We start from the raw sequence: 72089 nt of genomic DNA, 5'->3' as shown, positions 1-72089 counted from the left end.
GAGGGGAGGAGAGGATGGGTATATACACACCTAATGAGTGTGGTGCACACCGTCTGGGGGCTGGACATGCTTGAAGCCCTGACTTGGGTGAGGCAAGGGCAATATATGTAACCTAAACATTTTTACCCCCGTAATATGCTGAAATAAAAAAAAATCAGTGTCTGGCTATCCCCTTAAAGTTTGGCTATTTCCCTTCCCCTGTGTACACTCAGCTCATTAAATGGTCACAGGTTCGTAGGCTAGGAGAAATATTTATAGTATACTTGTGGCAGTGTTACAGGATCCTGCTTCTAGGGTACTTGGTCTTTCCTTCATTCAAACGACTCTGGGTTATAAACTGGCTTAAGTTTGGGAATTGTGAGAGAGCCTGTGACTTTCTATTGTGATGACCTAAGTCATGCCTCTGTTCACCAGACTTAAAGTTAAAATGTACGTTTTTGGTATGCAAACCAAATAGAACTTTAGTATGCTGCCCATCTATTTTGGTTTTAGGGTCATCATCATCAAATAGCTACTGAAAAAGGTCTGTATAAATCAAACTACTTTGACTAGCACTCTGACCCTGATGCTTCTTACAGTAACCTTGTGTACCTTGCTTCTGGCAGCAAGGTGCTGTCACTTGTCCTCTCCTGCTCTAGGATCCTATTATCCCCATTGAAATCTAGGAACCTATTTCTGTGGCAGCAGCTACCTAGACTCCCATAGGCTACAATATTTCAAGAATGCAGTACTCTCCTTAGCAATTTATTTCTCAATTTTTGGTGAAGAAAGTATCATTTGGGTCCTTTTGGGGACATGGTTGGCAAATGAGTGGGTTATACATGATAAATCCACTCCACTGTTCTTATCTTTCAAAATCTTTGGATTACTTCCTCTACATTGTATCAAGGAATTTATAACAACTTCATTTAGTAGTGAGTCCACCTTTGAGTCCAGATGTGGCAGATGTAAGTGGCATTCTAAATCACATTTGCACAATCTTATCTCTCTGCCTTTTGTGCATGTCAGCCAACCTCTGTTCATGGCCACTGTGTTTGCACAATGGACCTATGAATGGAACAGCCATGACGATAAGAATGGAGGCTATACATGGCCTCAAAAACACGGACAACTCACCAAAACCAGCCAGCATGTTGGTGGCAAGTTCATTACTTCAGACCCTTCTACCATAGAGGATGGAATTATTTGTCCTCAATGGAATTGACACTTCCTCCAGATATTGGTTTAGTTTGCTGTCCCTGACCTTGGTGTTTCTGCTGGCATCATAATTTGAAGCTTACAAAATGCTGATTTGTGACAGGGGATCCTGCATAACATTGTCTTAGATAAAAGGACCTGTTTTATGCTGAAGGGGGTGTGGCAATGGGCACATGATCATAGAATCCACTGGTCCTATAATATATAACCTAGCATCAGTTGATCCAATAAATCAGTTGAATGGCCTGTTAATGGCTCAGCCAAGGCACCAGATAGAGGACAACACCTTGTAGAGTTAGAATACTGTCCTCTACGGTGAGGTATATGTACTCATACACCAATAACTAATATGCAGTGCTGTATTCCTAGTAACTAAACTACACAGGTCCAGGAATCAATGTAATAACCTACTTATAGAATCTGTGCTTCTTGTTTCTGCATACTCAGGCTCTGCTAAATTAGAGGTTCTGCTTTTCAAGAGGGAATGCTTCCACCAGGGGACACTTACCAAACCTGAAACTCAAATTACCTCATGACCACTTTAGGATCCTCATTTTGGTGGACTAGCAGGCAAAGAAAGGAGTTACTCTACTAGTGGAGGTAACTGTCTCTGTTTATCATGAGGAATTAGGGTTGCTGCTGCATGACGAAGGCAGGGACTACAACAAGTGTATAGAAAAGTCGTATTGATTTGTAAGGAAAATAGTAATTTTTATATAACTATTAAAATGAAGACATGATTTATAATGAGAGATTTAATAATCTCCCACTACATAACTACATATAGCTTTCACATCAGATTCCATTTTTAAACAGTGATGTATTCCTTCTGGATATTTTTCAATAATATTTTTCAGGACAAAATCTGTTAAATTAAAATATCTGTGACGTACGAGTTGATTTATCATTCATATAAAAACATGGGCAATTCACTGCTTATCAATATATATTTACTTTCCAGAACATTCCAAGGATACCCATGTCAAAATAAATTTGTATTTTTTATTTATTTATTTATTTTGAGACAGAGTCTCGCTCTGTTGCCCGGGCTAGAGTGAGTGCCGTGGCGTCAGCCTAGCTCACAGCAACCTCAAACTCCTGGGCTTCAGCGATCCTACTGCCTCAGCCTCCCGGGTAGCTGGGACTACAGGCATGTGCCACCATGCCCGGCTAATTTTTTCTATATATATTTTAGTTGGCCAGATAATTTCTTTCTATTTTTTTAGTAGAGACGGGGTCTCGCTCTTGCTCAGGCTGGTCTCGAACTCCTGACCTTGAGTGATCCACCCGCCTCGGCCTCCCAGAGTGCTAGGATTACAGGCGTGAGCCACCGTGCCCGGCCTAATTTGTATTTTTTATACTCAATTGTAAGCCACAAGGAATGCATTATTGTGAGGGTTAATGGGTGAAATGAACATTCTTCCTAAATTCTTCCAGCAAGTCCTTCACCATAATTTCAGCCAAATGCTCATGGTTTTAATAATAGTATTGTAGACCATAAATATATATTTTGTTGCATGCTATCACCAGTGTTCCTTATGAGTTCACTATTTTGAGCTTCTTCTAGGTACTGAGCTAGCCCTGTATATGAGGCTCAACTCGAACTTGTCAAGACAGCAAAATGATGATTTATGATCACTGGAGCAACATTGCTACCTCTTAATACAGTTGGGCCTTGGTAACCCACTTGGACCTCAGAAAATTTAGAGAACCTAAACACAGCCAAATGGAATAGTGAGAGTTAATCTTCATTAATAATAGGGTTAATAATAAGGTTAATATCTTGTATATTTATAAGTGGTCTTTAATTTGGAAATTACTATGGCATTAAGATTTTGCCTCAATAGTTGTATTATAATGATGGACATTGTAATACATTACTCAGTGATGTGCCTATGTTGTATTTTAGGTTACGTGAGTATTTTATACAGGTTGTCACATTTAAACCTCACAGCAAACCTGTGATACAAAATTAAGAGTGATTTTTATATCATATAGGTATTTACCTGGCTCAAATGAAATGATCTTGAAATGTATACTAAGCATTCTCACTGATGAGTAAGAATTGAGTAAATATCTCCATTATTATTTTTTAAAATAATTTTCAAAACTAAGCAATTGTGATCATTCAGAGAAGGAAATCATTGGTGACTGTTGAAAGATTTTGCAAGTCCCCACAGAAATGAAATGATATAAATTGTTCTAATGTTTTTTCATAAAATGAATGTCTTCTTAATTTAATGACAAATGTACTGTTGCCTCACAATAAATAAGGAACGTGAGCAAATACATTCAATGTTCAAATACATTAATTCTATACCTCTTTCTTATCACTGTTAGCTTCATCACTTGATCCTTATGTCAAATCTGTGGTCTTGAATTAAAATTTTTTAGGGCACGGAATTTTTGTCAGGGTCAAATGAGATAATTCTCACTACAGTCTTAAGTATGTTGCCTGTCAGGTAACTAAGAAATGTTATTTCTTTTTAAAAAAAATCTCATATTACTACTAATATTGCTGCTACATTTCTTAATATTACTAACACTAGATTCTATTGTCACGTTTTCAAGGGTGGCAAATTTGGGGGTTTCTAGAAGCTGAAAGACTTACTAATATCCCATAGCAAGTGATTTAAAATAACATATTTTTCTATTTACATTTTTATAGAAAAAGCAGTATTTCCTAGCTTAAGCATTGAGATGCTGTAGTGGTTTATAATGCAGTATTTAATAATCTCCCACTCCATAGCTTTCCATGCATATCCCATTTTAACTCCTATTATCAACTGCATGGGTATCATTCAAATATATTTGTTATGTGCAAAGAAACACACACACACACACACACATATACACACACAAAGATTCCACTGTAATGAAGTATATGGGGTAGTTTATTTATTTTCATATAAATATTAGAACCTACTTTGTCCATGATTTATGAAACTAGTTTATTCTCCAGAACACTTTATAAACATCCATGCCAAAATGTATACACAGATATATATACATATTTGCTAGCCAGATATGTAGGTATATAGATACACTAATAGATCACTGATTTAAAAATTAACTTCTGGAAACCATAGGTAATGACTTGTGGGAAAAGTTAATTGTTGATAATTAGAATCATGATTTTTAAACGTGAGATTCAAATTTATCTAACAGTATTTTTATCTGTTCATTCTGTTCCATGTACTCTTCATTGTGCCTTTAGCCAATGCCGTATTTTTAAAAAGTACATATGACAGACGCATTATATACTGTGGTGCCTGGTACTGCCAATGCTCCTTGGCAGGCTCCTTGGAGTAGTAAAATATCTAATATCTGATTTGCTAATATTTTGTTGAGGATTTTGCATCTGTGTTTATGAGAGATATTGGTCTGTAGTTTTCTCATATTGTCTTTATCTGCTTTGGTATTAGGATGATGATGGCCTCACAGAATGAGTTAAGAGATATGCCCTCTGCTTTTATCTTTTGAAAGTGATTGTAGGGAATTGGTATAAATGTTCCTTAAATGTTTGGTACAATTCTCCAGTGAACCCATCTGGGCCTGGCGCTTTCTGTTTTGGAAGGTTATTAGTTATTGATTCAATTTCTTTAATAGATGTAGGCCTATTCAGATTGTCTATTTTTGTGTGTGTGAATGTTGGCAGATTATGTCTTTCAAGGAATTGGTCTATTTTATCTCTTATCAAATTTGACCACTTTATTATTATGTAATGTTCTCCTTTATCCCTGATCATTTTCCTTGGTCTGAAGTCTGCTCTGTACAAAATTAACAAAGCTTTTGATTAGTGTTAGCATGGTACATCTTTCTCCATCCATTTACTTTTAAAGCTTTTTAAATTAATTTTTAATTTTTAATTATTATGGGTACATAATAGTTGTATATATTTACAGGGTACATGTGATGTTTTGATACAGGCATATAATGTGTAATAATCAAATCAGGATAATTGTAGTATCTATAACCTCAAGTATTTATCATTTCTTTGTTTTAGGAACATTCCAAATACACTCTTTTAGTTATTTTAAAGTATCCTATAACTTATTGTTGACTATAGTCATTTTCCTGTGCTATCAAATATTGGTCATTCTGTCTATCTAACTATATTTTTGCACCAATTAACCAACCCCACTTTATGCCCCCCTTCCCTGCTACCCTTTCCAGCCTCTGGTAACCATCATTCTCCTATTTCCATGAGATCAATTGTTTTAATACTTAGCTCCCACATATGAGAATATACGAGATTTGTCTTTCTGTGCTTAGTTTATTTCACTTAACATAGTGTTCTCCAGTTCCATCCATGTTGTTGCAAATGACAGGATTTCATTGTTTTTTTTATGGCTGACAAATATTCCATTGTATATAATGTACCACATTTTCTTTATCTATTCATCTGTTGATGGACACTTAGGTTGATTCCAAATCTTTGCTATTGTGAATAGTGCTGCAATAAACAAGGGATGCAGATAGCTTTTTGATATAGTGATTTCCTTTATTTTGGATATATACCTAGCAGTGGGATTACTGGGTCATATGGTAGTTCTATTTTTAGTTTTTCAAGGACCTTCCATACTGTTCTCCATAGTGGTTGCACTAATTTACATTCCCACCAACAGTATGAAGGTTCCTCTTTCTCCACATCCTCACAAACATTTGTTTCTGCCTGTCTTTTGGATAAAAAAAGTAATTTTAACCGGGGTGAAATGATATCTCATTGTAGTTTTGATTTGCATTTCTCTGATGACTAATGATGTTGACCATTTTTTCATTGACCTGTTGGCCATTTGTGTATCTTCTTTTGAGAAATATCTACTGAGATCCTTTGCCTATTTTTAATTGGATTATTTGATTTTTTTCCTATTGAGTTTTTTGGGTTCCTTATGTTTTCTAGTTATTAATCCTTTGTCAGATGGGTAGTTTGAAAATATTTTCTCCCATTCTGTGGGTTGACTGTTCACTTTGTTGATTGTATCTTTTGCTGTGCAAAAGCTTTTTAGCTTGATGGGATCCCATTTGTCCATTTTTGCTTTGGTTGGCTGTGCTTTTGAGGTATTACTCAAGGAATCATTGCTCAGACCAATGTCCTGGAATAATATCCTCAATGTATTTTTTAGTAGTTTCATAGTTTTAGATCTTAGATTTAAGTCTTTAATCTATTTTGATTTGATTTTTTATATGGTGAGAGGGGTCTAGTTTCATTCTTCTGTATATGGGGATAGCCAATTTTCCCAACATCATTTATTGATGAGACCATCCTTTCCCCACTGTATGTTCTTGGAATCTTTGTTGAATATAGGTTCATTATAGATTCATGGATTTATTTCTGGGTTCTTCTATTCTGTTCCATTGGTTTAAGAATGTGCTTTTATACCAGTACCATGCTGTTTTGGTTACTACAGCTCTGTAGTATAATTTGTAATCAGGTAATGTGATTCCTCAAGTTTTGTTCTTTTTGCTTAGAATGGCTTTGGCTACACTAGGTCTTCTGTGGTTCCATATGAGCTTTAGCATTATTTTTTCTATTTCTGTGAAGAATGTCATTGGTATTTTTGATGGATATTGCATTGAATCTGTAGATTGCTTTGGGTAGTATAGACATTTTAATATTGACTCTTCCAATCCATAAACATGGAGTATCTTTCCATTTTTTTGTGTTCTTTCAATTTCTTTCATCAATGTTTTATAGTTTTCATTATAGAAATATTTCTCTTCTTTGAGTAAGTTTATTCCTAGGTATTTTATTATTTTATTGTTTTTTTTAAATTTATTTTTAATCTGAAATAATATTCATTCTAAGCAACATTATAAAAACTCTTCTATACTATTTTCTAAAATATGTAAAACAATTGCAAAGATGTGGAAACAACCCAAGTGCCCATCAAAACATGAGTGGATTAATAAAATATGGTATATGTATACCATGGAGTACTATTCAGCTATAAGAAATAATGGTGATATAGCACCTCTTGTATTTTCCTGGATAGAGCTGGAACCCATTCTACTAAGTGAAGTATCCCAAGAATGAAAAAATAAGCACCACATGAACTCACCAGCAAATTGGTTTCCCTGATCATCACCTAAGTGCACATTTGGAAATAACACCAATTGGGTGTCGGGCAGATGTGGGGGGGAGGGGATGGGTGTATATCTACATAATGAGTGCGATGCGCACTGTCTGGGGGCTGGACACGCTTGAAGCTCTGACTTGGGGGGCGGGGGGGCATGGGCAATATACATAACCTAAACTTTTGTATCCCCATAATATGCTCAAATAAAAAATAAAATAAAATATGTAAAACATTACTATTTATGTAAGTATCCTTACATCACTATCTTAGAAAAGTGATCCATACACTTTGTATAAAATCAATAAATACAATGAATATGAATATTTATAGTATTGAGTTTAAATAAAAGAACCAACTTACACTCCTGAGTTGCTAATCCAATGTACTATTTCACATAAAAATGTTAAAATATTTTATAACAGAAATATAAAAAATAAAAAGTAGAGAGAATAGCATAATGAATTCCCAATTATCAACTCAGGTCCAATCTTACATCATTTATAGCTCTGCCCACTTCCCTCTCTCCCAGGCATTATGTCAACTGTAAATATTTCAGACAAGGATGCTTTGTTTAGAATAAAACCACACACACAACTTAATCACACTGGAAAATTTGAATTGTTTGTTAATGTATAAGTAACCAAAATATAAACCAGAAATGCAGAATGACATCACCAAGTATGATTTTTTTCTTTTACTTTGTACCACTTTTAAGTGATATTCTTCCCCATCTTTAGAGAGTACATATTTTAGACACTTTTAGACATTTTCTTTTTTTGAGATGGGGGTCTCACTATGTTGCCTCAGCTGGTCTTGAATTCCTGGCCTCAAGCGATCCTCTGGCCTCACCCTACCAAGTAACAACAGATGGCCCGAGCCACCACACTGGAGACAGTTTTAGATCACAGTAGTATCCAAGTGGCTTGCCAATGATGTTTTACTTGGCACACATAACACTTCTGTTAAAAACAAACAAACAAAACACGGAGTAGAAATATATTTTTTATAATAGCTTACTACTATTCTTATTACTCTGTTGTTTTACATCCACGCAGCTTCATACATTTAAATTATGTGTCTGGCTCCTAGAGCATCTGAAGTTGTAATCTGTTTTAGATATTGTTACTCATCAAAATAACTTAGTATTTAATTCTCATTATGAGTTAATTTTTTAAAAATCTCTGAATCTCCCTAATTTCTGACATTTTTCTCAAACTTTCATCCCTATAAATGTCTCTGCATACATAAGAGAAAACAAAAACCAACCTGAAGAATAAATTATTAAAATCCCACCACTTCCTTATATTGCTAAACTAAATAACTTCTAGGCACTTTATTGAAATAGTTCATATTACAGTATATCTATTTGTAAAATTTACATTTGTGAAAGTGCAAAGAAATCCTCAGATTTTAAATTGCTCAAAACTTTTTCTCAAGGAAATATATGCATCAATGTTGAGCCCCTCTCCTTATAAGAATAAAAGCTGAACATGTCATTATCTTCTGCTTAGCTCTCAAAGGCTTTCCCAATATAGCACTCTAGGAAGCAAGCATTCATTCCCAATCATTTGGAGTTGGCAAAAGAAATAAACTCTATTGGTCATAATCATTTGGAGTTGGCAAAAGAAATAAACTCTATTGGTCATCTGTGCTCTTAAATAGAGCCTATTAATATCTAAAGTGTAGTACTAGTATCTGCAGTAAGTAGCAGTAATGAAAATGTATAAGTCAGTCCATTCCTCACCCTACTGAAGAATTTAAGGCCAGGCACAGTGGCTCATGCCTGTAATCCCAACACTTTGGGAGGCCGAGGTGGGAGGATTGCTTGAAGTCAGGAGTTTGAGACCAGCCTGGGCAACATAGTGAGACACTGTCTCTACAAAAAACTAGAAAAATTAGCCGGACATGGTGGCACATGCCTGTAGTCCCAGCTACTCGGGAGGCTGAGGCAGTAGGATTGCTTGAGCCCAGGAGTTTGAGGTTGCTGTGAGCTAGGCTGACGCCACGGCACTCACTCTAGCCAGGGCAACAGAGCGAGACTCTGTCTCAAAAAAAAAAAAAAAAAAAAAAAGAATTGTCATTCAATAAGCTCATCTATAACAGTTATTTAAAATATCTCTGAACTGTATTTATCTAAACAGAAAATTTAGATCGTACTATCTTGATAGAACATGGGTTTTGAAGCCCGTGTGGTGGCGGAAGCCTACTGTTTGCGCACCTGCAGTTCCAGCTACTCGCTAGGAGGTGGGAGGATTGCTTCAGCCCGAGAGTTCCACGTCGTGATTTTGCCTGTGACTAGCTGCTGCACTCCAGCCTGGGTAACATAGGCAGACTCTGTCTCTAAACAAAAATTAAAAAGCATAGTGGTTTAATAAGCGATTATTACTAATGTTAACCCTTTATCTAAGGTAAAATTTTAGACGGTAAACCGAACAATGAACTAAGAAGCTACCAGCCAGCATTGACGTTTTTTCCCTTTCCCAAGATGCCGCGCGGCCACCCGCAAGTGACTATTTGCATTAAAAGCAACATAATTTGTTATCCACAGAAACACAATCTGTGGTCGGCAGAATAGACTAATGCAGGGTTCTGGCCTGGCCCACCTGATCCCTGCGAGAGCTAGGATTCTCATTAACCTCGGGGAAGGGAAGAGATTGCTCACATCCCACAGTGTTGGGGGGGGAAAGGTTGCAGTCGGAGTCCTACGCCAAGCTCCACACCACCCGCTGTCCTCACCTATGGATCCACACAGTGTGTGAGGAGCAGAGTGCCAGATTTACACCGAGTGGCAGCAGCAGCTGTCTCTGTCCCAGGACGTCCTCCACCAATGATTACTATGTTGAAAAGCAGAGTCCCGGGTGCCACGCTGTCACCACAGAAATGGGCCAACGGAAGGTGCTGTTTGATGAGAGAAACCACTGACCAGCAGCCACAGCCTCAGATGGAGAACATGCTGGGAGAAAAATCTATGTGACTTTGAACCTGACACGAGCAAGGCACCGGTATATTATTTAGCTATTGTAAATCGGATTAATTTATTGGTTTCATTTTTCAGATTGCTGTTGATTTTATATCCTGCAACTTTACTGAATTTATCAGTTCTAATAGTTTTTTTTTTGTGGAGTCTTTAGGTTTCTCTAAATATAATCATATTATCTGTAAACAAGGATAATTTGACTTCTTCCTTTCCAATTTGGATGCCCTTTATTTCTTCTTGTGTGATTTCTCTAGCTAGAACATCCAGTACTACATTGAATTAACAGTGGTGAAAGGGGGCATCCTTGTCTTATTCCAGATCTTAGAGGAAAGGCCTTCAGTTTGTCCTTGTTCAGTATGATACCATCTGTAGGTCTGTCATATATGGCATATGGCTTTTACCATATTGAGGTATGTTCCTTCTATGCCCAGTTTTCTGAGAGTGTTTATCATTTATCATGAATGGGGTATTGAATTTTATTGAATGCTTTTTCAGCATCAATTGAAATCATATGTTTTTTGTCCTTCATTCTGTTGATATGATAATATAACATTGATTGATTGGTGTTTGTTGAACTGTACTTGCATCCCTGGGATGAATCCCACTGGATCACGATGGACAATATTTTTAATGTGTTGATGAATTTGGTTTGCTAGTAATTTGGAGATTTTTGCATTGATGTAATCATGTTGAAGAAGTTCCATTCTATTCCTAGTTTGCTGAATATTTTATCATGAAAGGGTGTTGGATTTTGTCAAATGCTTTATCTGCCTTGAGATGATCATGTTGTTATTTCTCTTAATTTTATCAATATGGCTTATTACATCATTTGACATTCATATATTGAGTCACACTTGCATTCCTCGAAAAAAATCTCACTTGGTCATGGTGTGTAATCTTTTTAATATGCTGTTGGATTGGTTTGTTAGTATTTTGTTGAGGATTTTATACGTATGTTCATAAGGGATATTCATCTGTAATTTTATTTTCTTATGGAATCTGTGGCTAGCTTTGCTATCATGGTAATACTGTCTTCGTAGAATGCGTTAGGGAAGATTCACTCTGCATCTATTTTTTGGAAGGGTTTGAGAAGGACTGGTGTTAGTTCTCTTTCGAATGTTAGTTAGAATTCACCAGCAAAGTCATCTGGTCCCGGGCTTTTCTTTGTTGGGGATTTCTTGATTATTTTTCCAATCTCAATTGTTACAGGCCTGATCAGATTTTCTAGTTTTTCTTGACTCAGTTTGATAGTTTGAGTGTTTCTATTAATTTGTCCTTTTCACCTACGTTATCTAATTAGTCGACTTAAACCTTCATAGTATTCTCTTATAATCCATTTTATTTCTGTAAGGTTGGTAATAATACCACCACTTTTTTTTTTTTTGTGAGACAGAGTCTTGCTCTGTTGCCCGGGCTAAAGTTCCATGGCGTCAGCCTAGCTCACAGCAACTTCAAACTCCTGGGCTCAAGCAATCCTTCTGCCTCAGCCTTCCGAGTAGCTGGGACTACAGGCATGTGCCACCATGCCCAGCTAATTTTTTCTATATATTTTTAGTTGCCCAGATAATTTCTTTCTATTTTTTTGGTAGAAATGGGGTCTCACTCTTGCTCAGGCTGGTCTCGAACTCCTGACCTTGAGTGATCCTCCCGCCTCGGCCTCCCAGAGTGCTAGGATTACAGGCGGGAGCCACCACGCCCAGCCAATATCACCACTTTTATTTCTCATTATTTGATTCATCTCTCTTGCTTTCTTAGTCTGGGTAATGGTTTGTCAGTTTTGTTGATCTTTTAGAAGAACCAACTTTTGATTTCATAGATTATCATTTTCTATTCTCTATTTCATTTATGGAGAAAACATAATTGAAAGTGATTCGCACACACAAAACATGCAAACATATAGAAATATGGAAGAATATTCAAATCTTCTGTTGAGTTTAAAAGAAAAATGTTTTCAAAACAGTTTATATATATTAACAGAATACTTGGAAGTATATATATATACACACAGACACACATACACACATCTAAATGTTAATCAAAAACATACCTGACTCATGGCATCCATACTGAAGGATAACTCCTTATTGATCATTTTCAACATGTTTTTAGATTGCTCCCATGAGCATTCTTACACTTTGAAAGAAACTGAAGTGGAAACAGGATATTCCATTTTGTGGCCCCTTCTCTTTCCATCCACAAAGTGCACGCACACACACACACACACAACCTGCACATATACACACAGAGCTTTATCTTTAGGTGGAGGTAGAATTTTTCATGGGATGGAAAGTTTGTCTATATACCTGGTGTCTCTAATTGCGTAGGTGCCCAAAGTGTATTTCTCTTGCCATTTGGCTTTCAGACCACAGACTAGGTGGTGACTAGGAGATGTTGCAAATATGAATTTGCCCAGTTTCTCAGAAAAGAGAGAATACATTAAAATTATTTTCAAGAGACTAAGAAATAGTGGATGATATCATGTTCATATTCATATATGCATTCAATAGAATACTAATCAAACTGTTATAAAAGAGGTTGAATTATATGTATTGACATGAAAAGATGTCACGTAATATGAAAAAACGCAAATTTCAGAATGGCGTATGTTAATGACCTCATTTGTGGAGAAAAACATACAGTGAAAGTAAGAACAATATGATCCCATTTAGTTACATAGGCACACCCCCTAGTTTCTAGCTAAGAGTTGCAGAAAGTTCTTTGTGCCCCCGAAGCCTAAATACGTATATGTTGGCAGTATGTCCCATTGCCCTGGGTCTGTCATCTTGCCTCTTATCTAGGCATGCTTCTTTGGCTTTGACACATCTGTATATTCTACTTTTTTTGGAGAAATTAGGAGACACAAAGAGTGAATTTAAGCTTGGACTGTAACACAGAGCCCAATTTCCAAGTCTAGGAGTGGGTGATGAGTGGTGAGAAACAGCATATCTGCCTGCTGTGGAGGCAGACAGACCTGGAATCCTACTTAGGTTCACCCATTTCCAGCTGTGTGATCTTGAACACGTGTACAACAGTACCTGGTTTCTCAGCCCCTGGTCAACAGTGTGCTTTGTCATTCTTTACTTCTTTGGCAATTGGGTCAAATGAAGGGTGGCTGGGGGTATTGGAATAGAATCTAATTGCTGTCCATGTTTGCATTTAATTGATAATTCAATAGCGGAGCTATCTTTTTCTACATATTTATTTGATGTTTATATGTTTTTGTTTTCCTGTTGCAATTTGAGGAGGTCCACCAACTTCCTTTGTCTTCTTTACACGAGTGTGTGTGTATGTGTGTGTGTATATATATATATATGTGTGTATATATATATATATGTATATTTATGCATCACTTAACTACAGGGATAGGTTCTGAAAAATGCACTGTTAGGCTATTTTGACAATGTGTAAACATCACAGAGTATATTTACACAAACCTAGATGGTATACATACTACACACCTAGGCTATATGGTATAGCCTATCACTCCTAGGCTACAAACCTGTATAGCATGTTACTGTACTGAATATTGTAGGCAATTATAACACAATGGTAAGTATTTGTATATCTAAACATATCAAAACTTAGAAAAGGTACAGTAAAAATATGGTATTACAATTTTCTAGGTCCACTGTCATATATGTACTATATTGTTGACAGAAAATATCGTTAAGCAGCACATAACTGTATATATATGTGTGTGTGTTTGTGTGTGTATAATAAAATCCAATCAATGGTGGAGACCATATCTTTAGTCTGAAACTAAATGTATCAAGGACTCTACATGCAATTCCCCTGGGATAACTTGGGCTTCTTTGGCCCTATCTTTCAACCTTCCTGTTTCTTCCTAATATTATTTGCTGAAAACCCACAATCGTACCAACAAATTGAAATGACTGTAGCTCTATAAAATATTTAAATATATAATAGATTTGATTTACCTTCATGTCATTTCTGTTACAGAATATTTGTGGCTTTGGCTCTATGTTTATTTTTCCAAATGAATGACAATATTTTTTGTGTTCTTTTATTAACTCCTTGAAGTAGGTATCAATATTTTTAGCATTTAGAGGAGATTGACTTCTGGTATCATAGCTTGAAGAGCTTCACTGACTCACTTCTTAGTGAAACTGGTGAAAATTATGAGAAAATAACCATTTAGAATCTCTGGAAACTGCCATAATAGCAAACAGCAAATTAAAAAGGGAAAGGAGAGAAAGAAAGAAGAAAAATATTCTGTGAAATAATGGCTGAAAACTTCCAAAACATATTGAAAAACAAACAAAAAAACGTAAAAATAAAAAACCCTTCTCAACCAAAATTCCTATATGCAGCAAAGCTATTGTTCAAAATGAAGGTGAAATAAAGACTTTCTCACATAAACAGAGAGTATTTGTTGCTGGTAGACCTGCCTTACAAGAAATACTAAAGGAAGTTTTTTTAGGCTGAAGCAATCAATCCCAGATGAGTGATTCAAATCCAGATGAATCAACAAAGAACACAGCTTGTAGTTATGAAATTATAGTAGATGCTATTAATGTATATTTTCTCCTTTCTTCTCTTAACTAATTTAAAAAGCAATTATATAATACAATATGTATAGAACATATTGTTGGAACTAAAACATATAGAAATGCAGTGTATTTGTCAACAGCACAAAGTAGGTGGGTGGTAGTAAAGTGGTAATAGGTTAAGGAAATAATGAAAAATGGTAAGATAATAATTATAACAATGTATTGTTGGGTTTGTAATATTAATAGGTATAATATGTATAACAATAATACCACAAAGGAAGAGAAAGAGAATAGAGCTACATAGGAGTAACATTTCTACATATAATATTACTTTAATTAAGTTAGTATAAATCTGAAGCTGATTCTGAGAAGATGTATATGGTAAACCCTAGAGTAGCCACAACCACTCCCCACAAAATATAGTGAAAAAAATCATTAATGAAATTAAGTGTAACACTAGAAAATATTCACTCAATGCAAAAGGAAGCACTAAACAAGGGATGGAGGAACAAAATATGAGATATATGGAAAACAAAAAGATGGCAAATGAAAATTTAATGTATCAATAATATCATTAAATGTGAATAGAGCAAACGATTCAAACAAACGTAGACTGTCAGACTGAATTTAAAAAATGTGATCCAACTACATGTTGTTTATAGGAGATGCACTTTAGATTCAAAGACACAAACAGATTGAAAGTTAAAAAATGGCAACAGTTATATCATACAAGCAGCATCACAGGAAAGCTGGAGTGGCTATACAGTAGTTTCCTCTCATATAAGGAGGACACGTTCCAAGACCCCCAATGGATGCCTGAAACTGCAGATAGTACCAAATCCTATATGTACTATGTTTTTTTCATACATACACAGATCTATGATAAAGTTTAATTTATAAATTAGGCACAGTAAGAGATTAACAATAACTAATAATGAAACAGAACAGTTATAACAATATGCCAGCATTGCTATTCTTGTTCTTTGGAGCCATTACTAAGTAAAATAAAGGTTACTTGAACACAAGCACTGCCATACAGCAAGTCAATCTGATAACTGAAATGGCTGCTAAGTGACTACACTAGGCTGGTAGCGTAGACAGCATGGATAAGCTGGACAAAGGGATTGATTCATGTCATGGGCAGGATAGAGCAGAACAGCATGAGATTTCATCACACTACTCAGAACGGCATGCAATTTAAAACTTATGAATTATTTCTGGAAATTTCCATTTAATATTTTCAGACCATGGCTGACTACAGATAGTTGAAACTATAGAAACTGAAACTGTGAAGAAGGGGTGACTACTGTACTCATATTAAAATAAAAAAATGTTGGTAGAGATAAAGAGAGATATTTTATAATAATAAAAGTGTAAATCAATGAGGAATATATAAAAATTATAAATATATATTCACCCAATAACACAGCACCAAATACAGGAAGCAAAAACTGACAGAAATGAAGGGGAAAATAGACAACTTAACAATAATATTTGGAGACTTCAATACATCACTTCAAATACTATATAGAACAACTAGACAGAAGATCAACAAGGAAATGGAATGAAAAATACTATAAACTAATTAGACCTAACAGACATCTATAGAATACTCCACTCAACAACAGAATATACATTCTTCTCAAGTGCACATGGAACATTATCCAGGATTGAACATATGCTAGGCTATGAAACAAACCTTAATACATTTAAAAGGGTAGAAGTAATAAAAAGTATGTTCTCTGAATACAATGGAATAAAATTAGAAATCAATAACAGGAAAAATTTGGGGAAACTCACAAATATGTAGAAATTTAAAAACACACTCCTAAAATAACCAATAGATCAACGAAGAAACCAAAAAGTAAAGCAGAAAATACTTTGAGGTAAATGAAAATCAAGTCACAATATACCAAACTTACGGTATACAGCTTTAGCAGGGCTTAGGTGAAAACTTATATAATAGCTATAAATGCCTTTATAAAAAAGAAGACTTCAAATTAATAACTTACCTGTACACCTTAATAAATTGTCAAAATTAACAACAGACTAAAGCTAGAGCAGGCAGAAAGAAGGAAATGATAAAGATTAGAGTACAAATTAATTAAATAGAAAATAGAAAAATAGAAAAAAAATCAATTAAACTAAAACACATTTCTTTGACAAGGTCAACAAAATTGATAGCTATTTTGACCAAATAAAGAGTGAAGACTCAATTTACTAGAATCAGAAATGAGAGAATACACATGACTTTACAAAAATAAAAAGGATTACAAAGGAATATTATGAGCAATTGTACATCAAAAAATTATATAACCTAGATGAAGTGGACAAATTCCTAGAAATACACAAACTACCAAAACTGACTTAAGAAGAAATAGTTAATCCAAATATACTTGAAACAAGTGATGATATTGAATCAGTAAATAAAACAAAACAAAAAACTACTCACAAAAAAATGTCCAAGCCCATACTTTAGCTACCGAATTCCACCAAACATCCAAAAGTGAATGAATACCAATTCTTCACAAACTCCCCCTAAAAAAGAAGACAATAACTCAAATGTCTATCAGTAGATAAACAAAATATGGTATATTCATACAATGGAATATTATTCAGCCATAAAAAACAATGAAATCCTGGTACATGCTACAACATGGATGAATCTTGAAAACATTCTGATAAGTGAAAGAAGCTAGTCAAAAAAACCAATTCTATATTATTTCACTGAAAGTTCAGAATATGGAAATCTACAGAGACAAAAAGTAGGTAAGTGATTGCTCAGGGCTAGGTAGGGAAGGGGACAGCAGGGTACGGGGGTGATAACTAAAGGACATGGGGTTTCTTTTTGAGTTGGTGAAAATGTTCTAAAATTGACTTTCATCATGACTGAACATTATCTGCGAATATACAAAACCCAGTGAAATTTACATTTTAAATGGGTGAATTGTATGTTATGTGAATTATATTTCAGTAAAGCCATTAAGAAAACCTCACCATATGACAAATAAGGAAACTACAATTCTGGGAGTCTCAGGGGCCTCCTTAATGTCACATAGCAGAGGTGGAGTTGCAAATCAAACCCACATCTGTCCTTTTGAATGTCTCCAATTTGAAAAGCTCAACCATAAAACCACCCTACAATGTTGCCTCCGTGGGAAATTATAAAGGCTAGAATTTGGTCTTGATACTGTTCTCTTTTTCTTCTTACTAGAGACTGTTGAATACCTTCATTTAGTTTAGCTCCAGGTATAAATCTGACCCATACTGGCCTTTCTTTTGTGGATCCAATGGGGAATATGGTGATTTGTTTTTTTAGATTCCCTAGAAGTGTTCATGGAGGAGTCCCCTGCTTTGCTTATTAATCCCACTAAGAGATGTGTCACATGGCAGCTCTGTCTCCTAACTCAATTGACTACAGTGTGACAGGAGCTATTTTTACCTGTGTACTGTGATAATGTGTTTGTTAGGTTCTCGTTGGCCTGAGATTTTATTTTTTAGTCTTAATATATTTCTAAGACATCTAACACATGGGCAGTGTACAGGTTTTAGAATTGCCTGAGGAATGCAAATCCCCAAATGGGACAGGCTCAAATTTATCTCCTCATGGAGACTAGAATACAAAGCACATTGTTCAAATTTGTTTCTATTGTGAGGAAGCAGTTTCCTCTCCTGTCATTGACCTACATTCTTTTGCCTTGACAGTGATTTAGTGTCTGGTTGGCTTTTTCCTAAACTAGGGAGATTCATCCTCCCTAAGTTATCTTCTAATATTACTCTAATTTGACCATGAGTTATTGAGCTTCCCACCTACACAGACCCACTTGTCCTCATGACAGACCTTGGGACTATTGTGACCACACCATCTCTATCTGGACTCTGTATAAGAGGAAAATGGGCTCATAAATTTCTCAGCTTTTGTTTTCTTCTTTTAGTTTCTAACAATTTCATTGACACTTCATTCAATCATTCATGCAACCATCCATACATAGCCTTGTGAAACACGTGAGCAAGTGGGATATGGTTTGAGGTTCTACCTCTGAAGAAGTATAGAAGAGAGAAATGCCACAGAAAGGAGATGTTAATCTTGTAAACCGGCTGATAATCTTCTTTCTCTGATGACTGGATATTGTTTTGTCTTAGAAGTAGAGATTTTTGGCTGAGGCATGAATTAATGGGAATCACTGAATGACAGCATTAGAAATCAGGGGTTTCAAGCACCCCTATTTTTGTGAGTTTATGGTGTGTCCTTGTGGTATGTGAAATATATGCCTCAGTGTTGCCTGCAAGGCTGCTGAGAAATGCAGCATCTCCATCCCTGTCCAGATGTGCAGAGTAAGACTCGCAGTCTCAGAACATCTCCAGGTGACCTGTGCCTGCACAGACATTTGAGGAGCATTGTTGTAAATGCCAGGTCAGCCATGGCATCAAGCCCCGTGGTAGGCCTGTGTCTTCTCTGTTTTTCCGCCCCTGTACATGAGTCTCTGGCACATGGTAGCTAAGGCGCTTACCAAAGGGAGAGACAAATGTGTCATATCTAAATTTATCATCATAGCCCGGTGTGGTGGCTCACACCTGTAATCCTAGCACTCTGGCAGGCAGAGGCGGGAGGATCACATGAGGTCAGGAGTTCAAGACCAGCCTGAGCAAGAGCGAGACCCCGTCTCTACTGAAAAAAAAAAAAAAAAGAAAGAAATTAGCTGGACAACTAAAAATATATAGAAAAAATTAGCTGGGCATGGTGGTGCATGTGTATAGTCCCAGCTACTCAGGAGGCTGAGGCAGGAGGATCGCTTGAGCCCAGGAGTTTGAGGTTGCTGTGAGCTAGGCTGACGCCACAGCACTCTAGCCGAGGCAACAGAGTGATACTCTGTCTCTAAATAAATAAATAAATAAATAAATAAATAAATTTATCATCCTGTTACTTGATTTCTTAGTTTCAAAAATGACACCTGGGGAGTTGTATGTTTGGAGTTGTGTGGCTTATGAGATTTCTTTCAGGACCAGTATGTATTATGGCCAGTTCTAATGTTTCCATGGGATGGGAAAGCAAATAATAACCACCATAGATACTACATCCCTAATCTACGGTTTAAAAAGCTTTGCCCTCTAGTGCAATTTCCTTGGTTGCCTTCTAATATTTTCTCTCTCTCACTCTCTCTCTCCCCTCCTTCCTTCCTCCATCTATTGAATGGGGCTAGGGTGTGAGTAGCTGAGTTAGTATTTATGTCTCTGCTTCTATGAATGAATTTTCACTTCCTGGTTGCTACAGTAGGCTGACAGCAGCCAGAAGACTTTGTTTCTATGACAACTAAAACCACTTACTTTAGGGTGACTCCTTTATCTTTATGAAGCAGCAGAAACATTTAGCAGGGATGTTCATAGCAAGCTGTGTGGGATACTAGCATCAATATCAAGCTTATTTGGTTTCTATCATTACTGATGGTGTGATGGGGAAAGAAGAGCTTGTTTAGGCATAAGTGGGCTTAATTTCACCTGTTGAGTGAGATAATGGAAATCCATGTTGAGGGGAGACTAGTGCATGAGTCACCAGTTTTTACTCCTGCTTCCTAGTTTCCATGTTCTAAAAATAACTATAGTGGGAGGGCCATGTGGTGAATGAGTTCTTTAAAAAAGAGGTTTGCAAACATTTCTAATCATATACCACTGTGCAAGAAAATGTGCTTGAAGGTAACTTCAAAAGATATATCTATATCTACAACATAGACAAATAGCCACCACAATCATCAATCATGTAATCAAATACCTTGTAATATTTTTTGTATGCTGTATATGTGCTTCTACATATACACTGTAGGAAAATAATATTGTACATTATAAAACACAAAATTTGAAGTTAATAAGGGATGAGATACACTGGATATCAATTAAAATTGTAGTATTTTCTTTATGGACCCCCCACCAGATCATATTGTGGATTTCCTGGGTTAGCTCACACTTCATTTTAGAAACCACTGCTCTAAAGAACATATTTGGTTTAGTGAAATGATTAAGTCTGTAAATGGCTCCCTTAGCATGAAACAGTAAACCTTAATTATCTATCTGATCTGTGTGCTTCCATTTTTGGTAGTGGATACTGTTGATGTCACAGTTATTTCTTTTTTATCATATTAATTATGTTTCAAAAGTGTGATAGTTTTCTAATGTTTCAACTTGGCTAGGATAAACTATGAGGATAGAATAGACGGCAATAACCATCTTGTAGCATACATACACCTTTTCTCAGTTATTCAATAAAGCACTAAGGTGGGTGCTGCTATAAAGGGATTTTGCAGATATAATCCAAGTCTTTAATCTGTTTACTTTAAGTAGATTATCCTGGTAGGCCTGGCTTAATCAGTGGAAGCTCTTAAAAGAAGATTTAGCCATTTCCTGAGTCAGATTCTGAAGAGCGAGACCCCATCTTTACTGAAAAAAAAAAAAAAAAAAAAGAAAGAAAGAAATTAGCTGGACAACTAAAAATATATAGAAAAAATTAGCTGGGCATGGTGGCACATGCCTGTTGTCCCAGCTACTTGGGAGGCTGAGGCAGAGGGATAGCTTGAGCCCAGGAGTTTGAGGTTGCTGTGAGCTAGGCTGATGCCACGGAACTCTAGCTGGGCTATACTGACCAAGAAAAGGCAAGAGAAGATTCAAATCACTAAAATCATGAATAAGAGAGGGGGACATTGCTACAAACCCTATAGAAATATTAATAAAAAGGATAAGGAAATTCTATAAATAATTGCATATTAATAAATTAGTTACCCTAGATGAAATGGGAAATTTCCTAGAAAGATATAAACTACTAAAAATTGCTGAAGAAGTAGTAGAAAATTTGAAAAGACTTATAACAAAGGGATTGAATTAGTAATTTAAAAATACCTACAAAGATAGCCTAGCCCTGATGGCTTCCTGATGAACTCTGTCAAATGTTTAAAAAACAAAACAATACAAATTCTTCACATAATCTCTCAGAAAATATAACAGGAGTAAACACTTCCCAACTTATTCTGTGAGACCAGGATTACCCTGATACCAAAGGCAGACAAAGACATCACAGATAAAGAAAAGTACAGATCAATGTCCCTTATGAAGACAGACGGAAAAAATCCTCAACAAAATACTACCAAATCCAAGCCAACCACATATAGAAAAGATTATACACCATGACTAAGTGGGATTCACCCTAGAATGCAAGGTTTGTTTAACATGTGAGTATCAATTACAGTCATGCATCATTTAACAACAGGGGTACGTTCAGAAAAATGCACTGTTAGGTGATTTCGATCATAGAGTGGACTTACACAAACATAGATAGTATAGCCTACTACATACCTAGGCTATATTGCTCCTAGGCTACAAACATGTACAGCATGTTACTGCACTAAATACTGCAAGCAACTATAACACAATGGTATTTGTGTATCTAAACCCAGAAAAGGTACAGTAAAAATATGGTATAAAAGATAAAAAATGGTATACATGTATAAGGCACTTGCCATGAATGGAGCTTGCAGGACTAGAAGTTGCTCTGGGTGAGTCAGTGAGTGAGTGGTGAGGGAATGTGACGGCCTAGGACCTTACTGTACACTACTGTAGACTTTATAAATACTGTACATTTAGGCTACATTTAATAAAAAAAATTTCTTTCTTCAATAATAAATTAACCAAAGCTCACGGTAACTTTTTTACTGTATGAACCTTTTAATATTTTTAAGGTTTTAACTCTTTTTAAATAACAGTTTACAACACACAGATGGGGGAGGGTGTCAGGCTCTTTTTTAATAACAAGCTCTCCTAGGAACTAACAGAGTGAGAACTCCCCACCCCACCCCACCCCGAACCCTAGAGGCATTAATCCATTTGTCAGGGATCCACCCCCATGACCCAAACACCTCCCATTAGGTCCCACCTCCAATATTAGGAATAAAATTTAAATGTAAGATTTGGAGGGGATAAATATCCAACCTATAGTAGCAGGTATATAGAAATGCAGAATAAGAATTCAAAAGTAATTTTGATAAATGAGGACATAGATTACCACCCTTTAAACTTATTATGAAACTCTAAGAATTAAGGCATGGGGTACTGGTCAAATATATGCAAATATATCAATGGAACATTACAGAGAGTATGGAAAGAGAGAGAGAGAGAATGAGAATGCCCACTGATTTGTCACAGAGAACATAAAGTGTATGTGTGTACATATACATACATAGAGTCACCTGATCCATGACAAATGTGAAACTGAAGTGCAGTGAGGAAAGAATGGTCTTTTCAAGAACTGATGTTGGTCAACTGGATATCCACTTGGAAAAAAATGAATCTTGACCCTTTTTCAAACTATGAACAAACATCAGTTGGATAAGGTTGTCAGATATAAATGTGAAAGTTAAAAAATAATTTAAAGAAAACACAGGGAATGTCTTCATACTTTGTAGTAGGCTACAATTTTCTTAACAGGATATACCAAAAGGAATAAAAAAAGTACTAACAATAAAGGAAAAAAGAGGACTATATAAAACTTAAGAACATTTGTTCTTCAAAAGGCACCATTAAGAGAAAAAGCAGTTCATTGATGGGAGTATTTATTTGTAATATATGTATCCAACAAAAGAGTTGTATGCAGAACATATAAAGAATTTCTATAAATCCATAAGAAAAGGCAGACAATCCAATGGAAAAATAGGAAAAGACAAGTAAGCACTTCAGGAAAATGAATAATACAAATGAATAAAAATTCACAACCTCCTTAATCACCAGGATCAGAGAAATAAATAATTAAAGCCATACTGCAATGCTTTTACTCTCATATCTGAATGGGTAAAATGAAAATTGATAGAAATGTCATGTCTTTGTGAAGACATAGAGCAACTGGAATTGTCATACACTGCTGGAGGAATTGAAGATTGGTACAACCACCTTGGAAATTTATGTGGCACTATCTAATATATATGAATTTATGCACAACCTATGATGCTATAATTTTTCTCCTAGTTATTTACTCAACAGAAGTATATGCATATGTTCACCAGAACACACATATAAGACTGTTCATAGCATCACTATTCATAATAGGCAAAATTTTTCAAAACTTCTTCAATGGACATGAAAAATAAAATGATTAAATAAATTATGGTATATTTGTATAACAGAATAGCATGCAGCAATGAAAAATGAACAATCTATGTCTATTCACAAAAATGAATGAATCTTGGCTGGGCGTGGTGGCTCACGCCTGTAATCCTAGCACTCTGGGAGACCGAGGCGGGTGGATCGTTTGAGCTTAGGAGTTCGAGACCAGCCTGAGCAAGAGCGAGACCCTGTCTCTACTAAAAAAACAGAAAGAAATTATCTGGACAACTAAAAATATATATAGAAAAAATTAGCCAGGCATGGTGGCGCATGCCTGTAGTCCCAGTTACTTGGGAGGCTGAGGCAGAAGGATTGCTTGAGCCCAGGAGTTTGAGGTTGCTGTGAGCTAGGCTGATGCCACGGCATTCTAGCCTGGGCAACAGAGTGAAACTCTGTCTCAAAAAAACAAAAAACAAAAAACAAAAAAACCCAAAAGTGAATGAATCTTATAAAAGGGTGTTGAGCAAAAAGTCAGCCACAAAACAGTTTATTATTATCTGGGTCCTTTTATATAAAGCTCAAAAACAGACAAAATTAATCCATGATGATAAAAATCAGATTAGTGTTCATTCTTAGGAGGTGTAATGATTTGAAGCAGGCATGAGAAGGGATTCTGGGATGTGGCAATGTTCTGTTTCTCATTCTGAGCACTGTTACATACGTGTTCACACTGTGAAAATTCATTGAGCTGTATGCTTATAGTTTGTTCACTTTTGTCCTGTAGGGTATACTTCAGTGAAAATGAATAAAAATAGAAATGAAAAGAAAATAATAGACTCAGATTATCCCTAGAGCCTTATAAAATTTAGAAGGCTTATATAGGAGTGCTTAAAGAGATCCTCACCTTCTGCGCAGCAGGGGAGACAGTGCTGAAGATCAGGGCCAAGAGCTAACTAATTGTAAGGGAGGTGGAGCTACACAATGGCACTGGATTCATAAGTTGAAGAGGTCTATGCCAAAGTCAGAGGCCTCATGAAAAACAGTAAGACCATGAGACCTTGGATAAGGAGATTTGCATGGAAGAACCTGAAAATCTTGAACTACCAGATTCCCCTTAACCTTCCAGATCAGCAGAAGTAATCTCCCCACACCCACCCCTCTGACTTGCTAAAGGACAGCAACCTTACCATGCTTGGAGACCCTGAAAATACATTACCAACACAGGAGGCTTGCATAATGATGCATTCAACATGCATGTTCTCATTGCCTCCAAGGTAATTAGCAAGGCCAGTTCTCATTACAGGTAGAGCAGGGAAGTGAACTCCCTGCTCTGGGAGGAAAGAGCTTGCAACCAAAGGAAGTGGAAAACCTGGCTCAAATATACTGGCACAAATCCTGGCAACATATGTGGAAGTGGATCTTGAGGCTTTAAATGGTAATTAGGTAGAATAAAGGAACATTATTAACATGGTATCACAGAAGGACTGCTATATGACTACTCACTCTTGGAGGAGAATGAATGGCTGGTTAACTACCTGGTATAGAAAGGTGCTAAACCCTTGGCCCTGATTGTTCAGCTGTGGTGCAGTCCAGTGTTTGTAGCCACCACCTGTTCTTGCAGGATCACACACTGGAACTTGGATACAGGTAAATTTATTCTACCAGGCTAATACTCATGGTGTTTGCTGTGCTGTAAGTAATAAATTGTTTTGCTCTGAGTCACTGAATCTTGTTATCTTCTTTTGGCACCTGCAGAATGTGGCAAACTGATATGCTTGCTTACTTAGTCATTTTCTTTGGAGTCTAGTTACTCCATGCCATCCAATATGAAGATGGGTTTCTGTAAGGACTGGCATAGAAAGCAAGGTGCCAGTATAGACAATGACTTTTTGAAAGAGAAAAGGCAGGGTACCCATGGGCCAATTCAGGGATATAAGGAAACTCCCTGGGAGCTAGGAGGGAATGTGTCTGCCCAAATAGTAGAATAATGGAAAGATAAGTGGTCTGCTTTGTGAATATGAGGTGAGTTGATGAACAGATTCTGAGTGGCAAGAGGTCAGAATACAACTATCTGCCCAAATGGTGCCCTCTCCTACAGAGTAGGGGATAAGGGGAGCACCTCTGATTCCTGTCAAAGAGAAAGGCACAACTTCCCCATTTGAAAACCACAACTACAACCATTTTCTAGAACTGCAACATAACCCCATACAGAGTAGTAAGATGTACCCGAGAGGCAAAAGAGGGAAATCTGAAACCACTTCTGTCAAAAGACTGGGGTGAGTGCAATGCGCACTGTCTAGGGGATGGACACATTTGAAGCTCTGACTCAGTGGGGGACAAGGGCAATATACGTAACGTAAACTTTTATACCCCCACAATATGCTGAAATAAGAATAAAAAAATAAAATAAATTACAAAAAAAGACTGGGGTGCTGTTAGAAGTTCAACTGGTGCATCTGGAACCAGAACAAGAACTATTATGCTTTTAAAGAATGAATGGTAGTAAGCAGGCCCTCTCATACACGACTCCATGATTCATGCAGATTATTCAGTAAGGACAGAATTATGTCCCACAACATGGCTTGCTGCTTTGAATTTCTATTTCAATGACAACATTATGACCAACCATGAAAGAATACCAAGGAGGAAGCTATTCAAAACATGGTGGCTGTAACTGCTCCAGACTGACTGTATCATGGACAGAATGACAACCTTGATACTGAGCCTCTCATCCAGAGAATGACTGACAAGTGTTTAGGCTCTGTTTACCTAAAGTGAAAGTGGATAATTAACTTTGGTATTAGTATCTGGAGGCCCTGTGCAGGTGGCTATGATGATTTAGGCCAAAAAATAACCCAAGATAAAGACAGAACCAGCCAACCAGTAACATTTCTGCAATCTGAAATAAAATAAACAAGGCTGGGAATAAGAATAAATCCCCTATGAAGGGACTTAGCCATAAGTCAATGTGGATTTGGCTGTACAACAAGGGTTCTAGGTTCTCAAAGAGATTAATGGATTAATGGGTTGAGCACTGAAGCGATTTGGTATAGATAGGAGCTACATGGGTAGGGAGAAGGGGCACAAACAGGCAGCTTTCTGTCTGGTTGAAATGGAAAGTGTCTCTATAAAGCCAGATTCCTCCATGGAGATCAATCTCTCTTTATAGGAGAAAGTTAGAAGTCAGTTGGCTAACATAGAATGAATTACTCTTTCAGTACTTCCACTGTCTGATCCTAAGTCCCTGTGTCCTGATCTGAAGAAGGGAGACTAGGAGCAAGGCCAAAGTCTCTCTGTACCCAGTGGGGCCCAGGGGCCATATGCCTCTGTAAGGGTATAATGGGGCAAGGGGTAAAGGTGGGAGATGAAATCTACTGTGGCTTGTTTGGGTACCAGTGCTCAAATAACTGTTTTACAAGATTCTTTTGGGGGGCAAGGGCCACCACTGAATTGGCTGGATTTGGAAATGTAGTAAAATGGGGAAGGCGATTAACTATAACTATCTGGGTGCAGTCATTTGCACTCCTGTTATACACTACTGCTGTTACTCTTAATGCTTGATGTATAATTGCTATTGCTATTTGACATGCATGTACTGTGAACACTCATAGAGTCCAAGGGGGGATTCTCTCGATTGTGAAGAAGAGCATTTTGTAGAGTGGTGATAGTGGGAAGATTACACCAAAACCACTAACTAGATTTCTGGTTCTCTCCTGTAACATACGACAGAAACAATATAGAATTCCAGGAGGAGAAAAAGTAATCAAGGCTTGACGAAGGACCTAAAGACAGTAGTGGTATTGAGAGCTTCTATATCTCAAGAAAACACCAGGGTGTCCAGTGGAAAAGGATAATGAAAGGTAGGATCTTGTGGTAGCTTATTGTCAACTGAATTCAGCTGTTGCCCTTGTAGCTCCCACTGTTCCAGATTTTATGCTTAAATGCACGATTACTATGCTGCATCAGAGGAACTTGGATTTTCTTGCTGTTTGCCACCAATGAGTATTCAAACAACATGGAATAAGTTTGCCTTCTTGGATAATTTGGTTCTAATACATTGATGATATCATGCTGATAGGCCCCAATAAAAAACAGGTGGCAATGGCTGTTTTCCAACTTGCAGGAAAGCCAAGGGGTGGCTCATTACTCCTAATAAGATATAGAGGCTAGCTACCCCAGTAAAACTCTTGAGATCCATGTGGGCTGAGGCTCAAAGATCAATCTCCAAGATAGCAAAGGGCAAGTTACTTAGTATATGGGTTACTGTTACCTAAAAAGAAGCCTAGAATTTAATTTGACTGTTTAAATATTGGAGACAATATGTGCTTCATCTAGACAGTTTGTTGCACCCTATGTATGCGCTGAGCAGAAAATCTAGCAAATTTAACTGGTTATGGTAGTAGCAGGAAGGCTGCGGGTAGTGCCACAGTCCAATAAAATCCCAAGAGTCCCTTGGAACTACAGGTATTTGCTACTGATGTCTATGGTGAGTTGAGCTTCTATCAAAGAGAAACCACCTTCACCTGAAAGTATCCCTTGGTGTTCTGAACTCACTGACTCCCTGACCAGGCCACCCACCACACTCCATTTGGGAAACAGGTACTGACCTGCTATTAGGCAGTTATGAAAAATGAGAGCTGCAAGGTAACATTTTCCCGAGACATCCCCATCTTGTTCCACTCAGATGCTAACAAAAAAAGTTGGAAGGCCACAACAGTCTTCTTCTATTAAATGGAAATATTCTATACAAGAGAGAGACAAATCTGATCCCACAACTGTGTCCTCCTTATACAAAAAGTTACATACCTTTAGATGCTATTGCACCTCCCCTTGCTCACTCACGAGGGAAGCCTTTAGCTGTCTGGTGACCATATTTCCAAGAAGTCCAGAAGGATGGTTGGTCTTGAATTATTGATGGCTCAGCCAAAATAAAAACTAATGGTGCCACTGGGTATCAACAGTCATCCAGCCCCAATGACAACCTCACTACACTGAGGGCCAGAAAGAAGAAGAAGCTGATTTGAATGGTGCCATCCTTGCCCTAGACAATAACTCCTAAGGAAAAGGCATATTGCATTTTCACTGACTCTTGGGTTTTGGCTAACTTCTCAGCTGTCTATTTGAATCCATGAAGGATTACTACTGATCTATAAGACATCCCTTTACTGGTCCAGGAGCTCTGGAAAGCCATTGCTGCAATCAGACAGGACATTTATGCAATGCATGTGAATGCCCATGGAAAGTGTCCATACTCTGAAGAGCCTAAATCAAACAATGTGGCCAACTGGATCTTCATTGCCCTGGGGGCTAGCAGTGTTACCTGGATTCAGTGTCACACTGGGCAAGTGACCCTGCCACCATAATCCAAAGGGTTAAAAAGAACTCCATCTGTGTTATCTGTCTGTAGGTGACACAACTTTGAGCCCTGACCATGCCTGACAAAACGCCTACTTCCATTCTCTGCTGCCATCTCATGGCTACTTATGGTATCTAATAACCATTGAAATCTATTCCAGCTATGAAATTGCCATTCCTGTGTGAGTGGCAGATTCTGATCTCACCGTGGTACACTTGAGTCTGGGTTCTGCTATGTTTGTGCCACTTACAATCTTCCAGTGCACACTCTTCATGGTGAAGGAGACCCAACAGTACACTGATGGGCATGTCATTCAATGTGCATTCCATACCCCTTTTAATGCTCAGGCTGCTGGAGCATCATTAAGAGGTAGAGTGGATTTCCAAAGCCTTGACTATAAAAGATTTCTGGGAAAGCCATGTTGAGAGAATTGTGGATTAGAGACCATAGTCAGACCATATGGTCATTATATGAGGCTGTCCCCAGCAAGGGAATATTCCTTTTTGAATGGTTGCTTGGGGAATGTCAGAAAAGAAGGTATTAGATAACAGGGAAATTATCCCTCTGTATCAGTGATTCCACACTGATAATCTTCAACCATTCCTCTTTTTCTTCCACTGACCTTAGTTAAACAACAAAGTGAGGGTGACTCCCACCTATTGCTTCTATTAATACCATCATCTGATTTCAGTCATTTGGCATGGTGAGTCACAGATCACAAGGATAATGATCTGTCAGTGGAATTTGTGAAGCCTAGATTACCCCTGAAGTGGCCCACTCAGGCAGCAATAGATGATATGATGGATCATTGAAAGTCCTACCATTGTGTCACAGCCCACAGCCACATAACCCTTGACACATCTGGATGGGTCTGGGAGCAGATGGGGAACAGATGGGTAAATGAACAAGGTACTGATTACTGGATTAGGGGAAACAGACTGTGTGGCCATGGAGAGAGAGCAATAACCTCAGTACCTGGGGTGCTGCTCCTTAGACACTGGGAGGTGTGGGGGTGGGGTAGCAATCAATGTTTTATGTCCCCTGGATAAAGCACCACAGTTTGACAAATATCCCCATGGTCCACCTGAGTCAAGTGGCAGTGGTGGCTAACTGACCCATGTGAGGTTTGTCATTCTCATGCACATGCTATAGGAACAGAAAGTTTCCCACAGCCATGGCTATAAAACTTGGACCCTCTTATATGTGTACAAAATACTCTGACCAGTGCAACCTTGTTTGTATGTCACTGATACAAGCCCACATAATTCTTGTGATGCACCAGTGACCTATGCCATGTATGGCTATCGAAGCTGCATCTACTCAGTGACACTACCCATGTGATTTTACCAAACTAATATAAAGGTGATCCAAATCAAGTGTAAGAAGCCCCTTTGGGTTATATGCTTGTATGTGTTGGAGAGTGGGCCACAATCATCTTTCCATTGGGGATAGGGGTGAATTTTTTAGCTCATGTATTATTCCCTGTAATTATTGAAAGGGATGCCACCCCTTTGATCCCTTATTGAGACACTGGGTAAAGAGGGTTGTCCTAGCAGGGGAATACATTGACTCCTGGTCTATACACCCGGCATCAATGTCCATGCCCTAGAGATAATGGTCAGGAACCTATCACTAACTTTATCTACTATAACCAGTGAGATGGCACAAGCTCTAGAAGCAAATCAGCCTAAATTTCCTTGTTTAGGTTGCAGTAGATTACAGACTGGCCTTAGACTACATTCAGACCCAACAGGGATTAGTTTGTATGTTCACCAACATCTCGTGTTTGGCTTCATTCTACCAGCCAGGCAGAGCAGCTCAGCTAATGCATCAGTTCAGGCACAAGACATTGCACAGCTGGGGCACTTTCCTCCAGGATCACCACACTATAAACTGGTATTTGATGCCAAGTTCCCCAAATATAAAGTAAATGAATCTGGGAACCAAGGAGTGAAAATTAGATTGGCTCCTATAAAAAGGAGTGTGATTCAATTTTTTGATGTTTGACTGCTAGAAGCTTTTAAGCCTCATCCCTCCTTCTTCCTTTCCATCCTACGTCTAGGCAAGCTGACAAAATATCCTGGGTAATCTCTCCTAGGGCATCAGTGGGAGACCAATTCCATACCAATGCCTCAGAACCCTTAACCTGGCCCCTCTACCTAACCACAACAAAAACTCAAAGCCAGTCTCCCTTCCCCACTCTCTCAAGTCATTTTTGGTTCAGTTTGAGAAGCTTGACCTTTTTTCCCCTGAAAGCCTTATTACATAAGTATTAATAATAAGTCATACCTTGTTTCTATGTGTATGATGTCATCAGTCTTGATATCTGAACCAAATTTTAGGTGGAGGGTTGTCCAGAGGGACAGAACCTATAGGATCTACGAAAGGGAATTTATTAGGAGAATTGGTTCACACGATCACAAAGGTGAAATCCCATGATAAGCCCTCTGCAAGCTGAAGAATGAGAGAAGCCAGTAGCATGGCTCCCAGAGAAGCTAGTAGTATGGCTAAGTCCAAATCTGAAAGCCTCAAAACCAGGGCTGCCAACAGTACAGCCCCAGTCTGAGGTAGAGGGCCTGAGAGCCCCTGGGAGGCTGCTGGTGCGAGTCCCAGAGTCCAAAGGCTGAAGAACCTGGAGTTTGATGTCCAAAAGCAGGAGAAAAAGGTCAGACTCTGGAAGAGAGCAAGCAAGCATGAAAAAGAAAACCAAACAAGTTGAATGTCACCCTTCCTGTCTTTTTTGTTCTAACCCCACCTCCAGTCTATTGGATGATATCCACCCATATTGAGAGCCAGTCTTCCTCTCTCAGTCCACTGACATGTGTGTCAGTCTCTGGAAATACCCTCATAGATACACCCAGAAACAATGCTTCACCAGCCATCTAGGCATCCCTCAATCCAGTCAAGTTGACACCTGAAATTAACCATCACAGGAGTCCATCCTTTCTTTGTAGACTGGCTACATCAGCTCCTCTTACCATCATTCTATGTAGCACACCTGCAGAAACCGTACTTCCCATCCCTGAAACCTTAGGGTCTGCTATATTAGATGCCCTGGGTCCAAAGAGGGAGTGCCTCCAATAAGAGACACAGGTTGAGTTCTATTAAACTTGAAGCTATAGTTACCACCTAGTAACTTCAATTTCCTCATGACAGTGGATCAGCAGGCAAAGAAAGGAGTTTATATACCAATGGAGAAAACTGATCCTTATTACCATCCAGAGCTAAGGATTGTTGCTACATAATAGTGATAGGGAGGAGTATGTCTGAAATCCAGAGGATTCATCAGAGATTCTTGTGGTGCTTCTGTGCCCAGCGACAATAGTAAATGGGATCAGTATAAAATAGCTGTTGATGTCTTCATAATTTTAAGAATTGTTTACACTTGAGGTCTTGGCTAAGTGGAGCTGAATATAACAAAATGTCTTGGACTATTGTCTCAGAAACCATTCTAGGAAGCCTGTCATACTTAGGACTGGTTCTTTAAAAATAGTACCTGTCCTTATTCGTTGGAGGTTGGAAGTGAATTTAGCAGCATTCATTAAACATCTTCCAGTTCCCGTTTTTAACACTTTAACTGTTCTGACTGCAGAACTTTATATGTTCTTTTCTAAGTAGCCTTATAAAGAACTTTATATGTTCTTTTCCAAGTAGTTTTAACATGTTGAAACGTCCAGATTCTTTGTACCATCCCTGATACTTGATCTATACATTTTTTTTTTTATGATGGTGTCCCTATCGGCACAAGGTATCTCCAGGTGGAAACTGAGAAACAAATCATAATTCACATGCCCCAGAGATATTGTAACACTATAGTTTGCTGGCAAAGGTAGAATTAAAAGGGCCAGACTTCTGTGAGCTTAGAGAGTAGCCCACGGCTCCAAAGCCTTAAAGGAAGCTGAGGACCTTGATCATTCATTGGATGCAGGGCACGTCAATTGTCGCTTCTCAGCAAATGAGATTAGAGCTCACGAGGAAGGGGCGTGGCCCTTTAATTGACCCGTCCAGGCTCCGCCCCTCTCACTCGTGCATCTAGAACTTTCCTGCTTTATCCCCTGGCGTGTTAGTCACGGCATTGGTAGGTCACTTCTTAGGCTATCCTCCTGTCCTTCCTGTCACCAGGCCTCCAGAGGCACGGTCACAGACTGTCATCCCGTGTGCGGCCGCCTTCTCTGCCGCCCCGACTGCTTCCAGACAGACCTAACTGCCAACGGCTTCCCTTTCCTTAGGTGCAGTCGACTGGGCTGCCGGCCGCCATCTTTGCTATCGTCATCGTCGTCATCACTGTAGCCACAGTTGCCGCTCCAGTTGAAGTCCCGACTAGTGCGTTTCTCCTGCTATGGCTGCCGCAGAGAAGCAAAACCTGGCCCCAGGTATGCAAGACAGAGCTAGCGGAGGGGTGGCTCAAGACCCCGAATCCGTCACACGTGGCTTGGAGTCTGCAGAATGGGTGGCTGCAGCCGCGGTAGTCTTGGCTATGAGGGATTTTCAAGTGGTTGTAGGAGTCTCTTGGGAGGAGGAGGGTGGGCAGGGGGTGGCCCAGCAAGCCGTTGAAAACTGTAATGTTCAACCCATAGAAGCAGAGGAGGAGCAGGCAGAGGGGGAAGAGGAGGAGAACAATGACAAAATGGATGCGGAGGAGGAAGACGATGATAAAGTGGCTGAGGAGGAGGGAGAGGAGGGTGAAGAGGAGGAGGAAGAGGAGAGTGACGAAGAGGATCAGGATGTAGAGGAGTGGGAGGAAGAAGAGAGAGATGAGGGAGAGGAAGAGGAGGACGATGACGAGGAAGAAGAGGAAGCAGATGAGGAGGAAGATGATGAGGAAGAAGACAACAGTGAGGAGGATGCAGAATTCATGGTGGATGCCTGTGAGTTCTTCGTGGTGCTGTTTCAGTTCCTGTTTTGGAATCTCGTCTTTTCCCTTCTACACTGCATCTATTATAACACCCATATCCTGCTCCCGCCCTACACAGAGGGCGTGGTGGTCACACATTACTCGGGGGAACCCGGGGACCTGGGAGAGGGACAGGTGCCCAGGGATCTGAAGGAACCCGCAGAGGCTGCTGCATCCCACGAGGCAGAGGAAACAGCAATGGAGGTGGAATTCCCAGAAGGTGAAGGTGAGTCCTGGGAGGATTCAGCCTGTGTAGTTGAGGGGGCCAAAGCTGGGGAGTGGGTAGTAAAGTCCTTTGGCCCTCACAGCCTCTGTTGGCGCAGCTGGCTCACTTGCAGGCCATGCTCAGCGCCTGCCTGCTGTGGTTAAGCAAGGGGTCAGTGCTTTGAAGAAACTGCAGGTGGAATATGCACAAGTAGAAGCCCAATTCTATAAAGACCTTTACGATCTTGAGAAAAAGTATTCCGCCTCCTACCAACTTCTGTTTGATAAAAGATCTAAGATCATCAATGCAGCGTATGAGCTCACAGAAGGAGAATGTCAGTGGGAAGTAGGTGTTCAGGAAGCAGCTTGGGAGGAAATGGAAAAAGAGTATGAAAGCAAAGGGCAAACAGATGGTATACTCCACTTTTGACTGACAGCTTTTACAAATGTAAAGATTTTTGGTAGGATGATTGAAGAAAATGATGAACTTGTACTAGAGCACTTGAAAGATACAAAAATTATTTGTTTAGGGGTTGAGAAACCAATAAACTTCACCATAAAATGTGTGTTTAAGTTAAACAAACATTTTTCAATGAAGTTCTGACAAAAACATAACAAATGTGATCAGACCCAGATGATTCTGATATCTTCTTCTCCAAGGGCCATAAAAAATTAGCAGCACAGGGGGTGAGGTATAGTGGAAAGGGAGGAAAAACGTCATGGTGAAAACTATCAAGTAGCAGAAATGTGAGGGCCATGAGTGTTTTACCAGCCAGTAGGAAAAGTGCCCAGCTGTTTTCTCCCCACATATTTCTATTCTCCAGATTCTCCTGAGGGTAGAGTACTGATGTTGCTACTGAGTATAAACTGGGATTTTTTTTCTAAGAAATTCTGATTCCAAAGTCTGTATTATTCTCCACTAAAGAAGTGAGTGATTATCAGTATGAAGATTCTGATGAAGAGGCTCAAGAAACTGGAGAGGCAGAGGAGGAGGAAGAGGAAGAGGAGGAAAATGAAGAACTGGTAGAAGGACTAGAAGAGGATCTGGGGGACTCGCTGCCCAAGGAATCCAGGTATTTATGTATAGTCTTGAGTATTAACTAATTATTTCTGACATATACATGTTACTAACAGCTTTAGGTTTTTTAACTGTTCTCTGTAAACCAAAGAAAAAGGTTGATAAAATTTTGTTTAAAAAAGCAGTTTAATGTTAATAATGTACTTGCATACTAGACAAATAGAAGGTGATATATTCTGAAATGTACTTCATTCACAGCTACAAGTCCTTTATCCTGTAGCTATAAGATTACTAAAGATGGGAACCAATATTTATTTAGAGAAAGGTTACCAGAAAAAGCAACAGCAAAGCAGCTGGGCCACATACTAGCTGGGCCTTAATCACTTGGCCACAGAAATGTAGTCTCTTGTACTAACAATGTCTTTGAGAAGGTTGACAACTGGTAAAAAGTTAAAGATTCCAAGTGAGACTACACTTTGTGATTAGTACATAAATATTAGTTCAATTTATATCTTTATATTTCATATGACATTCAAAAGAAGAAAATTAGTATTATTCATCACTGAATTGGTTAGTATGTCTTAGCTCACACACACACACACACACCTTTCTTTCTCAATTTTCACATCTATGGATGTCTGCTAACAGCCTCATTCTCATTTTATAGATATGGAAATTGAGGGCCTGGGAAAATATATGTTTTGTGTAAAGAGAACAGGCTTTTAAGGTGAAAAGATTTATTTAAATCACAAAGTGGCCTCTGAAGGAAAAAAAAACAAGAATTGGTAGTGGTGGGCAAGAGGGCAACGAGGTTGACACGATCTGATGATTGATGCCAGTCAATGTATGAGCACCCTGATATCCAAGGGTCTGTGTTGCAAGAGGAAGGTGTTTTGTTTTCTTTTTATTGAGACAACAGATGTACATGGGATTAACTCTTAGATTTAGAAAGTTATTAGAGCATGTTAATAGTGTACAAGTGTTAATTGTATCTTATTTCATCCTACAGTTGAAAGGCATAGAAAGAAATAGATGGAGAAAGAAGAAATTAATTTGTTCTTCACAGATTTCCCAGTTTTCAGTAGCCGAAAACACTGTATTTCCAAAGTTCATCACACAAAAATGTTATCAACTGACCTCTGACTTTACTCTTACCTTTTACAGATATATTTGACAGCATTTGTTCATGTTCAAAATAAAAGTTTGTTTGAAATGAATACACTGTAGATGTTTTTACATAAATAACACTGATTGAAATCTATCTTTATATCTTTTCTTTTTGTTTTGGCCCACCATATTAAGATGAATCTTTCAACTATTTGGTAAGCCTATTTTAAATTATTTTATTGCAGGCACGTTGGCCAGTTAGCTAAGTTGGTTAGAGCATGGTACTGATAAATTTTTTCATGGCAGCCCAAAATAAAAGGCAAAGTTATAAACAATTTGCGTAATGACAGAAATGGAGATCTAGCTTCTACTGAACTTTATTAAAACAAACCGAAAAATGACCCTGCTTGCCTGGAGAACAGATGGTACCAATGGGCTCCAGCGACCATCAGCATCAGCTGGAAACTTGTTAGAAGTGCAAATTCTCAGACCCCATTCCATGTCTATTGAATCTGATTCTGAAGGTGGGCTAGAAATCAGGGTTTTATAAGTTCTCCAGGTGCTTCTGAACACACTAAAGTTTGAGAATCACTGGTTTAGGGCAATGAGGGAAAATGAACTTCACCTACAGTAAAACCGTCCTTAATTCGCTCACTTGGTACAGTTGCAGGTAAACTGAACAGAACAGTATAGTCTGGACTGGGGAAGAGGCTACAATTCTCAGAGGTGTGAGATACGAAGACCTTATAAGCAGGGGTGTGTTCGTTTCCTAGGGCTGCCATAACAAACAAACTGGCTTAAAACAAAAGAAATTTATTTCCTCAGTTTTGGAGTCTAGAAGTCTGAAATCAAGGTGATGGCAGGGTTGGTTCCTTCTGGAGGCTCTGAGGGAGAATCACTTCCATGCCCATCTTGGTTCGTTTGTGTTGCTATAAAGGAATACCTGAGGTTGGGTAATTTATAAAGAAAAGAAGTTTATTTGGCTCACCATTCTGCAGGCCATACAAGGAGCAGGGTGCCAGCATCTGCTTCTGTTGAGGACCTCAGGAAGCTTCCACTCATGGGGAGAGGCAAAGGGAAGGCAAAACGGAGCTGGTGTGTAGAGATCACATGGCCAGAGTGTGGAAGCAAGAGAGAGGGGGAAGGAGGTGCCGGGCTCATTTTAACAAGTATTTCTTGCAGGAACTAATAGAGCAAGAACTCACTCATTACCATGAGGATGGCACCAAGCCATTCATGAGGATTCTGCCTCTATGACTCAAACACCTCCCACCAGGCCCCACCTCCAGGCTTGGGGATCAAATTTCAACGTGAGACTTGGTGGGTTCAAACAAACCATATCCAAACCATAGCAATGCTTTTCTCTTAGCTTCTGGTGGTTGCCATCAATTTTTAGTGTCCCTTGGCTTGCAACTGCATGATGCATGACTCTAATCTCTTTTTCCGTCTTCATATAGTATTTTCTTTCCTCTGTGTCTCTGTCTTTGTGTCTCTTCTCTTCTTTATGAGGACACCAGTCATATTGAATTAAGGGCCCACCCTAATCCAGAATGACTTTATTTCAAATTGACTGCATCTGTAAATATTCTTTCCAAATAAGGTCACATTCACAGGTTCTGGGGGTTAGGACTTCAACATATCTCTTTGGGGGGCATAATTCAACTTACGACAAAGAGCAAATATTAAGTGATGGCAGTGAAAAATGGATAAGGGAAAAATCTAGTTCCAAAAGGATATAAGCATTATGATACTATGAATATGGAATTTAGAAACATGCAAAACTATCATTATATTGATTATAGTTTCATATATTTGTAGTAAACGCATACACAAGAGTGATATATACACACATAACATGTAGAAAGGTACGTATGAGAATAATAAACACCTTATTTAGGACAGTAGCCAATTTTTGAGGAAAGGGAGAATTTAAATGGGGAGGGGTACACAGTGGGCTTCAACTCTATTTATAATCTTATGTTTCTTTAACATGAATGGTGAATGCATGAATGTAGTATTCCCTATACCTTTCTATAGGTCTGAAATATTTGCTAGTAAAAAATAAAAAAAGAAGTGGGCCTAATATATGGAACCTGTCAAAGGCAAATAAAGTTATAGTTGACCAGAGTAGAGGATCAGAGAAGTGAAGGGCCAGGGGTTTAAGGGTAGAAGGCCTTGTTTCTACATTTATTAATAGTTAAGCCTGCCTGGATCCTTACTAATAATCATCAATACCTTATTCTATATTCTATGGTAGCATATCTCATATCTTAGAGTATATTAACATTATTTATACATGTGTGTCTATCTCGCCCAACCTCTATCTCCACCTATGAATGGTTGGGACTTTAAAGGATTTTATTTATCTATCTTTCCTAAAACACCTAGGACTGTGTTGTCTTTTTAGTATGTACTTGATAAAGGTCTGCTAAAATGAAGTTAATGTGTGTATCTACAAACCACTTTTGTCAATAGTGTTGACATTTAACAATGTATTATCATGTAGTAACACACAGTGTTACTTATGGCTAGAACCAAAAAAGGCACAGTCTTTTGTCACCTTTGTTTGAAATTAAAAAGCAGTCCAAGTCAGAATTATCCATGTAATGTCATCTGAAGACTCTTAAATTGGTTGTGATTGGTTCATGCCATGCTGGCAGTCTATCTATCTATTAAGGGCTCTATGTTTTACTAAGAATCTTAGTGGGTGCTATGGTTTGAATATGTACCCTCTGAAGTCAGGTGTTGCCAATGTAATGGTATTAAGAGACTGGGGTTTTATAAGGTTATTAGGCCATGAGTGCTCTTTCTTCATGAATAGAATTGGGTGCCCTTATAAGGGGGTTGACAGAGAGAGTTGGTTCTCCCTTGTCCTTCTGTCTTCTGCCATGTGAAGAAGCAGCAAGAAAGCCATCACCAGATGCTGGTACCTTGACCTTGAACACTCCAGTCTCCAGAATTCTGAAGAAGTAAGTTTCTGTTCTTTATAAACTGCTTACTCACAGGTATTTGGTTATAGCAGCACAAAATGGACTAAGATACTGGGGTTCATTCCATTAGACAAAAGGCACATACACAACTCTCTTTGAGAAAAGACCTTTGGATGTTGGGCTTCTGCTGAGACTACTTAGAAACAACACCCTTAATCTTCTTAAAAGCCGTGTTGTTTCACTTAAAGGTTCTCTGAGGTACTGCCCCTGTCCTTAACAAAGGATTTTATAGTTGCATCATTGGCTTCATCTTTATACCATATTTTCCTGGAAGTGTTCCAGATTTAATTTTTTGTGTAGATGCCCTTTCTTAAACTTTAGCATCCTTTGCCATTTGGAAACATGGGGGATTTTGAAAGCAGCAAGTTATATCTTCATTTTGTTTAAACTAAAGTCTGTCCTTTAACTTTCTTTTCTCACATTTTGCTATAAACAGCAAAACAAAACAAGAAAATCCAGGCAGCATCTCACTCCAATATTCTTTGTGGAAATATCCTTTGTTATATCACCAAGTTTGTGGATACATTTTCTATTCCCCACATCACTGCACTAAATAACAAGGCATCCCTTTCCTCCAGTTTCTAATAATGTTTTCTTTACTTCCCCCTAAGCTCTCATAGGCAATCTCCACTATGACTATCAAGTTTTCTGATAACAGTCCGTTCCAAGCATCTTTGACTTTCACTAATACTCTGCTCAAACTCTTTCCTGTTTCACCCCTCAGCCCAGTTTCAAAGCCATTCCATGTTTTAGGTTTTTATTACTGTAGAACCCTACTCTTGGTGCCAAACATCTATTTTAATTATTTATTGCCACATGACAAATAAGCCCTGAAATGGAGTGGCTTAAAACTACACATAATTAATTTCTCACAGTTTCTGTGGGTCTGGTATTCAACAGTGGCTTAACTAGGTAGTTCCATCTTTGGGTATCTCATGAGGTTGCAGTCAAGATATCAGTTGTGACTACAGTCATTTGAAGATTTGTATACAGAAGGTTTGCTTCCAATCACATGGCTATGGAAAGGATACATTGGTATATCATTGGCTGTTCACAGGAGGTATCAGTTCCTCACCATGTAATTCTCTCCACTGGGCTGCTTCAGTATCCTCATGACATGTGTCTTAGTCCATTTGTGCTTCTATAACAAAACACCTGAGACTGAGGAATTAATAAAGAACAGAAATTTATTTCTCACAGTTCTGGAGGCTGGGAAGTCCAAGATCAAGGTGATGGCAGTTTCAGTGTCTGGTGAAGACTTGTTCCTCATAGATGGAGCCATCTAGGTGTCCTGACATGGCAGAAGGGACAGAAAGGGCAAAGGGGGATGAGTACTGTGTCCACTTATGGCAGAAGAGTAGAAGAGCACAAAAGGTCTAAGCTAGTTTCCTCCAGCCCTTTTACAGGGTGCTAATCCATTTATGAGGGTGGAGCCTTCATGACTCAATCACTTCCCCAAAGGCTCCGCCTCTTAACACTACCATAATAGGGACTAAGTTCCAACATGAATTTCTGAGGGGACACATTCAAACCATATCAACATGATAGCTGGTTTACCCAAGAGTGAGCAATTCAAGAGAGGGAAAGATGGAAGCCACAATATCTTTTATGACCTAGCCTTGATGTCACACTCCATCATTTCCACAATACCTTATTGATCACATAGCTCAGCTCTAATAGATGAGGGAGGACACTACACTAGGACATGAACACCAGGAGGCAGGGATCACTGGGGCAACCTTGGAGGCCGGCTATGCCAGTGCCCATGCTGAACCAGTTGTTAAATGTAGTACTGCTCTGAGACCCAGGATCAAAAGGGCTTGTCTTTGGCCCCACATTTTAGAGGCTCCACACCTGCCCTCTTCCAGCCTCACCTCTCTGCAAGCGGCCAATAGTCCAGTGTGTGGAGACAAGGGGATGTGTACACTTAGAGCCTGTGCTGCCTACCCCCAGTCATGCTTCAGGTACCTGGGGCCCTGAATTTGCTGCCCAATTGGCCCCAAGCCCCAAGAGGCTCCTCTTCACTGGGTCTGTGTTTCTGAGGGTTGAGTGTACTGTTAATGTATATACTCTCAGGACTGAGAAGTGACCAAGAAGTGGTGGCTGTATGCAAGGAACAGAGGCAAGTGGGTTTCAATATCCATGTATATGCATATTGAAGCCTCTTGAGGTGAGGAATGGAGCTTAGAGTATGTAGAAAAGTGCTGGTGAATGGGGGACCCTGAGGCCTGGGATGTAGAACAGGGGCCTAGGGTGGTGGCTTTGCTTTCTCCACATCTCTGGAACAGAACTTTGAGGAGTACAAGTATGGTGGAAAGACCCTAAACTGACCCCCAATAATCCTAACCTTCTGACATTTACACTCTTGTATAACTCCCTCCACTTGAATTGGGCAGGATCTGCGACTTCACTCTAACCAGTAGAAAAAGTATGGCAAAGGTGATGCGATGTCACTCTTGTTATCGTGCCATAAGATTTTACACACATACACACACACACACACACACACACACATCTCCTTTGTGTGGTAATTTGTTACACAGCAACAGAAAACCAATGTACTAGGCTCAGCAGAGGGCATCCCTGAAGATTCCAGGTATCCAGATGTGCAGATATGTAGTCTTGAATATCATCTAACCATTCCTGACTTATACCTGCTACTGACATATTTTTTTTTTTTGAGACAGAGTCTCACTCTGTTGCCCCGTCTAGAGTGCCGTGGCATCAGCCTAGCTCACAGCAACCTCAAACTCCTGGGCTCAAGCGATCCTCCTGCCTCAGCCTCCCGAGTAGCTGGGACTACAGGCATGTGCCACCATGCCCGGCTAATTTTTTCTATATATTTTTAGTTGTCCGGATAATTTCTTTCTATTTTTTTGGTAGAGATGGGGTCTCGCTCTTGCTCAGGCTGGTCTCAAACTCCTGAGCTCAAGCAATCCTCCCACCTTGGCCTCCCAGAGTGCTAGGATTACAGGCATGAGCCACCGTGCCCAGCCATTACTGACAGATTAATGTTTTTAAATTTTCTCAGTAAACTAAATAAGAAAAAAAATGTTAAAGTATACGTGGTATTCTAAATTTGAAACTGGTCTTTTTCAGGTCATTAAGAAGGTCATGTTAGCAGAGATAAGGTATCTTATTGAACGTTTATTAGTTGATTTAAATGTCACAGATCATATAGCATGTAGACCCCCAAAGGAACTCATCCTGAACCCTGCAAATGTTACAAAAGTTATAGGTGGTCCAGTTTAAATATTTGGTGTACTACCCTTTCCCCTTACTCCCTGTCATGCTTTGTTACTTAAGCACATAAACAGTGCTTGGTTTGGAAATGGCTTTCCATCCCTTGGTTTGGAAATGGCTTCTTCAGCTTGATCTCATAGTCCCTCTTTCTGTAGGGCTTGGACCAACGGGCCTAGTACCTGGGCAAGGCTTAAGTATTATATAACCACCAACCATCTTTTCCCTCTACCCATGCTCAACTATATTCACCCTCTCTCCCACATGTCTTGCTTTCTCCCCGTATCACGTGCACAAATCCATTTACTCAAGACTAGTTCTCCCCCATGCACATAGCCACCCAGAGGCTACCTGCCACCAGCTGGATCAGGTACCCCTATGTGGAGCTCCTTTATGCTCAGCACGATCTTTCTTAAGAATACTTTGCTTCTCTGACAGCGCTCAGGCCTGAACTGTCAATGTCCTATTTTATTTTTTCCCCCATTACATACAGACTGAGATGAGCTACAGAATAATTTCTGTTTTTATAATTTAGTTTTTCACAGAGCAAAGACCAAGGAAACTACAAAGAAGCAGGAAATTTTTCAGAATGTTCCTCTTGCAGTCTCGATATTCTTAACCTCTTCATTAGAAAAACAGAGTTATCAGGGCGATGTGCACTGTCTAGGGGATGGACACGCTTGAAGCTCTGACTCGGGTGGTGGGGGGCAAGGGCAATATACGTAACCTAAACTTTTGTACCCACATAATATGCTGAAATAGAAAAAAAGAAAAACAGTTATATTGCTAACTTTGGAAAAAGAAAATATTAATGGGGGATTTTCAGAGTAAGAATACCTTATATTTGTCTACTCTGAAGAAAAGTGAAAGGATGAGAAGTATAGCAGCTGGCACGCCACAATCATCTGGGTAATGGTATCAATCCAAATAAACTATTTGCCATGAGCATTAGAAGGAAATATAATCAGATCTATCACCTATAGAGACCTGAAAATGTTCCCAACAGCATCCTGGTTTGTCACAGTCACTTTGAACTCCATTGACTCTGCTGGGCTATATTGATCAAGTGGCATAGCAGCTTGCGTGGCAGCCTGGGACTACTGCAGAGCCTTTTTTGTTGTGGGACCTGCTCAAAACTGGCAGCCTCTTAGGTTACCAGTAAATGGGTAGGATTTGCACCTTCGAATGAGGTATATTTTGCTTTCAGAATCAACAAAAGGCCACTAGTCATAGTGCCTATTGCTTACTGGTAGTTGAAGCCTGATGTAGTAACTTGTCCTTCCTATTGGAAGGGATTTTCAATATACTCAAGACCTCTGGAACCCTAGAAAATTCATCAAGGAAACTAGCTCCTGAATTTTTGTGGGTTTTATTTCCCACCCTATGGCATGCATGAATTCTATCAGGGTGTCTAGTGTAATCCCTACATTCTATCTATCAGGTCCAATCAGCATGATATCATCAATGTAATGGGACAGTGTAATGTCCTGTGGAATGGAGAGGTGATCAAGATCCACTGAGGACTAGATTATAACAAAGGGCTAGAGCACCGATATAGCCCTTCACAGTGTCTCTGTAAGATTATTATTACTACTGGTTCAGCTCTCCTCCTTATTACAGTAACTTCCAACACCTTGTTTTTATTGATTGAATATGGCCACTTGGTCCCAGTCACCCTAAGATCACAATATCCTTATTGGATTCAGAAAGCTCAATTTAATCCAGTAATTCTGACTGCGCTTTCTACCATAAGGAAATTATCCATCACAGAGTACTTACTGGAGAAAATCAACACATGCCTCAACAGCTTGTATGAATCTTCTGTGCTGGGGGATTTTTTCCACTATCCATTAGTAAAGGCCATAGAAAGCAGTAGTGTACTACAAAGTAATGAGGGCATTTTATTACTATCATATGTTACAAAATATCATAAGCAAGTGATATAATGTTTAGCACTAAAGTAAATGAGGCAGAATTAGTATAAAGAAAGGATGAGTGAAGGTGTCACCAAAGCCCAAAGAAGGAGGTAAGGGAGTTTGCAGTTGAGGATGTCTTTGGGAAGAATGATCCAGGCAGAGGCACCAGCTAGCAACAAGGCCCCTTGGCAGGAGCAGGCCTGGCACATTTGAGGAACACCAAGGAGGCCAGATTGACTGGAGCTGAGTGAACGAGGGGCGAGTAGTAGGAGAAGAATTCAAAGAGGTAATAAGGAGGCCAGATTGTATAGGGCCTTACAAGGCCATTGATAGAATTCTGGCTTTTACTTTGAGCAAAAAAATGCAAAACTATTGCAGGGTTTTGAGTGGAGGGATGACACAAAAATAATAGCAAACACACATGTAGACTTTATTCTGTTTCAGACTCTGTTGAAAGCCTTAATACATTTAATCCTCACAGCATCACTTTAGCAGGTAGGTGTCATTGCCATCACCATTGTTCAAATAAGTGAACTGAGACAAGAGAGATTAGAAAATTTGTCCAAGGATACGCAGCTAGTATATGGAACTGCCAGGCTACAAAGCCAGGCAGTCTAGCCTCAACGTCCATTCACTTAGCTGCTGTACTGAGTTGCTTCTTCTAATGGATCATCGGTTTTAAAAGGCTCACTTTGCTGCCATTAAGTATAATGTTCAGAAATACCATTTATCAGTTAAGTCTGTTGCCACGAGCTTGCCACCAGCGCTGCAAAGAATCATTGTGTCAGGTAAAGCACCAGATGAAGTCTGCAGCTTGAGTTCAGGGTCTACAGGTATATTGTTTGCAAAATGTCCATCTTTAGTTAGCAATAATGGGAGACTAAGAAGCTCCATGAACCTGTCCTTTCACAGAAACACCAATAAAATGAAAAGGAAACTGTCAGAATCAACTTTTCAGAAGTCTGGAATATAATCAGAGGATTACAGTAACCAAGTGGATGCTGAATCCAGACAAAGGGGACAAACATGGCAGGAGACTTTTGTGGCATTTTAACTTAGCTTTGATCTACTCTACTCCCTGGTGTGATGGCAATCTTAAAGATGGCAACTATTTGAAAGACACCTGGTTCCAGAAGGAGCAGAGTAGAACTTGTTTCCAAAGAATTATGTTTGTCTATTTTGACCTGTCTGAGGGTTCCCTGAAGGACAAGGCACTTGCCTTTGTTTTGTCTAACTTCAAACTCCCTCAGCATGGGAAAAATGCCTAAAGCAGAGAATGTTCCTCAAAAATACTGAAAGGCAAATGAACAAGCCACTGGCACCTGGGGCAAAAGATTACAGTTTGAGTAAATAACAAACACACTGACATCCTGTGAAAAAAAGCTTGGGAGAGAGTTACTTTGAGGAATAAGGGCTCTGAAAAGCTCCCACATATAATGGGGAATCTAGAAAGCACATGCATGCCCAGGACAGAATGCATGTTCAGACAAGTCTTGAGAAGCCCCTCAGCTTTCACCTCTGTCTGATTTTAGGCTCAGTGCAAGCAGAAGGGAAGGCTAAGGAATAGTTGTAAATGTATTAACTAAGTGTTGAAAGAGTGCTCCAACACAGAGCCAATCTGCAAATACCTGAGTGGTATATTTCTCTTTTTTTTTAATGGACTCATTTAAGGAAATTTCTATCAACCCACTAGTTGATCATAAGCTAAAGTAACAGATACTTTGGAGACCACACATAGCAATGACTTTTAAAAATTACTTTAGAAATGTCATAAAACAAGCAACTAAAATACACACCAAGCAATGACAATAAACCCTATAGAGGGGAAAACCTAATTTCCAGAGTTACTACAGTATACAATTCAGAATGTCTAGTTTTTATCAAAAAATTAGGAGGCATGCAAAGAAATAACAAAATATGGCTCACTCACAAGAGTAAATTATATTAACAATGAATGTCCTTCAATATGCACAGCCATTGAACTTAGTGAACAAAGACTTTAAACCAACTGTCTTAGGTATTCTAAAGGAACTAAAGGAAACCAGAATAAAGTCTCAACAAATAGGGAATATGAATAAAAAGATAAAAATTGTGGAAATGAATCAAATAGAAATTCTGGAGCTGAAAAGTACAATAACTGAAATTCAAAATTCACTGGAAGGTTTCAACAGCTAGTTTTAATAGGCAGAAGAAAGAATTAGTGAATTTGAAGATAGGTTAATTGAAATTATGCAGCCTGAGGAGCAGAAAGAAAAAAATTAAAAAAAAAAACATGAACAGAGTCTCACTGAAACATAGAACACCATTAAACACAACAAAATATGCATAATGGTAGTACCAGAAGGAGAGGAGGGAAAGGGGCAGAAAGAATATTTGAAGAAATAATGGCTGAAAACTTCCCAAATTTGATAAAAACACAAATCTACACATCCAAAAGCTCAATGAATTCCAGATAAGATAAACATGAAGAAATCTGCCACACTAAAACATATTATAATCAAACTGTCAATAGCCAAATATAAAGAGATAATTTTTTTTCTTTTTTGTTTCAGCATATTATGGGGGTACAAATGTTTAGGTTACATATATTGCCCTTGCCCCACCCGAGTCAGAGCTTCAAGCATGTCCAGCCCCCAGATGGTGCGCATTGCATTCATTAGGTGTGTATATACCCATCCCCTCCTCCCCCCTCCCATCTGCCCAACACCTGATGAATGTTATTACTATATGTGAACTTAAATGTTGATCACTTAAAAGCAATTTGATGGTGAGTACATGTGGTGCTTGTTTTTCCATTCTTGGGATACTTCACTTAGTAGAATGGGTTCCAGCTCTATCCAGGATAATACAAGAAGTGCTAGATCACCATTGTTTTTTGTGGCTGAATAGAACTCCATGGTATACATATACCACATTTTATTAATCCACCCATGTATTGATGGGCACTTGGGTTGTTTTCACATCTTTGCAATTGTGAATTGTGCTGCTATAAACATTCTAGTGCAGATGTATTTTTTATAGAATGTCTTTTATCAAAAAGTCCCAAAACAATAAATGTTGGTGTTGATGTGGAATGATAGGAACACTCATACACTGCTGGTGGGACTGAAAACTAGTACAACCCCTGTGGAAAGCAATATGGAGATACCTCTAAAAGATACAAGTAGAACTACCATTTGATCCAGCAATCCCATTACTGGGCATCTACCCCAAAGAACAAAAGACATTCTACAAAGAGAGAATCTTGAAAGCAGAAAGAAAAAAGTGACTTGTCCCATACAAGTGATCCTGAATAAGATTAACAGTTGATTTCTCATCAAAATCATGGTGACCAGGAGGCTGTGGCATTTAAAGTGCTGAAAAAAACTGTCAATCAAGAATTCTATACCAGTAAAACTACCTTTCAGAAATGAAGGTTAACTTTGTGTTATGTGAATTTCATCTCGAATAAAAGTTTTTAATGCTCATCTTTAACCATAAGAATCATACTCAGAGTTCTCACAAGATTATGGACTCTCAGTAATGAGTATAAATGAAGCAACATCTTAATCATGTCTCTACTTCACACTTACCCTCGGCCATAAATTTATTGACAGGCATCATCAACCCCCCTGCCCTCTTCTCCACCTCATGCCCTTTGCCAGTGGACATAAATAAAACTCTTCTATCCAACTCTTGCTGACCAGCTTTGCTGCTGCCTCCCTTCTTTCCTTGCCAAACAAGACTGTATTTGCAGATCAAGGCTTGTGATAATTGACTGCTTCTTCCCATCTTTACTTCTAGTATAGAATTTGCAATGCCCCTGGATCTCGGGAACTTGCTTGCTCATTCAGTTATTAATTTATAACTGGCCTTGACCTGCTGCATGCCAAAAACTGGGAACTTTTCTGGGTGCCTTCTACTTCCTTAATCTCCTGAAATTGGTCCTTCCTATTTGTACCCGTTCTTTACTGTGTTACTCTCCTTGGAATCCACCCCTGTCCCCAATATACAGTCAGTTTTCTGGGAGATTCTTCTTTTGCTAGGGAAGAAAACTGTGTCTGTTGGTTAACTGTGTTTTGCCTTTCATATTTTATCTTTTCTAGATGCAAACAAACTGTTCTAGGTGGTATTCTCATTGAAAATATATATAGAATTATAAGGTAATAGCAAGCATTTCAGCTTATGCACATCCTAGGCATTGTGGTAAGTTACACAACCTCTCTGGGCCTCAGTAAAATGGGGACAATAATTCCTGTCCTTGTAGTTTACACAGTTGTGAAAATAAGATGCAATAAGCAAAGGATCATAGCAAAGAATATTCATGATTAATAAAGGATTACGTTTCATAGTGAACATTCACAAAACCACTCAGTGGGAACCGGAGCTTTCTCTTTTGATAATTAATTCCATTTTTAGGATGCATTAGATTTTTAGGATTAAGGTTAGGATTGAATCAGCAGGTGCTCTATGAATGCTTGTTCACTGATGTGAATCAATGAAATGGTATTTAATGCTATGTACTGCCTCTGTTTCAAAGCATTTTGGACTTTGGTTAGATAAGTTCAGGACAGTGGGAGCCTAGTGGTGGGGACAATTGTAATAATGATGAACTGTTCTGCTGTATTAAGCCCTAGTCATACTATAAGAAACAACCCATGGTTAACAGCCTGGGTGACTTCAGGACAGAGATGGCTCATTCCTGTCAGCATCTTCCTCAGCACTGAGCACAGTGTCTGGCACATAGTAAAATTTCTGTGATTTTTTTTAATAAAAGAAGAAATGAATGGCCAGATTAAAAAATAATTTATGCCTGGCAATATGATTAATAAATAGGTACTGTGGAAATAGAATTGACCATGCAATCAGAATCCCTAGGTTCTAATCCTGATCTGTGGACTCCATGTGTGGCTTTGTGTACATTTCTTCCCTCTTCTGATCCTCACACATATCTGAAAAACAATGGGATAGTCATGGAGAGGGTGATGGATAAGGTGATTTCTAAGGGCATTCTTACTCTCCTGATGTTTTATGAAAGGAGTTACCACATTCTGACAAATGATGGATCAATCAAATACATGGAGTCAGAATATGGCTGTGGAGCATGTCATCATGGGATCCAAGTTCCAGTCTCTGTCACAGAATGTGAAAGAGACAAGATGCCTCAGAATCTGCAGCCTCAGAGAGAAAGGCAGTGGCCCCTGTCATTGTTAAAACCTTGTCTTTGCAATGCCGGGCAGTGGCACTGACTGAGGCTAGGGGCCAGTGTATCTGGAGAAATGCATTACCCTGATGCAGAATCTTGGCCGAAAAGAGGGAAATGCCAAAGACCCTGGGAAATGGAGGTAAAAATCACGATTAAGTCAAGACCTTCCTTAGTTTGTAGAACTCTAGGAAGTTGGAATTGGAAGGGCCCTGGGCATTCATCTAATTCAACTTCCTAATTTAAGGGACAGTAAAACATGACCCCAAAAGGAGAAGAAAACTAGGCTAATGTCACACACACGGTACATGACCATATCAGAACCAGATCCAGGTCTGCTGATTTAAAGTCTGGTGCCATGGCTATGTCTTTAAATCAGAACTCACACTCTCTCTTCTCTCTCTCTCTCTCTCTCTCTCTCTCTCTCTCTCTCTCTCTCTCTCTCTCTCTCTCTCTCTCTCTCCCCCCCCTTATAGCTTATAAGAGGATAATTCCATGAATAATTTAGAATTGGAAGAAAGGATATAAACTGGGCAGATCCTACAAAAGGAGGAAGCACATAATTTTGCCTGCAATTTCAAGGGATAATCACACTCTAGTTTAAGAACCTTTAGAGTATAAGATGTCACAGAATCCTCAAAGCACAGGACAGGGAAAGATTCTGTCATTGTGTCTATTCTTACTGAGTATCTCTTACAGCTCTGCTGTTTGACTATTTTCTTTATTGGAAAGTTTTATGATATTCTCATCACATCAGCATTGTATTGCTTTTACCCAAAAGCTATTAGGATACCCAGAGCAGATTAGATGTGATGTAAGATTTAAAATAAATTAGGAGAATTAAAATAGGCCAAATGAAAGTATGTTACTAAGAGTGAGAGTGACTCATATTTTAAGATTGTGTTCATAAAAGATGTCATCCAATTCAAGCATCTCTGGTCATTTTATATGCAGCATTTAAACCACTTTTCAGTTGGATTTCTGATGTCATAATTATAAAATATAAGACTCTACAAGTTATGTCTGCATCCATTCTATGTGGTGTTTCACTTGATTATTTTTCTGGTGCTCTACTTCCCAAAACTTCTATAATCATTCTAGATTCATAGGAACAAAGGGAAAAATATGTAAATGTGGAAGGACCTCCCACAAGGGGAGAACTGCTGAGGTGGAGGCATCTTTTTGTAAAGCTTGGCAGTGGATTCATGGAAATCCACCTGAGTTTGGAAAGGTAAGACAGTGAAGATTGACACAAATTTCTAAGTTGTGTTCCAAGTAGCCATCCTGTGGAACTCTATTTCTTAAATATGTACATCTTTAAAAATCAATTGTTTTTAATAGCTTCATTGAGATGTAACAGACATACAATTAACTGCACCTATTTACATTTAATTCATAGTCTCTACTAAATGATCAAATCACCATTTTTCATCTGAATTACTGCAGTAGTCTCCTATCCAGTTCTCTGCAACCAGTCCAGCTCTCTCCAGTCTATCCTCCGTAGTGTCACTACAGTCATAAGTTACAAATTGATGTTATTTCCCAATGCACACAAAATAATGTTTAATCCTCTCTAGCTGTCATATAATGTGCTACATTAACTGCGCCCTGACTACCTTTCCAGCTTCTTCTCTCCATTTCACGTTCTACTCCCCAGTCACTTTGAATGATGTGCCATTTCCTGAAGCTCTCTCTTGCTTTTCTGCATTTACTCATGCTGCTTCCCCTGCTCACCTCTCTCTTGTTTTACCTGATTAAACAAATTCTGCTCGTGCTTTAGGACTCAAGTAAAATACCACCTACATTTTCTGTCATTGTTTTTCTAGTGAGGTTCTGTACCTAGGTGTTCCCACATCACTATACAGCAATTCTCTTACCAGACTGCAATAGATTGCCTATTTGACTGTTCTTATTGCCTGTGGACTTTGAGAGCAGAGTCCTTAGCACAGCAGTAAATAAAAAAAATAACATTTTAAAGGAATGAATGAATGAAAGTTGATTAGTTGACTCTTTCCAAGGCAGAAATATTGTGGTGGAGTAGAAATAAGAAAATAGTCACTCAACAATACTTTGTTGAATATTTACTACTGCCTTAGGGGTTGAAAAAGTAGAAATGAATAAGATACAGGCTTTGACCTTAAGGAGCTCAAAGTCCACTAGGAAATAAAATGAAGGCAGCTCTGGCAGGCATAAGTCTAGACTCAGTAAGAGAAGCACTAAAGTGCTTAACAAGTACTGATGATTCTTAACACATTAACTGCCATGTGAGTTGTATTTAACTCATGCTAGTTTTGAGTCTGGGGCCTCGTGAAGCATATATAACTCACACACCTCTCTACCTTGGGAGCTGTGAGAACTGTTTTTCAAGTTGCATATAACTGACACACAGAATATAATAAGAAATCAATTTTTCATTAAATTAGAAAAGGTCATTTTGTTTTCGAAGTTTTTATTCTATTTTCATAATAAAACACCATGGCCCCAAGGAAAAAAATTTTTTTCTAGTGTGGCAGTCAATGTGTTAAATGGATCAATTAGAGGGCAGAACACTGTTGGACTTTTTTTTAGCCTTTAATCTACTCTTTTTCTAAATATATTTCCTGAGTAAACATATTTGGAAAGAAAAATGTCTCCTAAAAACAGTCACTATCAGGAAGCCAAAAGCAATTTGCAATAGAATGTATTAACTACTCTAAGATTCATTACCAAAAGTCAAGGGTTGAAGCAGGGGAGGCTGGAGAGAAGGGAAAAAGAGGGAGAAGGATAAGGAAGAGAGGGTGAAAGAGGCACTCAGTAAACTCAGTAGAATTTGTTATTTGGCATCATCTCCTTTCAAAAACACAGATTCAGGTCCTTGGTTTGATTCTTTTGCTTTTCCGATGGTCAGGTGCAAGTTAAAAAGAGAGTAACTAAGGAGGCTAGCTTTCTTTATTTTCTGGGAAGAGTGTAGTTTGAGAATGGGTGTTTCTTTACTTGCTTCTCAATGCTTGTTCTGAGTGAAATAGCTTAACATGTACTTTCCTAAACCTCTTCCAAGGCCCCCAACTCTGATCCTTCATCTGTATATATTTATATTCAAATTATGTTTTATAAGAAAATTTATTTCTCACGAACCTGTCTCTGATTTCTACATTTGTTGTCTTGATATTAAATTTGGGAGGAAATTTTTTGTTCTTGGCTTTATTACTCAACTTCTTAACCATGTTAACTCAATATTGTCAAACTTAAAATTGTACTTTTATCCTTCTTGTGAAGGATTAATCCACTGAAAACCAAAACTGGTTTTGACACTGATGTGGTGATTGAGTTATTGCCTAATGTAAAATTAAAAAGTACTGTAATTGCTTTGCTTTTGTATATAAACATAACTAAAATCATAGTAGATATGTGAAAAACATTAATAAATTTCAAGTAGAATTGACAGTCCCATTATTTCTGGTCATGAGAGAATCTTGGTATATCTTTCCTTACTCAAGGGTGGGCTTGTTGCATTCTGACTATAATTCACACCTGCTGGCTTCAGAAGGCCTAATTCAAAAAGTAGTCTGCATCTGAGAAGAGCCAAAACATCTTCTATCTTGGAACAACACTTCTTATTTGCTGGTGTTGATCTTGTGGACTTTTTGACTTTCTGAGTTCTGAATTCTATGTGCTGATGAGCCTGGACCTATAGCACCTGCTTGCTCCTCCTTACATTTCTTAATTTCTCTAGACTTAACTCTAGGCTCAGCTTGAACTAGGGTTTGCCATAGTTTTATGCACAAGTAGGCTCTTAGTACTAGGGACTTTCAGATACTCCTGTCCCATTCATTGCCTTGGCATGACACTCTCTCTAGGCCCAGGTAGGGAGTAAAATGACATTGCCTTTCAGAGTGTGCCTTGTAGTGCTCTTGTGGGTTAAGGTGTACACCATGAGCAGTCCCTTACCAGTACCTACCCCTACCATACCATTCTGTCACTAGCTTGCCTGGTTCTCACTGCCATGTCTAGTTTTTAGGACTGCCCAATATCTTTTCACTCCAGTAGGGTCAGAGTTGAGCTTCTAAATATGACTTCCATCAAAATTATTTATTCCTTGTCCTTTACTATTTCCTGCATCTTCTGAGAGGGAGATTCACTCCACATGGCTGAGATGGCCTACACACTCTTCATGTAAGGAAACATCCTGAATTACAGTGCAGTTATTAAGAGTATGGGTTCTAGAGCCAGATTTCCTGGGTTTGAATCCCAGCTCTACCTCTTAGCAGACAGTATGAATTAAGGCAAGTTATGTAATCTCTGTGTCTCTGGTTTTTCATATGTAAAATGTGGACAATAATTGTGTATATCATAAATGATAGTTGAAGAATTAAATGAGAAAAATCATGTAAGGGTTTTAACATAGTACCTGGCAAATGATAAATGCTCAATAATTATTAGATATCATTAGTACTGTTAGCTCAGTATATCAAAGAGTTCACTCCAATTCTTCATACACCAAATGGAATGAGTTGACTAAATTCTTCTATTCCGGCTTAGAGTCAATTAGACTATGAGGAATGAGCCCATGCAAATTATTTCATATCATACCCTAGAATTAGAGGAGCTTAACACTAACACTAGTTGTGTTAAGCTGGGGGAATAGGCATAGGACAAGTTTCTCTAGAAGTGTCTTTACTCCAAATATGTGCCACAGGGCCTGGTAGCTGTACAACTAAAAACACAAAAGCAAAACCTCCCAGAGGCCTCCCAGATAGCCTTCCAAGAAATCGTATTTTTATGAATATTTTGCTCTGTGGAGTCTTAGAGCCCCAAGGACTTTGTGTGTTCTGAAATAGGTGATTAGGATGAAAGCCTCCATGGAAATCCTATATACACTGTGATTTGAATCCTTACCCTGAGAAGAGAGAATCTATATTGGCCTTGAGTGTTCCCAGTCAGTTTTGTAAGATGTTAGGTTTGTAGGACTGCATTCTGTAGCCCAGGTACCTCTTTGTGGCTATGGGAGAGACTGTCTGGGGGTATTCACCTTTGGACCTGTCACTCTCCCAATATTTGGAGTTCTTCTAGAGATATTTTAAACTTGGCATTCTCCATAGTCCCTAAGACTCTTAGACACTGGCAATATTTGGAGCAGAGGTCCTACTCTTGTATGCATTATCCCTGGTACCAAATGACTTATCTAGGTCTTCATACCAAAGACTTCGTAAGGAGCATGCTGCTTATCTGAAAACTCAGGGTCCTATATATGCTATATATGTTATTTATTTATTTATTTATCTATCTATCTATCTATCTATCTATCTATCTATTTATTTATTTATTTATTTATTTATTTATTTATTTATTGACAGAGTCTCACTTTGTTGCCCGGGCTAGAGTGAGTGCCGTGGCGTCAGCCTAGCTCACAGCAACCTCAAACTCCTGGGCTTCAGCGATCCTCCTGCCTCAGCCTCCCGAGTAGCTGGGACTACAGGCATGCGCCACCATGCCCGGCTAATTTTTTCTATATATATATTTTAGTTGGCCAGATAATTGCTTTCAATTTTTTTTTTTTTTTAGTAGAGACGGGGGTCTCGCTCTTGCTCAGGCTGGTCTCGAACTCCTAACCTTGAGCGATCCACCCGCCTTGGCCTCCCAGAGTGCTAGGATTACAGGCGTGAGCCACCGTGCCCGGCCTTATATGTTATTCATGTTACTAAATTACTACGGGGTCAAGTGTTTGTGAAATAAGGTGAATGACAGGAATACTTTCAGAATATCCAAGCAAGAACTTGCCATTTAGAAAAGAGTGAAGTGTGCTGACAGCCTTCAGCTATTAGTGTTCAGGATCCATCTCAGCTTTTAAGCCAAAATCACTGTTTGGCGTAGGGCTGTTCCTGGGCAGGCCCCAGACAATACCTAGCAAAGGCCTGGCCATTTTTTTCCCAATGTAGAATTCATCTAATGAAAAATGTTTGTTCCAGAGCTTCCCCATTTGATGGGCTGAGACTTTGTTAGATTTGCACGGAGGTCTGAGGTGTTCTTTGCCCAATCCTGCTTCATTCTTCTTTTATTTTTCATATATGCCATATATCCTCTTATATTCCTACATTTCTTAGTGTCTGCTTCTTAGAGGACTCAAATGTCACAATCACCTACTTGTGATGTAAGCACATTTCAGAGGGAGTTGATATATTTGTTGCCTTTACCCCTACCCTCATTCCTCCTACACACACATAAATACATCACCAGCTGTTTGTACAAAAAAAAATTAAAAAGTGTATTCTTTTATACTGATCACTAGACTCAATTTGCTGTTATAAATAAGTGCTTCCATTCATCCCAGAATTATTCAAACATTTTTGATAGGCAAGATGGTTGACAAAAACCTCCACGGTGCTTATAATCAACTCTGGGTAAACAAAGGCAATACATAGAAGATAGCATTTTTCCTGAGATATGGACTCTTTGCATATAGTGCCATGCTATTTGTGCTTTGTAATTCTCTAGGCTTTTCCATCAAAATTCCAAGGTATTTCATAAACCAGCTCAAAAGTATCTGTCAGGGCAATATCTTGGTCTTTTCCATTACATTAGATGAGCATGACTAGCAGCTGCAAACTCTACTATTAACACAATACCTCTAGAATGACCACTTAGATGTTAAATGTGAAACCAGAAAAATTAAAATGTGAAAATGACTCAGAAAAGTGGAATCTCTGAGTTATATTATCTTGTCTAATATATTTCAGATGAGTTCTCAAATAGTGTCCTCAATTACAAATAGGATCCTCCAATATATATGAAGAGTCCAAAAATTCTTTGTCTTCCCTTTGCTCCCCCACATTGTTCTAGGTGAATAAAATCGGCCCTCAAAGTCATATTCCAAAAAAGGCTCCCAATTCAGCAAAAAAGGGCAGGGGAATTCTGATTCTAAAAGACCCTGGATGCTCATGCCATTGATAGCCAGTATAAGGTGGCCTTCACCTCATTCCAGGAATTCTTGAGACAAGAAAATATATTGGAACATCAACATATGCATTTTCCTCTTCTGTGCTTCATTGGATTTTACCTGAGACCTTCTCCAACCCCATCCACAGCTTTAGGGGAAGTTGTCAGGATTTAAGCAGAGAACAAAGGTATCAAAATCTTGGCTCTTGAGTTTTCCAAAATCCATAAATTCAGGAGTAAGATAAAAGATTTTGAAGTGTTTGTAACCTAGTTTTCCTTCTTCATTTGCTCTAGATTCTACAGACTGGGGAGGAATGAGGGAGGTTAGGAGTGGAGTCAGAAAGGGACTCCATCAAGTTTCACTGGGGAAAACCAAATCAAGGAACCCATTGCTCACCAATGGAGCATCTGGCAGAAACCATACCTGCCTACAACCATTCAGCAAGCCAAACCCCTCTAAACTCCTGGACACTTGAGCAAGGTGGAAAGAGAAAGAATTGTCTTGATACCTCTCATCAAATCAAGACTGGTGAAACACCCATTGCTACAAGGTTTGCTGTTAATCTCAAGTCATCATTGCAACAGAGGCAAATACCATCAGGTGATCCATTGGAATTGTTATGTGAGGGTCAGGAACTCTCAGTCATGCTTTTCCATTACCATTAATAGCGATGAATCCAGATGGAATGACATGAAGTCACCTGAAACAGGATGTTCTGGCCATTAAAACTGGGTTTTGAAAACAGATACACTGACTTAAATACTTGCTACTTGTGGATAACTTCCAAATTTCTATCTCTTGCCTCAACCTTCTAATTTTATATGGCCACCTTTATTAGTCAGGGTCTCAGCAGGAAACCTATGGCTCTCTCAAACTGATAATTTGAGAAAGATTTATTAAAGAGAGAATTTATTGACATGCAGACTGGGCTTAAGGAAACCAACAAGGTTCTCTGATGGTATTAACTCTGTAGCCCTTACTTTCTCTAGGTATGAAGGAATGAGAGAAGGGAGCAGTTACTAGAATCTAAAGGGAGATGGTAGCCATAGGGAGAGGGCTGCCTGACAGGAGTTGCGATGTTCTATAGAGGGGCACCACAAATCCCTGGTGAGTTAGCAGGCCAGTAGCTAGGGAAATAAATACTCTGCCCTCATTCTCCTCTAACTTCTCCCTCTCATCTCCTGGAGGAGCCTCCCATTGGCTGAAGCCAACTTGAAACCACTGGGCAAGTGGGCACACTGAGGTAACCCATGCAGGTCAGATAAGGGTAGAGAAGTGGGAAGCGTAGGTACAGGCAGGGGGTAATGGAAAACATTCAGCACAGACTTAATAAGAGTTAGAAATACATGTAAGAACTTCCTGGAATGACTTGCTCCATTGGATATTTTGATAAAAGTTATGAACCCTCCCACCACCACCAATGAAAAGCACAAATAAATATAAATATTTGATTTTTGCATGATTTCTCAAGGCAGTTTCAGCCCCTGTGGCTTCTCAATAGTGTACCTAGGAGCAGTATGTAGGAATATATGCCATCCTGTAATAGTTTTTATTTCCTTAGTTTTTTTTCCCCCTACACCTTTGGTCAACTATAAGTGAGCCAACCACATCTATTCTTTTCTCAGATTTGCTGAATCTGAGCTATAGTATGGAGTTTGAGTAGCAAAGCTCTAAAGGAGACACATACAGAAAATATGGGGTTGGCCGTGTGATTGTGGATTGCCTAGCAACAGTGGCTGTGGGCTCTCTTTTCTGAAGCCTCTCAGCAGGGAGAATTGGTTTTTAAAAGAGAGAGAGAGAAAGAGAGAGAGACAGGGAGGGAGAGGCAGGAGAGGGGGGTAAGGGTAAGAGAGACAGAGAATGAAAACCAGAGACAGACAGAGACAGGCAAATGAGAGAGTTCAGTAAACAAAGAAATAAAACAAATAGGATATAATGAGAGCAAGTTTAGGGGAAAGGGGAAATGGGGAGAGTTTCAGGGGGTAGGCTGTGAGATGAGCTCAGTTAAGAAAAGAGAAAAGGCAGAGAAATAAAGGTTGAAAAGAGAAATGTCCAAAAAGAGGTAGCGAGGGTGTAATGGAGTGAGGGGAGTAACTCCTCCTTCCCAAGTCCCCTCACTGATGGCTGTGGTGTTACCTTCACAACAAAAGCTACCCAGTCTCTTTTTCTAATTAAATTTTTTTCTCACAAGTCAAACCCTCAGTTTCAGCAGAAGAAAGAACCAGGTATTATTTATTAACACTACTGGGTCCACAGCATTACTGAGACCAGTAAAGATTCTTTTATAATATCCACAATGATGACTCATCCCCTAAAGCACAGCTTTTTACATTTTTCCAAGTGCTTTCATAGCTGTCATCTCATGGGGCCCTCACTGCAGCTGTAAGGCAATGAAGGGATTGTCATTACATCAATTACACACATGAAGAAACCAAGGCCCTGGGAGGAAGAGTGGTTGCCTAGGGCCCCACATTTAGTAAGGTTAGATCCAGGACTCAGCACAGGTGACAGGATGAGCAAGGGCATGGCTGCGAGGGCATGGCTGTGAGGTATGCAGTATGTTTCAGGACTTCAAGTTCCAAGGCTAGGGCTGGGCTGCGTTCTCTGCTTGGACTTTCTAATCGCACACTAAGTGTGGTGGACCTCATTGGGAGCCACTTGTTCTCCACCACCTGCTGAGATGGGAGCTGAAGATCTATTGCAAAGTCTCAAACCAGTAGGGGGCTTATTCTTTTTTTTCCCCCTTTAATGTGCAAATATGTTCATCTGTGCCTTCAAGAACAGAGCTTAATTAACTAAAGTGTGCAGCCAGTACCCAACAACCCCTTGAGATATCCCTGGGCACCCATGCTCTCAGGAAATTTTTGCCTCTCTCGTTGTCAGATAATCACCAATGATTGCAAAAGATCTCTTGGGCACAGGGAGGGATATTTGAAAGATGGGGAGTAATTTGTGACTAGGACCAGAAGGGTTGAAGAGATAGCAGTTAAGTGCCATAGAGCAATTGAGTGGTTCCCCTGCCATGCCTCTCCAATGTTTGAAAGCTAGGATGGAACAAAAACAAGCCCAAGTCCTCTTTTGGCATTAAGCTTCTCTCCTGCCCTTGTATCCCCCTTATCTTCTCTATCTCGTACCTACTGACAGATTAAATTTCCAAAAATGTCACTCACCTGCTCAGCAACCTTCACTAGTTTCTCCATTCATTATGGTGTTGTTATAGTTTTGTTACCTAGCATTCAGGGGTTGCTTAGTATTGCCCCAAACTTCCTTTTCAGCTTCATATCTGCCTATTACTACAGCCCAGTTGTCTGAAAAACTGGGCTATCCGGTTCTCAAACATACCCCATACCTCTTAGCTATGTCCTTGTTCAACCTGTCGCCTCTGCCTGAAACCTTCTCCTTCCAATCAGAAAGTGGTTCCCACCAATGTCTCCACATAGCACTTGGCTTTGGAATGTGTTAAGTTGGCTAAGACAAACTGCATTTTCCAGAATTCCCTTTTCTGTAGATTCTGGTGGGTCACAAAAGAGATTCTTGTGGTAGTTTTGCAAGGCAGAAAGGAAGTGGCAGTCATTTTATAGCTCATAAACACTGTTAACATATCTCCTGGCTCATCTTGTTGGTATAACGCAGCAGCCAGGGCTGCAACTGCTCTACCTTCCTCTGGATCCTATGTCAGATACTCTGACTTCTGGACTAGGTTGTATGTTTACTTCAATGACAAAGGGCCCCAACTTCTCCAGGACACCCATATTATCAAGGTCAGAGGCAACGAGAACAGACATGTTCATCCCGTGAGCTCTAGTGTATGCCTGTGTGCCCCATCTTGTTCTTGCTCTCACGCACCTTACATTCACCTTTCCTTCTATGTTGCCCAACCTGTGGACTTTAAGATCTAAAATCAGATGCAAAGACAACAGCCCTATAGAATCTGTTTAACCAGTCCCACGACTGTCAAATTCATGTATTAAAAAAATCTCTTTGTAGTTCTACTTCTCTGATTGAACTTGAATGTGAGTTTTTTGAGGGCAGATGCAATGCCTTGGATAAATTTTGACAAATTTTACAGCTTACAAAATGCTTTCACATTCATCATTTCATTGAACTCTCACAACCAGGTCCACTACACACAATCATGCATTGACCAGCATTAGTTTCATCATCCTGGCATTCGAGTTCTGATGGGACTGCCACTCCTCCCCAGAATTGGGCAATATGAAAGTCTTGGTCACTACAGCCATTTGCAGTAGACTGCACAAAGATTCTTATCCTCATTGTTCTCATGAGAAAATGTGAATTGGGGAGAGGTTACTTCATCTGAATGATGAAGTAACTTTCCTGGTGTCATGTAATAAATAGGAGGCGGAACCCACTGGCCACACATGTTTATTTATTAAACGAGGGATCCAATATTTTATTCTTCACCTATGAGGATAAAGCATAGGTGATGTTCCTTGTTCTCCTACCTTTCCCACCTATCATTTCCTTTTGCCTTCAAAGTCACTTATGAGAGAGGTGACAATAATGGCTGCCTTACCAAGAGAAACACCCATTCTACAATGAATTGGCATTTTCCCTTTTCATGGGAAGAGCGTGCTGGGGACAAAATGGTGAAAGCCACCCTAATTGAGGAAATGTCAATTCAATGGCATAATATCCAGACAAGGGCTTATTGGAGCCCTTTCCTGAAAAATATATAAAGTCTTTGAGGTTTTCACTGGAGTTTCTAAAATTTTAGAAAGTTCCATGTAAGTCTTATCTACATAGAGGAATCCCATCCATAATAGGAGAGAATAAAGCCTCAGAAAAAAGCAGAACTGAAAAATGGAGGGAGAGAGGAAAAGTGAGCTAATATCATTTGAACTACTGGCTATACCTTTGAAATTCCCAGGTATTTAAGCCAATAATTTTCTTTTAGCTTCAGTCATTTTTTAAAGGCATTTCTGTCACTTGCAACTAAAACTCTGTGACCATTGGATAGACTGGTAACAAAAACTGAGAATTTTGAAATAAAAACCTAAAAATATTTCTAAACGCAGTATTTGAAGTCTGCAGATGAAGTTCTAGGTCTAGCTCTATGAGTTTTGCAAGTCATTTCTCTTCTCTGGGCCTAAGTTTTCCCACCAGTTTAAAGAGATGATTTTACCAAATGATTTTGAAGGGTACTTCCAGCTCTAACATTCAGAATAACAATATCCATGGCTCTTTCTTAACGCGTGGAACAACAAAGAGTTGGGAATAGGAGATAAGGATTCTAGCCTCAGCTCTGCCTCTGGTTAGCTGGGAGACCTTGGTCAAGCAGCTTTCCCTCTCAGGGTCCCACTTCCCCCTCCCCCATTCCTGCGCAGAAGTTAGACTTGCTGCTCTCAGGGGTTTGCTATATCTCTGATACATCAGGCTTTTTTGAATCTCTGAGAGCTTGTCCTTAAATCAGGTTAGGATATCTCCTGTGTTTCTGTTTCTCTGGATGTTTGTGGGGTTTTCTATTTTGACAAGTGCAAAATATGTTTTCATTAAGTCCTTCAACTTTGAAAACCTTGTGCTTCTTCTAGGGAAAGACCTGTCTTGTCTCCCTTTGCCACATTCAAGAAAGGCTAAGATATTTTGATATTTTCCTTGGTTATGGCTCAGTCTTTTGAAAGAATTTAATTGAAACTTTTCCTTCTATTCCACTACCTGGAAGGTGAACACTGGGGAAAAAGAGGGGTGCAGGGGTATTAGAGTTGGAAACAGATTGCTGTGCCTGTTATGGATATTGTAATGATACTAAGTTAGAGATTAAGAATCACTCTTATTCTAAGCCCCCTATTTTCAAATACTTATGACTTTAGGAAATATAAATGAGTACATATAATAGAAGTCTAACTGGGCAGAATTCTGAGACAATGGAGTTTTGTTAAACATGCCATTATCAAGTCCTGTGAATCATATCGTTTAGTAGGATTAGTTTTGAGGCATGAAATTTAGATCTCTAAGCAATGGATCATGTATGTTTATTTAGAGCATAAGGAATCATTGACTTCATCACCAAATCTATGAAGAAAATGAGCTTAAAACTATTCTAGCATCTACTCAAGAGGCACCTAAAAGTTGGCTCTTTTCTCTCTCTCTCTCTCATCCAATTACTTATTTCCTCTGGTGCTCTGCTCTCCATTCTAGCTGCATTATTTTAGACCCCATCATTTCCTTACAAATTATGAACTATTTCATATATATGGAAGAGAACATAGCATATATGTAAGGTATATAACAGAATAAAATGAAAACCTGTATACCCATCACCAAGATTGAGAACTACAATGTGGTCAATGTCTTTGAAACCCACCTGTGCCTTTCCTGATTCATCCCCTCATTCCTTTCCAGAGGTAACCACTGTCCTAAACTGTGTTAATAATTCACTTACTTTTTAAATACATTTACTGCACAGGTATGTTCTTTTAAACAATGTTATTAATATATTTTTTGTCCATATTTGGACTTTATATAAGTGTAATTACACTGCATGTATTTTTTGTTTCTTCCCCCCTACAATTTTGTGTTTATGAAAATTATCCACGTTGATGTGTATAGCTGTAGTAATCAGTTTTAACTACTGTATAGTTATCTATCATATGCAAATCCCACAATGTATCTATTTTCCTGTTGATGGACAAGTGTGTTGTTTCTAGTTTTATGCCTTTGCAAATTATGATGCTCTGAACCTTCTTATGCATATCTTCTGATGCCTATGGACAAGATTTTCTCTAGAGCAGTGATTCTACACTGAGGGTGATGGTGATTTTGCCCCTCAGGGGACACTGAGTACTGTCTGGAAACATTTTTGGTTGTAACAACCAGAGATGTGCTACTGGCATCTACTGGATAGAGGATAGAGATGCTGCTAAACATCCTAAAATGCACAAGACAGCCATCTACAATGAAGAATTATCTGGCTCAAAATGTCAATAGTACTGAGTTTGAGAGACCTGGACCTAGAATATATGCCTAGATATGAAATTTCTAAGTCATAGGGTCTTCCCAAGTTCAACATTTTCTAGATAATGCCAATTATCTTGCAAAGTAGTTGTAACAGTTTATACACCCAAACACAAAGGATGAGAGTTCTACTTGCTCTATGTTCTCACCACCTTTTGGTATCATTATCTTCATTACTACATGCCTGAAGTTTTGCCAGTCTCCTAACTTTCTCCTACACTTCATCTCTTTCCTCACAGATTTATTCTTCATATTATTGCCAAATTAATCTTCCTAAAACCCAACTCTGATCATGCCAAATTCCTGTGAGAAATTTGCTGTTTCTCCTAAATACAAAATAAACCTGACATCCAAAACCTATACATAAGGGGTCCACTAGCTTTGTACATGTAGTAATACTAACCAATTTAGGTGGTGCTCAAACAAGCTCTGCTTTCTGTGCTATCTTTATTGTTGAGGACTTACCCTTTCTAACAGTCATTTTCTCATGCATTTATGTATCTGTGCGTTCATTTAGTCAATATTTACTTTACTGAGCAACTATTATGTTCCAGGCACCATTGTAAATGCTGGAGATGTAGAAATAAATCAAACAGCCAAGACAGCTCTCTTACTGCTCCTCTCTCAGCTTTCCCTGCCACCAAACCCTCTGAGCTCAGAAGCACCTCTCCATAGTTGATACCAGGAATCCCTGGCTCCTGGAAACCAATGTTTTCCAGCTTTTAATTGTGGCCCCCACCCATCAGATCTAGTCCTTCCATACAGGCTTGTGATGTAGGTATCTGAAGGGGCTGTAGGAGGAAAGGCCCCCAGGGAAGTGGAGAGATTGACTTTTCCCTGCCTGTCCTGTCAGGATTGGCCTTGGCTGGCTAGTTTTCAGTTAGGTTCTGCCTTTGGGTCTTCCCTGGGTGCTCTGGCCTTCTTCTGTTGCTATCCTGCCCTGCTTGTCCTCGATGGCTTGTCCTCGAGGATCTGAAGGAGGGTATGGTGAGGGGGTAGGACAGGAGCCATTTACTCTATATGCTATGGCCTTGGTCTTGGACCTGGGAGATCTGCCCAGGGGATTGTGGGGCCATAAGGAGGGAACCTCCAGCCTGAGCTGGGTCTGAACTGAGAGCAGAAGGCAGGAAGAGGCTTCCCATTGTTGTGTCTTCTTTAAGATGTCCTTTGCACCCCCCACCCACCCCAAGAAAAGGAACGACTGCCTCTAACTCCCTGGTTTGGGGGAAAGAATGAAAACAATTTGAAAATTAGGCCCTATGGAAAGGTTGTCAACTTTTGCCCTAGTCTATCTGTACTCTGTGTTCTGGGTCCATTACAACAAAAGTAATGACCAGGGTAACTGCACTTTTTAAAAACACTATGTCCTGACACTTTAGCTTTAGAGACTGCCTTGAAAGTCTCCTTGAAGATGCACTAGGGCTAACAATTTTGTCTTTCAGTAAGGCTAGGTGTGTGAGTGAGGGAATTCAATATTGATGCTACTTTTGTCTATGCATTATTCAGTATTATACTCTAAATCTCAGACTAGCTTATTTGCTTAATTTCCAAACTGGACAAGTCTCCTTAAAATTGGTCATCATGTATCCCACTAGTCATACTGCTAATAGTATTTTCATGTTAAACTAAAATTTGTCTCTTGCTTTCTGAAGACTCATTGATAAATTCAAGGATTCATTTTGAGGCAGTCTCTTGCCAGGATATATCTAGATGACAGGTCTCTGGCAGCATTTGCAGCAATCTAGCTAACTCACAGCTAATATGAAGTACAAAATAAAAGGCTTTTACACTGCATCTAGGTTTGTCTTTTGCTAAAAAAAAAAAAATCTAAATGTTGGAAAACAATTTTATTACTTTTCCTGTGGTATCATTAGAACCCTACTGCAATATGAGAAAAGCAAGAAATTTTTTTCATTTCTTCACTCAGCCAATAAAAATATACTAAAAGTAGTAAACTGAGTACTTTGAACTTATCCATGAGGCTACAAGAAGCCATCAAAGGGCTCTAATTTGGGATGTGATTTGTGTTTTGGAAATGTCATTCTGGAATCAATGTGGAGAAAAAATCAGAGAGGGGAAAGAATGGAATACAGACTATAGCAGTAATTTATGTGAGAGCTGCTGAATGCCTAACTAGGGTAGTGATAGAAGGCATATTGAGAAGTGTGTAGAACTGAGAATCAACAATTGATTGGATGTGAGCCATCATTGGATGTGGGAACATAGGAGGTGTTGAAAATATAGGGGAATAAGTGGAAGTGGATGTATTGACAACTTAGTAAGTCTGAGTGTGAACAGGAAAAGAACATAAAGAGGAGAGTGCCCCCAAACCAAACCAGTGGTGAGAGGAGGGCGAAGGAGAAGAGCAAGAAGATGGGCAGAAAATAGAGAGGTCAAGGTCTAAGTGAGATAAAGAAACATATGTGGAGGGAGTAAAAGAATGAGAGAGCAGCATGGCTAGGAGATTGTGGTCCAAGACTGGGATATTTTAATTTTAGATGTCAGAGGTAGAGTAGTTTAGGGTGAAGGATAAATCAAGAGTGTATCTGTGGGAGAGTATGGCTAATATGGTATAGAGAAGTTCACTGGAAATGAGAACATCAATTGCTGAGCAGTTGATGTGGATGCTGAAATCACCTGGAGTAGCGTAGGGCAGAGAGGAGGATCAGTGGATGGCTATGGTCAATGGATAATAGCATGATGGAATCATAGAAGGTGGCAGCGCGGGATGGCATAAACCTCAAAAGGACAGGGGTTATTTACAAGAATAGTGAGAAATGGTCTAGAAACAAAATGGGAGTGAGGAATATCCTTATTTCTTTTGGCCCTAAGGTATGTGCTATATGAGAGAACAGAGTTTCCACTGAAGAGGACTTCAGGGTAAGTTATGTTCTCAGTGAACAGCCAGACTGCAGTTAAGACCTAAAGATGAAGGGAACGTTTACACAGAAGATAGTGGAGTGGAGATGTTTCTAGGTTCCCTATTCTGTAACATTGATGTATGTATCTGTCATTGTGCTAGAATGTCACTGCCTTAATTACTATAGCCTTATAATGAGACAATATTTGGTAGAGTAAATCCTCCCACCAACTTCTTCTCTTGGCCGGGCACGGTGGCTAACGCCTGTAATCCTAGCCCTCTGGGAGGCCGAGGCGGGTGGATCGCTCGAGGTCAGGAGTTCGAGACCAGCCTCAGCAAGAGCAAGACCCTGTCTCTACTAAAAAATAGAAAGAAATTATATGGTTAACTAAAAATCTATATAGAAAAAATTAGCCGGGCATAGTGGCGCATGCCTGTAGTCCCAGCTACTCGGGAGGCTGAGGCAGTAGGATCGCTTAAGCCCAGGAGTCTGAGGTTGCTGTGAGCTAGGCTGACGCCACGGCACTCACTCTAGCCTGGGCAACAAAGCGAGACTCTGTCTGAAAAGAAAAAAAAAAAAAAAAAAAAAAAAAAAAAAACTTCTTCTCTTTAGGAGTACCTTGACTGTTCTTTATCCTTTGATTTTCCATAGAAATTTTAGAGTTTTAAATTAACAAATTCCACAAAATAGGACCTGCTAGAATTTGGTTGTAATTGCATTGAATTATCAATAAATTAGAGGAGTATTATTAATAACATGTTTACAATATTAAATTTTTAATCTATGAATATGGCATATCCTGATTTATTTCAGCCATGTTTTGTGATACCCAATAAAGTTCTATCATTTTCTTTGTGGCAGTCTTACACATTTTATATTAGATTTATTTCTAGGTACTTCATATTTTTAGTACCACCGTAAAATTTAGCTTTAATTTTATTTTCTAATTATTTTCTTGGTCAATGTTGTCATTTTTTCTAACTTCTTGGGAAGAATCATTTTTCAGGTTTTCTTTTCTTTCCTCTAATTTTTACTTTAACTGCATCTCACAAATTTTGTTATTTAGGATTCTCATTGTTTTTCAGTTAAAATTGCTTTCAAATACCCATTATGATTCCTTCTTTTACCCATGAATATTTTTAAATTGAATTTTTATTTCCAAACATGTAAGAATTTTTCTAGTTAGAATTTTGTTGTTGATTTCTAGCTTTATTCCACTGTGGTTTGTGTGGTTTCAAGCCTTTGCAATTTGTTGACTGGACATGATATAGTCAATTTTTATAAATGTTACATATGCGCTTGGAAAAAATTGTACTTTCCTTTTACTTGGTAGATATTCATGTAGCTATAGATTTTCGAGTAGATACAGATGCATACAGATCTATTTCTTCGTTAGGCCCAGTTTGTTAATCATTTTGTTCAAATCTACTATATACTTACTGATTTTTTTTCCTGCTTGTTCTATCAATTACTGCTAGAGGTATGTTATTCAACTATGATTATTTCTCTTCATAGTTATGTCAACTTTTGGTCTTGTATTTTTAGGCTATGTTATCAGGTGACAAAAATTTTAAGACTGTAGGAAGTAATAGATACATTAACATTTAGAATTGGAGATTTAAATCCACCATTCTCAGAACCTGGAAAGTTTAAGAAAACAAAAACAAGCAGTAATATCAAAGGTCTAAACACGATGATAAAATTGAGTTATTAGATATAAAACTCTACACCCAACAAACAAAAAATACAAATTCCTTTGAACACATCAACCACTTATAGAAATACACTATGGATTAAGAAAAAAGGAGGCCTCTGTAAACTCCAAATGATCAATGTTGTAAAATCTAGACTCTCTCATCATAATGCTTATTCAGAAGTTAACACAAAGACAGCTTTGAAAATCCGAATGTTTGGGGGAAAATAGCATATTACTGACTAACCTTTCGGTTGAAGGAAACTGTAAACTATTTAGAACTGAATAAAAACATTGTATGTTAGTATTCCTCAAAGTTTAAAGTATATTTACCCTGAGACTCAGCAATACCACTGCTAGGTACTTAGCCTAGAGAACCCAATGTACACATATGCCAGAAGACATGGCCAAGAAAGCCCAGAGATACATTGCTTGTAGAAGTCCCAAAGTGGACAAAATGCAATTTCTAACATTAGTTGAATGGGTATATAAATAGTAGTATATCCATAAATGGAATATTATATAGCAAATAAAATGAACAAACTTGGCTACACACAAGTTGTATGAATCTTATAAATATAACACTGAACCAAAAAAAAAAACGAGACACACAAGAATATATGCTATATGAGGCCATTTTTATAAAGTTCAAAAACAGGCATGCATAAATAAATGATAACAGTATACAATATAACCAGGAGTGTATGTATAAGGGAAGAGCATGAGGGACTTCTGGGGGCACTGGTCATGTTTTATCTGACATATACAGTGGTTAGAGAGATGCCCACATTATAATTATTCCTTATACCATATACTTTTATGTCCTTTTCTGTAGATGTGTTATATTTCACAAAAACAGTTTAAATATTACTCGTACTGTCATACTCCCACAGTCAAACTCCTTTATAGAGTTGATGTTGGAGACGATCGTGCTCCTCCATACATTAGAACAGCCTCTGGGTATGTATGTGTATTTTGGTGGGAATAGGAGTATTGGAGTGGGGTAAAGGATTGTCACACACCACGTTGAAATGTCTCAAAAGAAGATGGTCTAACAAGATTATCCTTGTTTACGATTGACCCTACCTTTTAAAGAACCACACTGTGGGAAAGTTTGCTTTCATTCATGATAGCATACTTATTCCAAAACTTGCTCACTTGACAAATTATCTATGGGTGACATTAGTGGCCCTCAAATCTTAGTGTCATAAAAATTCTTTCAAGGAAAGATTGTTAAATTACAAAATCTTTGGAGCCATCCCTAGTAGAAGGTATGGTAGGTGCAGGAAATCTTCATTTTGAACAAGTACACCTGGAGACTTTAATGCAGGTGATCCGGGGACATGGGAAATCAACAATGCAGTGCTTAATACTTACTTTGGTTCTAGCTTTATGAACAAAAATGTCTGGTCAATTCGTCCCAAACTGGATTTGAATTATGCCCTAGTTTCAAAGTACTTTAGGGTCTTCTGTTCACTGATGCCATGGTTTCTATAACTCTGTTCTTCTGGTCTCTTCCCTCTCCAGATAATCCATCCTATCTGGTTTCTACAGGCTGGTCCTTTCTTAGTCATCTTCCTGACCTTCATTTTAGAGTATGTCATCTCTCCTCCCTCTTTGTAGTTAGAGGTTGTGTCTTTCTCTTTTTACTCCCATCCCAGAATGCATAGTGCTGGGCTGAATACACAGGAAAGGCTTACAAAGTACAATTTTGTTCCCTCAAATGATCTGAATTCAGCACTCTGTTTTATTATTCCCCAGAGGCCTAGACTAACCAAGTGCATGATTTTGTGGAATAAAATCACAAACAGACTGCAGATTGGGTCATGAAAAAGCCTTCTAATTGGATGCCAATGATGTAATGACACCCACTGCAGACACAGGTCTAATGGTTCTTCACATTGCTTGCATATATAATCTCTATCTCACAATTATAAGACTATTCTTCAGAAATACCACCTTTCTCAGACAATTTGAATTTTTAGTCTTAGGTGCTTTGCTTTCTAAAACATCCTAAACATCCCAGCAGCCCTCACAAATCCCTAGTCTATTCTATTTTTTCATCCTCCTTCTGAAGTCCTAGGTATTTTCTCAATCTGTATGGATCACTGCTTTTCCTGTGGATCCACTGAAAAAGTAAAACAAAGTCCCTATCCTCAGATAACTAATATTATAGTGGAGAGAGGCAGATGACATATAAAAAAAGAGTACTGTGGGAGGCTGAAGCGGGAGGATCGCTCGAGGTCAGGAGTTTGAGACCAGCCTAAGCAAGAGCGAGACCGCGTATCTATTAAAAAATAGAAAGAAATTAACTGGACAACTAAAAATATATAGAAAAAATTAGCCGGGCATGGTGGCGCATGCCTGTAGTCCCAGCTACTCGGGAGGCTGAGGCAGAAGGATCGCTTGAGCCTAGGAGTTTGAGGTTGCTGTGAGCTAGGCTGACGCCACAGCACTCTAGCCCGGGCAACAGAGTGAGACTCTGTCTCAAAAAAAAAAAAAAAAAGTAAATGAACACGATGATCTCAGAGAATGATGGATACTCTACATAAAATAAACAGGGTACTGTCATAGAGAGTGATGTTGGGCTATTTTAGTTTAGGAGATGGCTGGAATGAAGTGAAAATTGGAACCATGCACCTATCTGGAGGAAGAGTATTCCTGGTAGAGGGAATAGTATAAACACCAGGTCCTGAGGCAGGAGTGGCCTTGGTGTATTTGAGCAACAGCAGGAATGCAAGTAGAGATCAATAACAAACAGTGAGATTGAATCAGTAATAAAAAACCTCCTGATAAAAAAAAGCCCTGGACCAGATGGATTCACAGCTGAATTCTATCAGACCTACAAAGAAGACCTGGTACCCATAATACATAAATTATTCCATAATACTGAAAAGTATGGAATCCTCCCCAACTCATTCTATGAAGCCAGTATCACCTTGATACCAAAGCCAAGAAATGACACAACAACAAACTACAGATCAATGAATATATGGAAAAAATCCTTATGAATATAGATGAATATAGATGGAAAAAATCCTCAATAAAATACTAGCAAACCAAATTCAACAGCACATCAAACAAATAGTCCACTATGAGCAAGTGGGTTTCATCCCAAGGATCCAAGGATGGTTCAACATATGTAAATAAATTAACATGATTCACCACATAAACAGAAGCAAAAACAAAGACTGTATGATCATCTCAATAGATGCAGAAACAACATTCGACAAAATCCAGTACCCTTTCATGATAAAAACCCTCAACAAATTAGGCATAAAAGGAACATATTTCACAATTATAAAAGCCATTTATGACAAGCCAACATCATACTGAATGGGGAAAAGTTGAAAGCATTCTCACTAAGAACTGGAATAAGACAAGTATGCCCACTGTTACCACTCCTATTCAACGTAGTGCTGGAAGTCCTAGCCAGGGCAATCAGGCAAGAGAAGAATATTAAAGGTATCCAAATCTGGAAAGAGTAGGTCAAACTATCACTCTTTGCTGATGATATGATCTTGTCTCTAGAAAACCCCAAAAATTCTACCAAGAGTCTCCTGGAATTGATAAATAAATTCAGCAAAGTCTCAGGATACAAAATCAATGTACATAAATCAATAGCATTTCTATATGCTAATAACAGTCAAGAAAAGAGTCAAATCAAAGACTCAATACCATTCACAAGAGGTACAAAGAAAATAAAATACCTAGGAATAAACTTAACCAAGGAGGTGAAAGATCTCTACAAGGAGAACTACAAAACTCTGAGGAAGGAAACTGCACAGGATACAAACAAATGGAAAAATATGTCATACTCATGGATAGGTAGAATTAACATTATTAAACTGTCCATATTGCCCAAAGTGATTTACAAATTCAATGCAATCCCCATCA

At 38.8% G+C, this 72089-nt stretch overlaps 2 long non-coding RNA genes across 2 annotated transcripts in view; both read right to left on the bottom strand.

Annotated features, from left to right (window-relative positions):
* LOC123628414 overlaps window positions 1-10178 on the bottom strand; it is a 12376-nt gene extending 2198 nt beyond the window's left edge. Inside the window, exons 1-2 of the long non-coding RNA XR_006731631.1 lie at window positions 10014-10178; window positions 9496-9617 (exon numbers count right to left, since the gene is read on the bottom strand). This is a non-coding gene — a long non-coding RNA (uncharacterized LOC123628414). The remainder of the gene's footprint in view (window positions 1-9495; window positions 9618-10013) is intronic.
* A 4103-nt stretch (window positions 10179-14281) lies between these two features.
* On the bottom strand, window positions 14282-57228 carry LOC123628415. The gene is made up of 3 exons (XR_006731632.1): window positions 57172-57228; window positions 17218-17303; window positions 14282-14381 (listed from the first exon to the last, which is right to left on the bottom strand). It is a non-coding gene; the product is annotated as an uncharacterized LOC123628415 (long non-coding RNA).
* Window positions 57229-72089: the final 14861 nt, after the last annotated feature.

Source organism: Lemur catta, chromosome X (genome assembly GCF_020740605.2).
Source record: "Lemur catta isolate mLemCat1 chromosome X, mLemCat1.pri, whole genome shotgun sequence".
Classification (NCBI taxonomy): domain Eukaryota; kingdom Metazoa; phylum Chordata; class Mammalia; order Primates; family Lemuridae; genus Lemur; species Lemur catta.
Note: the sequence above shows the minus strand (reverse complement) of the source record. Positions and strands in the feature narration are given on the sequence as shown.